The 72089-nt window shown below is 42.2% G+C and overlaps 1 long non-coding RNA gene across 1 annotated transcript; it reads right to left on the minus strand.

The window, feature by feature from the left end:
- Positions 1-25000: 25000 nt before the first annotated feature.
- Positions 25001-54293, minus strand: LOC121924189. The gene is made up of 2 exons (XR_006102541.1): positions 53541-54293; positions 25001-27877 (listed from the first exon to the last, which is right to left on the minus strand). It is a non-coding gene; the product is annotated as an uncharacterized LOC121924189 (long non-coding RNA).
- Between the last annotated feature and the right edge of the window lie 17796 nt (positions 54294-72089).

The raw sequence follows: 72089 nt of genomic DNA on the forward strand, positions 1-72089 counted from the left end.
TATCCTTCAGACTCTACGGGGCAATTCTATGCTGGTCTCCAAACACACAAAGAGCTGAGTGGGTCGGGGACAGTCCTCGTCACGGTGGGGCAGCGCCTCTGCGCAGCGGCTTACAGGTGACCTCGCTAGACCCGGCCAAGAATGGGTAAGCCGTTCTTCCCTAAAAGGATCCCTCGCTGGGGCCTACTGCCAGTAGTACCTTGTCAGCGCTCCCTCTACCTATCTGCCTAGCTCCACAGTTTCTCTTCCTCCAGTGAGGTTCACTATGCAATCCGGAGCAACCTCCGTTCGCCTTTGGGCACTTGGATTTAGGCGCTTAGATCGAGGACGTCTCCGTCTCCCCTACCTCGTCTCCCCAAGGGTTTCTGCGCTATCAATGGGTTTTGGGTTCAGACTTTGACTTCACCTTTTTTCTTTTGGCTTGAGTTGGGGGAAGGAAGACCTGTTCCTGCTTTCCCACCCAAGTTGGCAAAAAAACAAAAAGGGCGTCAGGCAGACCTACTCTGACTCCAGGCCAAGGGTGACACACGGTCATCACTAGGCCACTCGCGGACACCAGAGAAAACGTGCAGCCAAAGCCAGAAAAGGGGAAAGCCCACCCGACAGTTTTTCTGCCCTTAGGCCACACACCAGAGACACACTCACTCACTTCCTATTTAGCTTTGCATCTGCTTCTCCTGGATCTCCGTTTTCCTCACGTTCCGATATCCAAGCAAGCCAGGTGATCAAGCTGTCCTGCTCATCTCGGAAGGGTCCAATGCCCAGCGTTCTCACCAAACTGTAACAGCGAACAGTGACCAAATTTACATGGGGAATTTAATTAGCTCAAGTCACGAGAGGAGGCCTGTTACCACACCTCAGATGGGATCGCCCCTTCGATCTGTATACCAGGAACTAGAAATCCAGAATGAGGCAGAGGCTCTAATACAATCATGTCTCTTTATTGGAAACAAGATTCAAACATACAGGCACTACGCTCACACATTCAACAAGACTCAGAAATACGTGGTAAATGTGGAATAGATATTAGTAACTATTTCCACCCACGGATTTTCCGCCTCCGAACAGAAGACCAAAACGAGAGTATTACCCGCACAGTGCGTAGGACCCTGTATCAGCTGGGACAGGCCCATGGCCGCCATGGTATCCATGAATTCCCGAGCCGCACCAGATGGAACATGGCTGGCCGAGAGGGAGATGTTGAAGTCACCCAGGACAAGAAGCCTGGGCGTCTCCAACATCAGCTCAGCGACCAGCTGTGTCAGCTCGTTAAGGGAGTCCGCTAATGCACGGGGTGGCCGATACACTAACAGAATCCCTAGACTGTCCCTAGCCTTTAGGGTCAGGTAATCATTTAAAAAAAAAACAGTTATAAGAAATCAAAGTCCAGATGGAATAGCACAGTTTAGTTCATAATTCCCATATGGAGTTCTGACACAAAGATATACAGTGAGCCTTTGGTATCTGCTGAGATTTGGTTCCAGAACCTGCCATGGATACTAAAATCTGTGAATGCTCAGGCTGATTAAATACAATGGCATAGTGAAATGGTGTCACTTATATAAAATAGCAAAATCAAGATTGTTGTGGTTTTTTTTTAAATTTATATATATATTTTTAATTTATATATTTTAAAAATATTTTCAAGCTATGGATGATTGAATCTGTGGCTAAAGAATCTGTGGCTATGGAGGGCCAACTGTATGCTACTGCCTGCAAGTGAGGATTCTACCATGCACCTCAATGCCAAGCAACATTCCAACATCCCTGGTGTGTGTGTGTGTGTGTGTGTGTGTGTGTGTCTGTGTCTGTGTCTGTGTCTGTGTATGTGTATGAATGATATCTCCACAGAGCTTTGAAGTTCAATAAATAACTTCCATAAAGGAAATTCCCTATCCAGAATCTCTGTTCTGTGGCCAATTGCCTAAAAATACAAGGTACAAACTGAATAATGGTAATGGATCTCTATAGTGGAGTGATCAAATGGACAAAGTAGAAGCTGAACAATGGCCAGTCCCATCTCCACCTACACAGAGACAGGGGTCTAGCCCAAAAAGGAAATAAATATACATAGTTTCCTTTGTAAAACCTTACAATTCTTTAGTTACACACTTGTCATAATCAAATGCATGGTGTAATGGAGGAGAGAGAGGAAAAAGAAACCTGGCTGCAAGTTAGAGTGATGCAGGAAAAGAGTGGGTGTGGAAATGCAAACAAACAGGAAGTTTGCAAACATGGAAAGTAGCAATTAGTGACTATAAGCATGCAAATGTTACCGAACTCTAATGGTTGTTGTTGCGTAATTTGTTATGATTATGGCCCTGTCTGTACAGGGTAAATAAACTGGCCTCCTCATCCATCAACAGAGAGTCCAAATGACACATGGCCCAAACCCTGAATCTGATATGAACAGACCAGATGATATCCAGTCCTTTCAGCACCAAACCCTCTTGCAATGCTCTGGATTTTTTGAAAGATCCAGAGCCCTTCATTCTGATGCCTTGCAGCTGTCTGAAATGCATGCTGCAGTTCTGCCTGGTGTGGCAGTGGTGGCAGGTGGCTTGCTCTGAGATCGGAATAAGGTGTCCAGCCATGTGACTGACGTTGGCTACCTCATTTTGACCTCAGGAGTGATTGGCTCATGGCCGCTGCCTGCACACTGGATGGAACAGTGAGATGCACGTGTGAACAGCTGGCCTGCATCAAGATGGAAGGCCTGAGGTAACAGAGAGGAGGCTAGAGCAGGTACGGGGCCAGGATCCTCTGGGCTGCCCCTGGAGCATCCTGGCCAATGCAAACAGGATCTATACCTCATTTCCTCTGAATTTCACTGTGGCATGGAGAGTTTCTAGAATTAACAGAGCCATCCCAACCCCAAATCTACTCGAGGGTGCAGTTTAGAATAAAACAGAAGTGACCCATCCCTGCCCGTGGGGAGGCTGCCCCCTGAATGAAAGATACATTGATCCTGACAGCCCCGATGCACAGGTGGAACTCTCCAAGAACTTTGCTGTAGTTCCATTGACATTTAAATTGGAAGTTGGCCCAATAAAGCAGTGGTAAGGCTTGATACATTTTCTGAAATTGCATTTTCTCCTCAGCATGGTCCACAGTGCTACAACTATCTTTTGACATCTAAATGGAAGAACATGTGATGTTGCACTGCATGAACTTATGACTATACTTCCTGAGGAATGGCTCCCATTTCCCTGCCTTGTGTGTCTTGGTGCCTCAGAATCCAAGCCCTTTCCCTCCACCATGTCTCTGTGACCTTTGGGATATCGTCCTAATTTACCCACCAACATTAGTGAGTGGAAGTGGATGGGTACAAATAAGATGACATTTGAAGACTAGGGCAGCCAGATATTTGAATCTCGTTTTCAGGATCATTTCCAGGCAAGAGAGAATGGTGCAAAGATGGAACACTTCTGTCTCATTCTAAACTGCACTCTTGAACAGATGCCTCTATTAATTCTAGAAACTCTCCAAGTCAAAGTGAAATTCAGAGGAAGTGAGGTATAGCTCATCTCTGCATTTGCCAGGATACTCCAGGGGAGGCCTGGAGTATTCTGGCCCTGGAGCTGCTCCAACTTCCCCTCCATTCCTGCAGGGCCTCCATTCTGATGGGGGCAGCAGCCATGAGCCACTCCCTCCTGAGGTCAAAATGAGGCGGTCAACATCAGTAACATGGCTGGGCACCTTCTTCTTCTGTCTCTGTGCAAATATCCAGCTAAAGTAGTAGAGCAGCAGCTTGCTACAATTTCCAAAGACTCTCCAAGAGTATATGTACAGTTGGCCCTCCCCATAAGTGGGGCTTTCCTTCCGCGACTTTGAGCTTACGCAGAAGGCAAGCCCCGGCAGAAGTAATGGGGTGTGTACACGTGCTGTGTGCCCCGTACTGCACCATGAGCGTGAGCCCCATTATTTTTAATGTGGCTTGAGCATATGCTCTTTACCCCATACATGGGGGGTGGGGAGGGGTGGTCCGGAATGGAGCCCCTGTGTATGGGGAGGGTGGACTGTACTGTTCAGACCAGCCATTAAGGCCAACCTGGAGGCAGAGTCAGGGCATCATGTCATGGCACTCCTCTGGAGTTGTGTCCATATGACACAGCACCAAAAGAGGGCTGCCAAGCAGCGGCAACGCAGCTATGGCACCCTTTCCAGGGTGCAAAAAGGAGCTTTTTGTGGCTCCTTTTTGTGCCCTGGAAAGGCCAGATCCGTGCCATGACGTGCAGCGGCTGTGGCCCCAATCTGGCTGAAACAGGGCCGGCTCCATGCCACCCCTTCTGGATTGTTTGAACAGCCCCTCAGTTACCCGCCTCATTCCCTCCCAGTCATTGTGGTGCAGGTATCCCTCTCTGCTTTCCTTGTATTCAACTTCTGGCTAGAAGCCAGTAAGGTAGATTAATTTTTCCTTATCTTGTCTTCCTAAGTAGATAAGAAGTTATAAATCTCTCATTTCACCATGATCTGGGAACATCACCGTTAGCTTAATTTCCAAACAGGAAAATATGACTATGCAAACAGATGTTGTAGCACCTGAAGGATGCTGCACTTGAGGAAGTAGACCATTTCTACAAAAGCTCATGCTACAACTGCTTTCACACAATTAGCCTAAAAGGGGCTGCAAGTTCTCTTTGCATACTGATATTCCAGACTAATATAGCTATGTTTCTGAATTCTGCCCCCAAGGAAAATGTGATATGTGTGTGTGTGTGTTTGTATGACCTGTGGTTGATATTTAATGCATAGTACTTAATGATATCACCAGAAGCTGTTTCTGCTTCTCAGGTTTTGACCTAGAACTCTCAGGGACTCAGATGATCCTGAAGTGGCAACCATAATGAAGACACTAAATCAAAAGTAGATTAGCCAGCATGGCTTCTATCAGATACACAGCCCACACATGGGAGCAGTTAGCAAATCCTCACAGAGAGCTCCCTGGGAGAGAAGTGACAAGGCACCATGCCAGCAATTATAACTTTACTATAAACCAGAATCTTGTTGGTGTCATACATTTATGTAATTTCCCTTACACATGTGGTTGTACTTTTTTTGTTGTTGTGTAATGGAGGTATTCAGGTCATGGTTGCCTAAAAAGAGTTCCACAAGTACAACCATTTTACATGGTCCTAAATTATGGCCTAAATCCTATTTTATCCTCAACTAGAATAGAGCCCTTGAATCAATTGGATTGACATACAAGTTGATTCATCTTTCAACAGTTGATTGAATGGGTCTACTCTTGTTGTGAGTAACTGACATGCTTCCAGCTATACACTTGTGCATTCTTGAATGGTTCATAGCTATTTCTCACTGCCTTCAATTTACTACTTTATCCACTGGGACAATAGGCAGGCACATTGGCAAACATTATTGGTGGCATAATGTCCTTATTCAGCAAAAGAGTTGTGTAGCGTACGTTACAAGAATTATGGCTAATATCTCAAAAGGAAGAGAGGAAAAAAGAAGTATGCTCATCAGTATTAAAAACAGCAATTTGCTTGGCCACTGAGAGTTGAAATGCTATCAGAATTCAAAAAGCATAGTGAGAGAATGGGACAGACATATCCACACCAGTGCAGTCAGTATTAGGCGTGGGAAGACTATTCTCTATTGTGTATTTCTTGGGTGAAAATGAGTTTTCTAACAGTCAAGAAACTTTGTTGAGAAGAACAAATGAACAGCAAGACTTTCTTGTGGTTTTCTGCCAGTTTTTGAATATCTCAAAGACTTCTGGATAATTTTTCGGTGCAGAGAAACACATGGTTGTGTGTTTGTGTTTTGGCTAAAACTACAGTGGCTAAAACCTTGTATCCTCTCAGTGTAATGTAAATATCCACACATGACGATACAGTTGTCCCTCCATATCTACAGATTCAACATCCACGAATTCAATCATTCATGGTTTGAAAATATTAAAAAAGAATTCCAAACGACAAACCTGGATTTTGGCATTTTATAAATTGAACACCGTTTTACTACACCATTGTAGTCCAGTGTTATAATATGTGTAGTGTGCCAGGAAGGCATTGTCTTTGTTCAACCCTCTATTGATGGATTGGAGTTTTTGAAAATATTCTGATTCAGCTGTTTCTCTTTCGAATCTTCTTTTGTAGTTTTGTTGTTGTTCAAGGACTGCTGATAAGAACTGTTAATCTGATATTCCAGACCAACATGGTTATGTCTCTGAATTGTACTTCTTATGGAGGTTAATTGTTATCCTCAGACTAATTGCATATATGTTGCAATTAAACTCGATGGCAAATCCAATATGTGTGATGGAATTTAGCAATCAAATCACACTTTTGGAGGATGTGTGCAGTTGCGAAGATAGCTGAGTCAAGAGAGATACCGAGCAAAATATTTCAAACAAAATATGTGTGGTGGCAAACCTCTCTGATTTTGGAAATCTCTACTGTTTCTGCTTGAGGAGAAAGCTGGAGTTTATATAAACATGAACCTGTCATTGAATGTTTGAGCTTTTACTGACAAAGGCAGATAAACCTTTACAGGAGGTCACACACACACACACGGATACCCAACTCCCCCAAAGGAATAGAAAAGGGTAAGGCATGCTGGATGCCCCATGAATGTTTTTCACCCTTGTAATCCAGTCTGGCAAAGCTTGTTTCCATCTTTCCACTATGCCAGACCTGTAAAAGCAATTATCTTTCATCATAATGTGAATCAAGCCTGAAAACTTTTGTGTTTCTCAAAAACTTGACAAAGTTAATTGACATCTGGGCAGCAAAATTTGCACTTCCTGAGATAAGGTGTGTTTACTGAGGAAGTTTGTTGCTAAATTGGCCCAAGCTAACAATCCTAAAGTTTCTTGTTAAAGGATTTGTGTTATTTCTGTGGGTGGATCATAGGCTCATCCAATTATTATTGCTGTAAAAGCCAGAAATTGTGTCATATGCTTTACTAGTTCATACTGGTTTGCGCATTCCTTTCACTCTACAACACATATTCAAACACAGAAGAAGAAGAAAAGAGACTAAAAGAAAGAGAATGAGAAAAGGAAAAGGTGAAGGGAGCCTATCAAAAGGCTAAACAGTCACAAGTATGTAGTGTTAAAAGTAGTATTTAAAATGTTAACAAAGGGCTGGACTCAGACATTCTAGAAAGGTGCCGTACAATTAAAAATTATTACTGTTATGGATGGTTTTAAATGTCAAAATAGTTGACATTATAGTTATACTTTTAAAAGTAATTTTTTTTACTTACCTGTTCCTTAGAAAAAATTAGAATTGTGAAGTCAAAGGCTTTTATGGCCAGCATTCATAGTTTTCTGTGTGCTTTTTGGGCTGTGTGGTCATATTCTGGAAGAATATATTCCTGCCTTTTCACTGCAGCTGTGGCTGGCATCTTCACAGGGATTTAAATTCTTAGTTATTCTTTGTTTTATAAATGTGCATGATACATGATGTTGGCCTGTGGTACAAAACACACTCTCTTCTCCTCCATCTTGGTATCGCCTCAGCATCCACAACAACAAAAACCAGCCCTCCAACCATGTGCTATTCCTCCCCCACCATCACCGTTTAGTTAGGCCAACTAATTGCAGTAGTTGGTCTGAAATTTCATCCAGTTACGATTGCAGCAAAATTAGTATGCTTTACTAATTCAAAATGAAGCCATGGTAGTTAAAATAAAATCAAAGTGCTGCGTAGCATGAAATAGACCTTATGCTTACAGCAGGCCTGTTACCAACATACTTAAGTCCCGATGATTTCACTGGGTCTGCTAGAAACATGACTGAGGCTGCATCTGCACTGCAGAAATAAGGCAGTTTGATGCCACTTTGACTGACATCCTATGGAATCCTGGGATTTGTACTTTGCTGTGGCACAAGAGCTCTCAGACAGCAAAGGCTAATACATCACAAAACTACAAACCCCAGAATTCCATAGTACTGAACAGTGGCATGTAAAATGGTGTCAAACTGCATCATTTCTACAGTGCATATGCACCTAAGGCCCTGTGTAGACCAGCCTTAAAGGTCAAGATGGGGGCGGGATGCATGCCCCAGCTCCGTCCCCAGGGTGGCGTGATGCTGCTCTGCTCACCACACCTCATGGTGTGCAGCATCACAGTGCTCCTCTGGCGCTGTGTATGTACAATGTAGCGCCGAAGGAGCACTGTAAATCCACAATGCCATGGGCAGCTGGAGGCTGCCCCTTCAAGGCATCTGCACAGCCCCTAAGTCTGCTTCCAAGTGAGTATTCTAATCTGGTAATATAAAAAACTGTGGCTGCTGTGGCACAATTTAATATTGGTTTTCATAGATAAGGTAGCAGATTCTACATCAAGGGTCATTCGTTCTCCGTCATACCAATTGTCTCAAATTTTGTCACAGCAGATTCTCACACTTTAGAATAAAATGGCCTCTCCCAGGGCACAGTCAGTAATATGGAGTTCTTTAAGGAAACAATCTACAAGATTTTATTTTAATAAGAAACAGCAGAAGCCTATGTCCATAATGAAGCTTGTTTTGCCAGGATCCTATTGGATACTTTGCTGGAATCTAGAATTTCTCCAGAATTGCTCATCTCCTTCCTCCAACCTCTGCCCCTCATGCATACCCTAAGAACTTGCTCTAGAGGGTGGAGAATTCCCCTGAAACAGGTTTTTAGAGCCCTTAGTGGGTTCCAAGAAGAAGGCAGGGTTCTAGGTGAAGCAATGGAATCTAGCTTATGTGCTCCATTGAATCACAGCCTTTGTCATTATGGTGCTACAAACTGAGTTGTTTTGAAATATGCCATATATTGCTGGCCCAGATCCTAGGGTGAGGTAGGCATTCTGGTGTTGTTGCAGTCCAATTCTCAACAACTTCAGCTGCTATAACCAGTGGTCGGGAATTGTGGGAACGGTAGACCAACAACACATTCCTTACACACAATATAATCCATTTCCATTTCTATTTCTCTTTGTACTCTTAGGCCCCATGCAGACTGACGCATGCCCTGGCTCTGGCCTCAGGGCAGTGTGATGCCATGCGCTGCACCACACGGCACGTTGCATCACAGCACTCCTCTGGCGCTGCATCTGAATGACACAGCACCAAAGGAGCGCCATAAAGTTGTGGCTATCACACCCTTTGCAGGGCGTGAAAAGGAGCTGCTTTTTGCAGCTCTTTTTTGCATCCTACAAAAGGCCAGATCGGGGCTGCAGTGTGCAGTTGCTGCGGCCCCGATCTGGTGAAATTGGAGGTGACTGTAGGCCACCCCTTAATCTATCAAATCCTAGAGCTCAGAAATTCCCTTAATCTGGCAGGTCCTAGAGCTTGTAAACATGACCTTTTTGGACTACAACCAAGACCAACTCTAGGTATTTTGGCACCCCCTGTCACCCCTCATAATTATTTTCACCCCTTGATTTCCACTGTTTCATTTGTTAAAGCTAAACATGACATAAAATTTAGGTTCCAATCTCTCGTCGTAGTATTGAGAATTAGTCAAAAAGCCAATTAAAAACCATACCACAGACACAGGGTGTAACGGAGAGCACTCCCAGCTGACCAATCAGAAGGCAGCTGAGGGCAGCCAATAGCCTATGGGCTGGAACTTTTGAAGATTCCGAACTGACAGTTGGGGAGTCAGTTGGAACTGGGACAGTTTAGAACGGCAGTTAGGGTTTAGAATCTTGGGGAGAGAGGACTGAGGTCCAGGAGTTCCTGAGTGAATGTGCAAGTTAGGGCTTGGAATCCTGAGAGGGAGGGTTTCAGAGCTATAGAAGTACGGTTAGGGGTAGAGTCTGTGTAGAAAGGGCTCCCTACCGTTGCACTGCCAGACCTCTAGGAGAGGGAGGGACTGGAGTGTAATATCCTGCGGGATATGGTTAGCCTAGGTGGCTGAGTTAAGAGAACGAACTGTATAAAGAGAGGCAGGAAAGTCTCTAGGTGATAGAGGGATATCTACGGAAAAGTAAAGTGACAGTAGCTGAGTTAAATAATATAAATGTAACTAAGTAACCTGTGCCTGAACTAGCTGTGACATCATATCATTCAGTTCAAGGGAGAGTTGTTCAACCGTTTTGTTTAATAAAGTTTATATTTTGGTTAACATAAAAGCTTGTCAGTCATACATCTCAGCTCCACGCTACTATACCATGGTCGCCTTGGTCGATGATCTCCGTCTGAGCATCGACAGGGGAAGCGTGTCCCTGCTGGTGCTCTTGGACATCTCAGCGGCTTTCGATACCATTGACCATGGTATCCTTCTGGGACGCCTGGCAGAGGTGGGAATCGGGGGCACTGCGCTCCAGTGGTTCCGGTCCTAACTCTCCGGGAGGTCCCAGATGGTGCAGCTGGGAGACGTGTGCTCCGACGAGAGGCCCCTTAAAACCGGGGTCCCTCAAGGAGCCATTCTGTCTCCCATGCTATTTAACATTTACATGAAACCGCTGGGAGAGATCATCCGGAGACATGGGGCGCGGGGTTATCAGTACGCTGATGACACCCAAATCATTTTCTCTATGTCTCCGACTGATGCAGTGACTGGGGATGGCGTCTCTCCTCTCGTGGCCTGTCTAGAGTCAGTAATGGGCTGGATGAGGGAAAACCGACTCAAATTGAATCCAGAGAAAACGGAGGTACTAGTGATAGGTTCTCCTGGTCCAGGAATGGCGGTGGTTCCACCTGTCCTGAACGGGGTCACGCTCCCTGTGAAGGACTCCGTGCGCAGTCTGGGGGTGCTTCTTGACTCATCGCTCCACCTGACTGCTCAGGTGAATGCGATGGTCAAGAGCACCTGCTATCAGCTTCGGCTTATTCGCCAGCTGCGCCCATACCTGGCCCAGAGGGACCTAGAAACTGTTGTACATGCTCTGGTAACTTCGAGACTGGATTTCTGCAATGTACTCTACATGGGGCAACCCTTATACCATACGCGGAAGCTGCAAATGGTGCAGAACATGGCAGCCCGGCTGGTCACTGGTGTTCCCAGGACCAGCCATATAACACCGGTTTTGAAAGATCTCCATTGGCTGCCCATTCGCTTCCGGGCTCAATATAAGGCGTTGGTAATTACCTATAAAGCCCTAAATGGCTTGGGCCCAGGATACCTAAAGGACCGCCTCTCCCCGTACATTCCGCCTCGCACCCTCAGAACGTCTGGGCAGCAATTACTGAAGGTGCCTGGGGCTAGGTTAGCCTCCACCACTCGGAGGACATTCTCCACGGCTGCCCCAGCCCTTTGGAATACGCTGCCCATCAAGCTCCGCTCGACTACCACCCTGGCCCAATTCAGGAAGGAATTAAAAACCTTCCTCTTCCAACAGGCATTCCCCGATTAAAAATCCTGTGGGCCTCCCTCCTCTTCCATGGCCAAGAGGTTGGGCTAAGGGGCTTTTTATCCTGTTGGTTTTGTTGATAGTTTTATTGTTGGTACGGCCTGTTTATAGTAATGTTTTTATATTGCCTTGTTACCATTGTTTTTAATCCTTGTTGTAAGCCGCCCTGATCTTGGGAAGGGCGGGATATAAATAAAAAATTTATTATTATTATTATTATTATTATTATTATTATTAAAAAGTTTTTTTTTGGAAAACCCATTTTATAGTACACAGCTTTCGCGGGCCCTAGTGGAAAAAAAAATTAGCAGCAGACACTACCACTACTGCTACTGCTGCTACTTATAAATAATCTGAGGAATGCCCAGAAACCAATTAAATCCCATTTTAGTCATGTAAATGTAGGATTTGCAATGTGTTCTCTAATGTACACCCAACACATGTTTAGAATCAAGCTTGGGAAAATTGCTTTTCAGACCACTGGCAATGCTGGGTGTGGGAATCTGGGAGTTGTAGTCCAAGAAACTCAACTTTCCCAATACATATTTATAATATAGGTTGAAACTGGCCTTCCTGGCTTGTCTGCCTTTCACATTATACAATTATAGCACTTTGATACCACCTGAACCATAGTGGTCCCATTCTATGGAATCCTGGGATCTGTGGTTACATAAAATACTCAGAATTCCTTCTCAGAGTTCTCATGTCTCATCAAACTACAAATCCCAGGATTCCATAGGATGTTGCCATGACAGTTAACATGAGATTAACATACCATAACTGTGCAAAGTGGAAGAGCCCCTGATGCCCTCCAGATGTGAATAAACCTCCTACCACCGGCCATTGGGCTGGTGGGAGCTGTATTTCATACCTCAAAATTTCACAGATGAAAACTGGAATACATGTGGTCAGGACAACAAAAATTACAATGCGGAGGAACATACAGGCTAGGAGAGACTACAGCAATTTGCTTTCCCCTGATCCTTTAGGAAAAGATAAGGATGCACTCTCATCCCCCCCCCCCCATGAGTTAAGTACAAACAATTTTTTTCACTTTTAATTCAGTTTGCAGCAGCTGAGGTAAAGCTGAGTACAAAGAGGGAGAGTGAAAAGACAGAGAAACTAGATTTGGAAAAAAGTAGGAGAAAAAATGGGGTGATAAATAAATTGGAGGATATAGTATTCTGAAGCTCCAGAGGGCAAAGAGTTGCAGAAGGCTGGCTCGGCCTTGAATGGCTGCCACCTTTTCTCCATTCTCTTCTTCAGAAATTCTAGGAAACTAAGGTTTTGTTTTTTTTAAATGTCAGCATCACTACAAAATAATTTCCAGAATTCTGTCAAGCAGGCCTTTGCAATGTGTGACACACCAAGCTGCCAGCCACCAGCCGTGTCCTATTAGTTATGTTACTCATTCACGGTTTTTATGCTTTGTTAGTATTTTGGAAACTCTGTCCTTAATAACTAGGAAGTCTGACACAGATGGATTTTTCCATCTTTTCTCTCTTTCTAGAGAAGACTGAGTTGTCTGACCAAAGACATTTTAATAAGTGCCACCTCTTGTCTGAAAAAAAAAAAAGACATGTTTCTCTTGAAGGGGGTTTCTGAAAGCAGCAAACACAGGGCATGCTTCAAATAAAAAGGAACAATGGTGAATTGTTTTGTAGAAGCCACCATGCTTAAAACAGAGAGTAGGAAAATATTTTATAATGCAAATAAAATAATGTCCCTAGGTAATAATAATCATAATTTTTGCAATAAACTGTTTAGGCTCTGGCTTGAAAGTGTGAGTGGAATACAAGAAGTTACTTTGTACAAAGGGTGCGTCTATAGGGGCCAAATAAAATAGCCTCACCTAGTTTTGACAGCAAGTTGTTCAAACAATGTAGAAGATGATTCACATGGAATCTGGGCCTTTTCAGCTGGAGGCCATCTATTCCAACTCAATATTTGGGTATTCTTCGAGGACTGGGAAAATCCCAGCAGATTGGAGGAAGGCAAATGTTGACCCATCTTTAAAAGGAATGGAACTACCAACCAATCATCTTGACATCAGTACAGTGCGAGGGCCGTTCTGGACCCAACCCCCCTCCCCCGCATAAGGCAAATCCCATGTGTGATCAAGGCCCATTCATTTGAACATGCCATGGGCACACACCCCATTCAACATATTAGGGCTCTCTGTCTGCATGACCTCAAGTCCACATATGGCAAGCTTGCATACGGCATGGGCACGCTATACTAGGAAAGGTTCTAGAACAGATAATTGAATGGTCAATCTGTTCATACTTATAAAGGAATAGCTGGCATAGGCCTCTCAAAAACAAGTCATGCCAAACTAATCTTGCCTCTTTTGTCGATAGAGCTACAAGCTTGGTAGATCAGAGAAGTACTGTGGATTTAGTATATCTTGATTTCAGTAAAGTTTTGACAAGGTTTTCCATGATATTCTTGCAGGCAAGCTGGTGAATTCTAGGCTAGACAGTGCTTCTATTAGGTGGATTCATAACTGATTGACAGACTGAACCCAGAAAGTATTTATTAATGGTTGGTCTTCATGATGGAGAGAAGTGACTAGTGGGATGCCTCAGGGTTCTGTCCTAGGCCCACTACTATTCAACATGTTTGTAAATGACTTAGAGGATGGAACAGAATGTATGCTTATCAGATTTGCAGTTGATACCAAATGAAGGGGTAGCAAGTACCCCAGAGGATAGGATTAAAATTGGAAATGACCTAGAAAGACTGGAGAGCTGAGCTAAAAGTAACAGAATGAATTTCTGAATGAATTTCAGCAGGGATAAATGTGAAGTATTTTATCTAGGCAAGAAAAAACGAAATGCAAAAATGTAGGGTGAGTGACACCTGGCTTGAAAACTGTACATATGAAAAGGATCTAGGCATCCTAAAAGACCCCAAGCTAAACTGTGAGTCAACAATGTGATGTGGTGCATCAATAGGGATCAATACTTCACAGTTAGGTGAAGTATTAGTGCCTATTTGCATTGAGCAGACCTCACCTGGAATATTGTATCCAGTTCTGGGAACTACAGTTCAAGAAGGATATTGGTAAGATGGAACATGTCCAGCGAAAGGCAACCAAGAGGATCAAAAGTCTGGAAACCAAGCCTTATGAGGAGTAATTATGGTACTATAATAAAAAGGAGAAAGTGTGGGGGGGAGGAGGAGGAATGTAGCAGCACCTTTAACACTAACTAATTTTAGCACGAGCTTTCATGGGTAGAAAACTACTCATTCAGATGCTGAACTGAATTGTATTAAGGGCTCAGGTACATATTTATACAGATGTAGGAGTGAAACAAAATGTAATAAGATCTGGAAAGATGCAAATCATGTCCCTTGCCCTAAATTTCCAAGGGGCTGGCTGATGTGATACTGGTCTTTCAGATCTTTACAGTGTTCAGTTTGTGTTGATGTGTGAACACATAAATCTACTAACCAAAAGTCAGTTTCCCTGGTTCAAAACATTCTCTGAGACAATTCCTTTTGTTATATGTAGAGTAGCAAGGAGTCTTGTATTAATAAATGTAGTGTGCCATGAAACCATTGTTTTTGTTCATACCTCTGCAAATGATATGGAATTTGTGAATATAATTTTATTCAGCTGTTTCTCTTTCTAGTCTTCCTTTGTAATATCCTTGTTCAAAGACTGCAACCTTTAAATCCTGTACTGTAGGTCCAAGAAGTGTGAAATTGTTCTGGTACTGGTTTTTGGATATTGCCACTTCTAATGTCCAATTTGTGTTCGTTTATCCTCTTGTGTAGAGACTACCCTGTTTGTCCAACATAGAGAGTAGAGGGGTACTGCTGGCATAGGTGTCATATATCATGTTGGAGGAAGAATGGTTTAATGTACGGTGGTGTGGTAGTATTATTGGCCCCTGTAATATTGCTCCCAGAATAGATGTGGGGACAAAGTTGGCATCTGAGGAGTTTATCTGACAAGGGAAATTGGAAGTATAATCCATGGCAATCTGAATGCAATCATGGGGTTTCACGTTATTGCGTGATAGACTGCCACACGCAAATATGGGCAATGGCACACTATTTTTGGGCAATGGGGAGCCAGTTCGAATGCAAGGAGCATTCACGTAATTTTGCTAAATTAGAGAATTCACGTGAATGCGTTCTGGCCCCACTTTCTTTTCATTTGAAATTAAGAGAAATTCCTCCCGTGTGATAAACTCCTGAATTTGTGGCTGAGTTTGTGGCTTGTCTCTGTATTACTGGCTGTATTACCATCCATTTTATGCATCTTGCTATGAGTAACTGTTCAAGATTTAGAGGGTGTCTGTAGAGATTGTGGAGGCACAGAGATTGTGAGAGGGCTGTATTATAGAATCATAGAATCATAGAGTTGGAAGAGACCGCACAGGCCATCCAGTTCAACCCAATTATTCTCCAGAATTTGTTGTAGCTCAGTGATGATAGAGATCTAGTGTGGTGTAGTGGTTTCACTATTCAACTACAGCTCTGGGGACCAGGATTTGGATCCTGGCTCAGTCATGTTAAAACCCACTGGGGGACCTTGGGCAAGTCACACTCTCTGAACCTCAGATGATGCAATGGCAAACCCCTTCTGAAGAAACTTGCCAATAAAACCCCATGATAGCCTTGTCTTAGCACCGCCATAAGTCAGAAAAATGACTTTAAGGCACATAACAACAAAAACAACATTGGCAATGTGTTTGAATGGTCTCAACTAGGGGTGTTCTATCATTTTGTGTTGTTGGTTTGTTCTGTAGTAGATTAAATTGAGGTCCTGGGGTGTGTCCATTTGAATTCAGGTCAACATCTCAGTGGAGAATTCAATGAGTAGTGATTCTATAAATGACATACATAAATATGAACACAAACGTTTTATACTGAGATGCTGTCAAGAGATAAATATCCTGCTTATAGAACCACTCCAGGGCCATAACCATGGTAAATGGAGGTGAGTGTTTAAATGGGAGGGACACTTTTCCCTACCTTTTTATATGTGTTTTTGGCAAGTTGTGCCTATAATAATATAATTATAGCTTTTAGGGCTGAAGGGCGGGGTATAAATACCATAAATAAATAAAAATAATAAAGATAAGCCAACACAAAGAACCTGCAAGGTATGACAAATATGCATGGACACATAAGAGATGTATTCTGAATTTAAAAAAAAAGTTGAGGTCTTTTGATTTCCTTTGCTTTGTGCCCAATCTAGCACTGAAGTGCAGAAAATGCAAGAGAACTTTCTTGATGTGGAGCATAATGGGCATGCTGACTCTACAGTGGCAGAACTAGAAAGCTTGAACATCCAGTATTTTCCAGATGTAACCTCTATGAATATTGGTTTAACCTAATGGCAGGGGAACCCCAAGGAAGACACTGTACTTGCTGGTTTAGTTCAGAAGGAAAGGAGAGCTGGAGCTGGGGAGGACCTGCAGTTGCTAGAGCTAAGGAGGAGGCCCCGTTCTCATTGAATAAGGTAGTGGCATTTTTTTGTATTTAAGGGGGAACAAAAGGATATATTCTTTGCAGTGTAATTTCTATATTGCATTTATTCCTATTTTGTATTTTTCTTTTATTTACAGCTTTAAGGTTGCACCAGATGTTGCAGAAATGCTGAACAGCATAGGTAGAAGAGTCCTGCAATCAAATCGAGTACAATATTAACATGACATTGGATGTATGGGACTTTTAGGACAGTACATATATGTCAGATTTAATACATAATTTGTTGTATTATTGTGCGTGTGTGTGTGTGCGTATAACAATAATTGAACAAATTTAGATTTAAGTGAAATTGTGTTTGCAACATTTAATTTTAGTTGGCTCCATAGATTTCAGAAGGAGGTAAATAAGCATGGTGCTAGATGTCAGAGATGTCACCAAGCATTCTGACATTCCTCTTTCTCTTGGAACTAGCTGAGCACTAACCACTGAATCAGGTCTGTGATAAATTAATTCAACATTCTCCCCAAAGCTTTGGGATTGGAGAGACCTGATGAAATGATTCATTGGGCTAAATCTAGTTATGTGTCTCAACTAAAATAGACCATTGAATCAATGAAGCTTAGTAAATCAACACTTATGTAGGTTTCATCGAACCAAAGAGTCCACTCTAGCTGAGAGTAAAAACTAGACTTAGCAGTTAGCATGCTGTGATTAGATACTAGAATCACAAAATTTCACACACACCCTTTCCTGCTTAGAAATGTCCTTATATGGACTGCTTGAGGAAAAGCAGTCTTTTTGTCCTTCTGAATGAATATAGCTAGTGAATCTTCAGGAGCATTCAGATGTGGATCTGCTTTAGAGAAGGGCTGCCTTGATTTGGACATTTGGACATCCACATCAGTCTCAGTCACTTCTTGGGTTTTTTGGCATTTGTTCAAATCCAAAGCATATCTTTAGCTCCTATCTCTACATTTTATTCCAAATTAAATGTCCTATTCTGTGTCTCACCACTGTACAGTATTTCTAACAGGTTTGTGAGAAAGAATGTGTTCAGTTGTTTCAGTTATGGCTCAATTTCAGTTGCCATACCTTATATGGCTTTCATAGGGAAGCCAAACTAACTCAATTGTTGGATCTCTTTGTGGTGTGAGGTTGAAATTTGGCTTTAGAAGAGTATTGGAAGTAGCTGTGGTTTAAATGTTAGTTGGTACAGTTATTTTTATTCATACAAACTTGCATTGTTAACCAGTGTTTTTACTGTTCTTGCTGTTGGCTGCCTTGAATATCATAACTGATGGAAAATCAAGATATCAATTATTTTTTTAAAAAAAATAATGGGGGGAAATTAAAAGTTGTGCCAGAATGTGGGACATGGTGATTTTTTTTTTGTTCCCACTGCATAGGAATGGCAACAGAGGTTGGTATTCCAGCCTTGTGATGTTTGCTTTCTTATGGGTGCAAGATTGCAAGAGCTTCAGGGACAAAGAACTAAAAAAAAAAAAGTAAAACCCAAAAAACTAGGCCTTGAGCAACTTCACTAGAGAAAAACCCACAAAATGTTTGATACAAGTCCAATTGAAAAAAATCAAGCGATGCAGCTTGAAAAAATTAGTATGACACAATTGTTCATGGCTGTCTTTGGAGAAGTCTTTTAAAAAGTTGACTAATAAGACAAGGGTATAAACATCAACACAAAAAGGCCAAAGCACATGTGGTTTGCAGGTGATATTTCTTTGTCCAATATACAAGAACATACATAGATGTAGTAATCTATACTTTCTAGATGGACAGTTCAACCCTATCCATGCGGTAAACTATGAAGTGCAAGATTCCAATCATGACAGTTTCACGACTGCGTCTCCTGATAATTCATAGCTATGCCCCCAAGGCAAAATGTGAATAAGGTTTTTCCTTTTAATATGCAGAGGTAGCTGTGTTGGCTATTTAGCAAATTCAGACAAAAATCCACCAAACAGCGATACCTTTATTGGCCAACCAAAATACACAATATACTTGTTGAAAGCTTTCGAAGCTCCAATTTAAAGTCCATTTGTATATCAACAGGACTCTTCTCTTGCAATCCAATCTGTCTCCATTCCTGTGAAGCTACAGGCCTCTTGTAGGCAGAGGACAATGGATTTTTCAAGAAGCCTCCATGTTTTTGCATCAGGAGTAATTTGGTAGCTGTAGAGGTAAAACATGCTAATTCAGTCCAACTTTAAGAAGAAGAAAATATGTCCCAATACCTCCAATTTTTGTCTTACTAACATCTCAATTTTTTTCTCCTGTTTGGTTTGTACCATCTTGCCTGATGAAGAAGCCAGTGGAGCTTTGAAAGCTTGTAATAGGTATATTTTGTATTTTGGTTGGCCAGTAAAGGTTTTCTTTTTAATTAACCAAAGCTCCTACAGCCACTGTTCATGATAGCTGTGGGATTCTGGGAAATGTAGTCCAAAAATAATTTTTGTAAGCATTATCCCAAGAAAAATCCACAAATGCAAGCAGATGTGTTATTAAACCTTATCAAATGAAAGGAAAGAAGACATAATCTGCCTGACTGTTTTTCTTGTTATCTTATGTTCTCTATGCTAATCTGTCATAAGCAACAATAACATGTGAAAGGCACGTTCTCTCCTCACTCCCTTGTTGTCCTTCCGTTACCCTGGTGTTTGACCAGACAACATCTCTGTTCTGAAAATAATTCTGGAGCTGTCCCCCCTTGTGTCTCTTCTATACTACATCACTGGTCTACTCAGAAGTAAAGTTACATTCATCCTCATCTCAAATTTGTCAGTATTTTGCAGCAGAAGGCAATGGATAATGATGACTTTCTGGAAGAAAATTGAACCTGGAGAACTTTGGGGTGTGGGATAGGCTTTCCTTAAAATATGAGATGATCATTTTCTTTTCTTTTCTTCTTCCTTCTCCTCCTCCTCCTCCTCTTTTTAAAAGATAAACAAGAAACAATAAGCGTTATTAACAGTTTAGGTTACAAAGTACTGTTCCCATATGAAATTTAGGACAAAACATTCCTAGTGAATGACAGTATATCACTATATCATGTTATCCTTCATGTTTTCTGCCTCAGATTGAAAACTAATGGCAGTGAAAGCTTGCCTTAGGGCAACCTACCCGTTGCTTGAAGTAGCCACCCCTAGCCACTTTGTATTTAATGGTAATCTCCTTGAAAGTTCTTCATGTTCTCCTTTAAGATTAATTTAGTCCTTAGAAGTTTTTTTTTATCATTACAGAAAATTTCCAAAATTTCTGAGCCAAATAGTTCTGCCCAGTAGTGAATCTGTGTATCTAGCTCCCAGAAAAATAAACCAGTCTTTGCAACCTTAAATGGGAATTCCATACTGCTTAGCTGGGAGTAAGTGCCATTGAACTAATTAGGACTTATAATAAAGTAGATCAAAGTTGGAGAAAGCTAGTTTTTGGACTATAGCTCTCAGAATACTCAGCCTGCATGGCCAGCAGCTTTTCTAAGAGCTGTAGTTCATAAAGGAACTGGTCCCAGCTCTGAAATAAACATGTTAACTTCACTGTTAGGGAAACAAGGAAAAGACAGGATGGTTCCATGAGGCAAAAGGCAAACTAATCTTGCCAAGAAGTCCCTCATCCAGAGGAGTGACTTGATGAAGAGATCTACAAGTGCTAACACAATCCAAATGTACTGCTTGTGACATGTTACAATTTGGCGGTGTCACTGGCAATATTCTGTTTCAGGAATTAATTTGTTAGGGATGATTTAGCCATAGAGAATTCTATGTCCCTCAGCAGTTGGATTAAATTACTTTTCCAACCATAGGGACATGCTGCTGTGCTTCTATAAATGTACAAGTGGCTAGCTTGTTTGTTTTCTTGTTTGTCTGTCTACATTTTCATAAAATAATTATACACCATATAATATTAATATTTCTTATTACAAGAACGTATTACATACGTTCCAAAGCAAATGGAAGGAGTTTATTTGTATACATACATTCTTGGCTCTGGAAAAAATGCCAAAGACAGCAATGTTTATGTGTTCAGAGTTTGAACACACAATCACAGCTTTCAAAGGCGAACTTTGCCATATTTTAAAATGTCTCCCTTCACTCTGAAGAATCAACAGGGACAAAGTTACATATATGAATCAATGATAGGAGCTAAAAAAGCATAGAGGCAGCCCATGTATTATGTGTGGGATCCATTCCAGGACCCTTCATGTAATATTTGTGTGTGTGTGTGGAACACTATTTTTCTTACCTGAAATGAATGACAGAAGCTTCATAGCTGTCCAATCCCATCAATATTGACCTTCTGATGTATTGGTATCATTTGAAAAAGAACTTTCATGAGAAGGATCATCATCAGAATATGGTCTTAGATTGTAGCACCAGGATAAGGTCAATGGTTCAGTGTCAATGTTAGGAGCAGACATGGATGGTTGGATGTTGGATGCAGATAATGTTGATGGTTAAGGATCCTCATTTGTGGAATCCTTTTGGGAGATCGTACTGAGAAGCTGTTGTCTCTCACTTTTTAACTCTTCACATTGTTGCTAAAGAGACTGCAGTTCCAAAATGATCATACAGGTGACTTTAATACTGCGTTCCATTCAAGGATCACACTCCATAATTTTTTCCTTTAATGTCTGTGCAATTTGAAACACTTCAGCTAACTCCTCTAATGTCCACATGGCTGGTTCTGCTTTTGTTTCTTTTTCTTCATTTTCTTTTGAAGAGATCTTAACAAGTTCCTTGTTAAGGTCATTGGTTAACAGTTCTTCATAGCTGTCAGTGTGTTCCCCCACTTCCTAAACAAGCATGTAAAAAATAAAATAAAACCCTTCACCAAATTGTCTTGCAAATTGTCTCCACCAAATTGTCCTCACTTCTCCATTGATCCCTGGGGTGGCATGAAAATCCCCCACAATGCCACTCCATAAGTTCTTCCAGAAGGCAGTTACAGTTTCTGGTTTTAATTCATCCGTTGCAGCTTTGATGAATGTTATGGCATCAGCAATAGTGAAGGGTTTCTATCACTGTTTGATGTCCACGGTAGGGTCTGCAGCAATTGTAGCTACAATGCACTCAAATACCAGTTAGGTGTACATGACCCTGACAAAACAAATGACACCCTGGTCAAGGTGTTGAATCAATGAAGTTGAATTGGGAGGCAAGAAAACAATACCAACATTTTCATTTCCACAGCAAACAGATTCAGGATGACCAGGTGCATTGTCTACTATCAACAGAATTTTAAATGCCAGACCTTCCTGTTACATTTTTTTCTTCACTTCTTGAATGAAACATTGGAGAAAACATTCAGTAAACAAGATGGCAGTCATCCATACTTTCTTATTATGCTCCTAGAACACAATCAGGGAGTTGAGAGCCAATAAATCTGGGGATCCATGATTAGAAGACACTATGGCGGGTTATAGACCGCCATTTCGGACGTCCTCAGGATGTCCCATTTTTAAAAGGGGGTGACTTTTCTAGACGCCCCTTTCCCTATCATGGACTCAGTCCATGACAAATGGCAGCGGCCATTCCACACGGCCGCCGCCATGTTTACGTCTTGGATGCATAGCGTCCAGACGGGTCACGGCGGTTATGACATCGCGGGTGCGCTGTGGGCACCTCGCAACGGCATAACGGCGCCGCAGGAAGAAGCTCCATTTTGGAGCTTTTTTTTTCTCCACGAGGGAGTCGCGCGGTTTGTATGCTGCAACTCCTTCGTGGAGCAAAGAGCAGCGCCGGCAGACCGCCGCAAAGCGGTGGTTTGTAATGCCTCCCCATTTGCTTCCCCCAGTGTCCACATTAAAAAATAAAAATAAAAATGGTAAGAACAGAGAATATACTGAGCAAGTACATAGCTTTGAGTGTTCCCCATAGTGGTGGGATATGCTTTGTTTCTACAAACATTGCTTCAATACTTCTTATGCAGTTAGAAGCAGCACATAAATTAATAAAAGAACAAATGAAAAAGTGACTAGCCCAAGGTTACCCAAGAAACTTCATGACTGACTTTTGAACCTGGATTTCCCAAGTTCTAGTCCAGCTCTTTAACCAATACACTATTCTGGTTTTAATATCTCTCAATATCTCTCTTAGTATTAAAAATTTCAACTAGCATTCAAAATTGTGCTTACACTAGAGATCTTCTAGGATGACAGGCCCCTCCTGATGCAGCCCAGATGTCTCTTATGGACAATGTTTTTTGGAGGTGAGGTGTCTCATATAACACCTTTTTTTTGCTGAATCCCTACCTCTGTCATGAGAATTCTTCAAGAATACTCTTCCTGTATCTCCTGTCTTCATACAGCTGATATTATCATGGCTCCACTGAAGGAGGAACAGAAATCCCACTGTTTAATGGATTGGCCATTTGTTTAAATGCTAAAAGAAGCTAAAAATGTAATCAGTCTCAGTGTCAGATGGAAGACCAAGATCTTAGTGTCAGATAAGGACAAGCAACAGGAAAAAGGTAGTATTTTCTATGGGACATTATCTTCCTGCAGGCTACACTGAGGCTGTACAAATATTTGCAGCTACGCCACCTGGCTCTCCATCCACTTCCCCTCCCTTTCCTCCAATTTCCCTATTTCCTGACACTTCTGTTTCTACCTTGACTTTGTTGGTACCCTTCTTGCTTCTTTCTCCTTTACAGTGTTTGGATTACTGGGTACTGCCAGTGAGCACAGACTGGATAACACTGGAAGTATATTATATCTAAATTCAGTCTCAGCCTCCTCCCAATATAATGGAAATCAAGGCAGCTCACAACTTAATTTTAAACAGTGATACAGTTAAGAAGATAGGGGCCATGATTTGGCATCAGGAGAGGGATGGTAAACATCTGCCCAGCAGAACTATGCCCCATTTACCCCCTTCCTGCCCTTAAACCCTACAGTACTTTGCAATTAAGCAAATCATATTAAACCACAAGCAACTTAAATATATTTAATTTTTGTCTTGGACCTTTGGTTTTAAATATTCTAATGATAGCAAATGTGTTGGACTGGCAGACAGTGGCAAATATGGCATCCTGAAAAGTTTGCCCAAATAGACAGTGCATCATAACACCATAAAGAAAATAATGCCGTTCCATTTTTTAAAATATGATGATACAGAATTATAGGCTGAGAGTTATGTCTTCATACAAGGATTTACATCTGCAGGAATTACAGTTGGGTAGTTCTGTTACTGTTATGTTATTACATAGCAGAGCTGGCAAAAATGGGACCAATACAGAAGGGGATGTACACTGCATCACTCTCAATGCACAACACATTAGTCCTGATGTGCATCACATCAGTCCTGATGCATATCAGGTGCCAATGTGTATTGGGACCTCTTCCAGTGGCTTGTTACACATCTTTGCAATTCATTAACAGGGTTCATTACTGTCTCTGCTATGTAGCTATGTACACTGGACCCTTGGTATCCACTGGGGTTTAGGTCCAGGACCCGCTGTGGATACCAAAATCCATGGCTGTTCAAGTCCCATTATATACAATAGCATAGTAAAATGGTATCCCTTATATAAAATAGCAAAATCAAGGTTTACTCTTTGGAATGTATATTTTTCAAATATTTTCAAAGCTGTGGATAGCTGAATCTATGTATAAAGAATCTGTGGATATGGAGGGTGGACTGTATACATAAAATTACATAATGTAGGTGATGCAAAGATATGTAATGTAGATGATGATATACGATTACAGTAAGATTATTAATTTTTTTTTGTGTGGGTTTTTTGGGCTATGTGGCCATGTTCCAGAAAAGTTTCTTCCTGACGTTTCGCCAGCATCTGTGGCTGGCATCTCTGACGATGCCAGCCACAGATGCTGGTGAAACGTCAGGAAGAAACTTTTCTGGAAAATGGCCACATAGCCTGAAAAACCCATAAAAATCTATGGATGCCGGCCATGAAAGCCTTCGATTTTACATTATTTATTCTGCATCTTTCTGTTTTAGGAACCAACTTCAGTGTACAGGTAGTTGTAAAACAGCACAGAAAATATTCTACAGCTTTAATATAGGGGTAATTCTATCCCCCACTCCATGTCTGCCTAGTGTATACTTCAGCACAGAATCATGTCTAAAGTATCTGCTATGCGCATACAAGTAGCAGCATGTAGGAGATGTCTAGGTTTCAGGTCTTTTTACTACTGAATTTATACAGGTGTAAAGTCTGGATTTATATTGGTGTGAAGTAACACCTCTTTTTTAACTCTTCAAAGAGAAAACCCATGTGCTTAATTGGAACAAGTCTTTTATTATGCTCACTATAAATTACCACCATATGTAATTTTTAAAAAAATCACACATACAAATAAACACAACACTCACACACAATTTTCCTGGGACAGTGAGAATTCCTTTACTAATCATCCTTCAAGGCAAATTAAAGAGCTAATTCCCACATCAGAGATGAAAAAGCTAGGGGTTTCCATTTAGTGAAAATGCACTTTCCAGAGATAGATTTAGGTCATTATGACTGCTGGATAACTGTGCCTGCAGATTTAAATGAACCTCTTTATGTGTGCAATAAACACCATTCGTCCCTGTCATACACATACCAGTTGTTGCTGGCATCTTCACACCCACAGGTTTAAACATGGTCTGACACCAGTAAAGGCCATGTGGGGGCCATTCTGAAGATTTTGGTCACTACGAGCAAAACATGTTCTGAGTTTCCATTTTAGAGTCTTTTTCCTCCTTCCAGCACACCCTTTTCCCTATGAGAGTCTTCTCCGGTTTGCCTTAGAATTATCATTTAAGTTAAGACATTTAATTTGAAGCTATCTAATGTATACAAATCAAATATATTTGTAACAAAATGTCGTAATAATTACAAAATATGCTTTGAAGATTATACACACATACACATAAAAATGGATTATCAGGATGTAATAAGAAATCTTTGGCAGCAAAATACTTTCAATGTATTTCTTCCATTTTCTGATTTTCTGTTGTTCTGCGAGCACATAATTCTCTTTAGGCTGCTATGCAGATATTCTTTCCTCTTCTCCCCCCCCCCTTTTTTTTTTGTGCAAGGTGTTTCCAATAAAATATATAAATAAGTAAGTGGTGGTCTGGTTTCATCCTTTATAATACACTCCATCTGTGGCAAGGACAAATGTTTGGGAGCCACCAACCTTGCACACCTTGACATAATCTGTCAGAGTTACGGGAAAATAAGTCACAAGCTAATTAGAGAGGCCAGGTGACCCATATTAAAAATGTACCCAGCCAGAAGAAGAGGAAACAGTTAAACACAGTCTCCCAAGCTATAAGAGTAACATGGGGCAGAGCTGTTTCTAATTCTTCCTTGTGGAAATGACAGGACTTCTGTTTAGGTATTATCCTCAAGCTAAAGTCACGAAAGCACAATAACATCCAAAATCCACCAAACAGTGATACCTTTCTTAGGCCAACCAAAATGTACAAAATGCATGTTGCAAGCTTTCGAAGCTAAGCTACACTTTGAAAGCTTGCAATGTGTATTTTTGGCATTTTGGTTGGCCTAAGAAAGGTGTCACTATTAGATGGATTTTGGGTGTGATTGTACTTTGCTGCATGGCCAGAATGGCTACTCCTGAATATGTTTTCCAAAAGTCAGGATGTTACTTTTTAAAAGTAATTATTGCAGTTTATCATTCTGTGCCCCCAATAATTAGTTACTGCTGTAGTTAATTATTTTAATAATTCATTACCCATCTGTTTCTCAAAAGGAACCAAAACACTTAATTCAGTGGTAACTGGTATCTTGGGGTGGTGAATCTTTTTCTGGGCATTAGTCCAAACTTTAAAGGATCTGAATCTTACCCCCAAAACAACTAAACAAAAGTTTGGGGCAGAATCACAGCCTTACAGTCAAGGAAAATCACCACTTTTAGTTCTCTTTAAAAAAAAATCAGAATTCTACAAGCCTCTGGTCTGGGATGAAAAACATATTCTTCTCTATCCACCTAGAAAGAGGGTATGGTTATCCAGTGGAAACCATAGACTGGTAGACATATGCAGGCATAAATTGTGCTGTCCATACAAAGTGATTTTTGTGTGAATGGATAATGTACAACTGTTGTATAGTGAGCCCTCTGTATTGGTAGGCTAGCTATTTGCAGATTAGAGCATCTGCCATATATTGTTGGGGATCATGTGTGATAGATTATAGAGTAAAGCTGGTGTTAGGTCATGCTGATGTCATACCCAGGTGCTGAGATAAGACCGGAAAGGAGGTGGTCACCTGTTCAAAGTTGTTTCTGTGAAAATGATTCTGTTGGAACAACAAAGAAAAGGAGTAGTAGGGAAAGTGTGGAAAAGAGTGCTTATTAATTATAACAAATAAGACCTAGCCTGAAATTTAAAATTATGTGTAGTTTAATTAAACAGTTGTAACATTTGCTAGTTCTGACAATTAACATCTGGAAACTGGATCTACAGTTTCTCAATAAAGGTTTTCTGAGTTTTAACCACTGAAGTCTGATTTTCTGAACTTGGTGTCCACAATGAGAAAAGAAGACCCTTTGTTTATCTGACTCATCTATTGACCATCTGTTGACAACAGTGCCCTGCAAAGGAAACCTGATGGAGAGGGTGGCACGAAAATGCATTTGCTCCCTCTTATGATTCTGATCATTTGGAGGCACACTGAATTCTTGAACAGAACTAAGGAAAGGCCGTCATATGGTTAGTGATACTTGCCAGTAATATTAGACCATAAGAACATATCATTACATCTATTTTATATAAAAAGGTGGATTATCAGCCCATTCAAATATTTTGGCTGACATGCATGCAGCCCAGTTCCATGTCTTCTCACAGTTTGAAAGCTGTCTAGCCCAGGAAGGGATCTTGCTTTTCTTGCTTACTAGAGAAGGAAGGGGAGGATCAAATTCAGCCCATGGAGAAGCAGATTATCTCAATTTAGATGTGGGGAGGAGATGCTCTCTCTAACATTTTTGTCCACCTCTGATGGGACAACTTTGGTCTTGTTTCTGGAATACAAATGAAATCTGTGCTGTGTCCAGAGATGTTGTATAACAGAAGCATGCATAGCTTTGCTCCTTTCTTCTCATGCAGTGTAATTCTGTAAGTGATGGTCTTGTCACTCCAAGGGTCCAGGTGACCTGAAAAGTAATTACAAAGACTTTGTTCATTTCTATGTGGGCTGAGTGGGAGAATCTATTGTTTATTCAAAAGAAACAAAACAAAATAAAGATAAAACAAAAAGTAACCTCTAAACTTCAGTGGATTGTTTATGCTTCCAGCTGCATATCCCAAAAACACTCTGTTTTTACTTAATATGGAAGCGGGGGAGGGACAACTGTGAAGCAATTACATGCAAAAGTGTACCAGATGGAAACAGAGCACTGCAGCATTGTTTGCCATATTTTTCAAATTAGTTTAATTTCTTCATCAGTGAGAAACAAAGAGGCACATTGTAGGTTCAGCACCCCACAAGGTAGGCTTATCAAACCAAGGAGGAAGGAGCAGTCAAGATGAGAGAAATAATTGCAATCTCAAAACGGGAATGATGGAGATAACTATGGACTGTCCACATATGCAGAGCAAGCCTAAGCATGTTTACTCAGATGTAAGTCTCACTGAGGTTGATGGCTTTTACACCTCAGTAAGGTTGAGTTTGTAGTCACTAGCCATGAACCTCCCAGTGAGGTAAAAGCATCTTAGCTTTTGTTAGCACTTGTAAGGTGGACTACGTAGCGTTTTTGCACTGTTGTGTTGAAATAAATATCAATGGGAACCTGTCCTGCATAACAGAGTAGAAACTCCCAGCATGGACGATTCTAGCAGTTTACACAAAACATAGTTGGGTGTTACTGCCCTACTCTGCATGAACTGATGTGGAAAGGGTTCCCTATAGGAAGAGATTAGAAAGTTACTTTTTAAAAGCAATGTGTTACTTAAAACACGACACAGCCTAATTTATAAATGACAGTTTTCAATAATTGGTTGCTTATTGGGTTACTCATTTTCTCTCTAGTTCTCTTCTTGTCTTGAAAAAAAAATACCAACTATTTAGGATTGGTAAAGATATTATACTCTTGAACATTCCATTTGCAATGCCTCTAAAATGCCTTAAAATGTAATTGAAAGGATAACATAGGCGGGGTACAGACTACTCAAAAAGGTTGGCCTGCTGGTGCCTGCTTTTCCATTGAAGGGAAGACTCAGCCACCAATTGGCGAAGCTTCCCGCCAGTGGAAAAAGAACCCGCAAAAAGCAGATTCTTTCTACGCTGCAGTGGCAGCACAAGGAGTACACCAGAGCAGTGCTGTGAGGATGCTGTGTGGCACTTGCGTAACAATGGCGGTGCCTGTCTGTACAGGGCGCCGCCATTTTGATGCTCTCATCATGTGCAAGGGGCATCTAGAAGTGCCACCCCTCACATGTGACGAGGGCATCCCTTTCGGCCCGCCTGGACTGGGCCAAAAAATGCTACTTGCTACACACATGCAAAAATAACATTATTCCCACTTACTCATTACATTGGCTGGCATCCAATATTGCATTTATGGATTGGTAACCTAGAGTTACAGAAATGTAAATACTCTCTATTCAGTAAGACCATATACTCTTACTGTAAGGCTACATAAATGCCACCTCAGCCCACCTTAAGATCTAGCAGCATGATTGTGCAAAGGAAGTCCATTCAGCTGATGATTGAGTGCAAGGAAGATTATATTTCCACTCCTTCCCACTATTGGATGAGGCTGCAATAATTACGAGGAGAACTGCTGTCACAAGTCCTTGTTTCCTGCTGGTAGGAGGAGGCGGAAACATTCTCTTTCTTGTACCCTGATTGCCAGCTGAATGGACCTCCTTCACCTGATCCAGCTACTGGCTCTGAAGATGAGCAGGAGGGGAATCAAGGTAGGAGACTACTTAGAGACTTATCACATAAGAAAAAAGTGGAAAGAGATCCAAAAAGTAGTGGCTTTCTCCGTGCCTTACCGCCTGACATTGTGTACAATATGGGAGATGGTTTTAAAAGCGTGTCTTTGCCAAAAAGATTTTTCCAGCTAGAAAAAAGATGGGCCTTTAAAACCGTCTCCCATGGGAAGAAAACTGAACTTCTATGACATCATGCGGTAAGGCAGAAAGATGTTACTCTCTAGCTCCATTCCCACTTTGTTTTCTCATACTATAAGGTTCTTATTTATGCAGACTAAGAAGTTATGCAGCCTGGAAGGTTTATGGCTAGTGCCTACAAACCAACCTTACTTACTGGGGTGTAAAAGCCATTGACCTCAGTGAGACTTACATTTGAGTAAGCTTAGGCTTGCTCTACACATGTGGACAGTCTGACATGATCTCCTGTTCCTGGTTTGAGAATGCTATATATTCCATAGCATTGAGCTATGGCAGTTAAAGTGGTATCAGACTGCATTATTTCTGCAGTGCAGATGATTATTGTAATTTTTTTTTTAAAAAAATGTTTTTATCTTGTGAGCCGGCTTAGGTCCTTTACTAGGAGAAAGGAGGCATAGAAAATAAATAAATAAATAGCAGCTGAAGGAAAATAAAGTAAAAAGGAAAAGAAAAAAGAAGCAAGGTGTTGCAGAAAGTGGCTGCTTACAGCTAGCTAGCAAATGTTGTCTGTCTTCTCTTTTCACTAGTGTTAGTTATACAGACGTAAGTAGCTGATGTAGAATATCAACATTTAAGATTAAGTTTTATTTTATTTATTTCCTGCCTTTCTCCAATTGTAGGACCCAAAGAGTCTTACAACATAAAAAAATACAAGTATAAACCATAAGCTATGACCTGCTGGATAATACTGGGCAAGTCAAACTCTCTCAGCCTTGGGGACCATTCAGACTACCTTTTACCCCTGATAAGAACCTGGATTAACCATGGGAAGTTCATATTGGCCCTGATCCTTTCACAAGTGAAAACGAGGCTTTCACACCCGTTCAGGAGCAAATGCCCCTTGGCGCGGGTCTTTTGAAAGCAGAGTAAAAGCTGTATCTTTTTGGGGGGAAACGGATTCCGTCAACATGAACTTGTCCCCGATCATGATCGGGTCAAGTTCAGGGGAGGGATTTAAGTCAGAGGGAGGGCAGAGGGCAGAACAAGCCTCCCCTTCATCGGGGTGACAGAGGAGGAAGAGGAGAAGGAAGGAGCTGGAAGAAGGGTGCCAAGGCCAATTGGGGTGACGAAGCAGGAGGAGGAGGAAGAAGGAGCCGGAGGAAGGGTCAAGTTCAGGGGAGGCATAGTCAGAGGGAGGGCAGAGAACAGAACAAACCTCTCTCTTGCACCAGGCAGCTTTCTCTCTCTCTCTTTATTTTTTATTTTTTATTTGTGACACACTATGGGAATGTCTTTTGGGTGATACCTCAATATAATGTGTGTATGTGTGCTTCTGCTACATTTACCTTTCATTTCCTCTTGCTCCTGGAATGGCAACCTCACTTTGCAAGAAGCTTATTATTATTATTATTTTAATATTTGAATGCTACAATATAGATAGAATGTGTGTCTGCTTGTGCTACATTTTCCCTTTCATTTGCTTGCCCAGGGAACAGCAGCCACCAGAGGCTTTTTTTTTTAAATTGTTTGTTTAAAATGCAAATGCTACAATGCAAATGTTACAAATGTTTCCCTTTCAATTTGGCAAATTGATACAAGAGTGAATGCTTTTGCTACACACAACACACACACACCTGGAGGTTTTTAAATTTGACAGAAAGCACCCATTCTGTTGGCCAATTGCTGTAGGAAACGTCACCTTTGATGAAAGCAGAAGTGAATTTGATTGACAGCAAAAGAGCCTTCATTTTAAACTAGTATCGCTGAACTCTCTGCAAAAAGCTGCAATGGCATTCAGGGGTAAATAACCCCGATTAAGGTAAATGATAGTGGGCACTTGCTTCCAGAGGGATTCGGGAGGGGGGATCTGAATCTGCCAGTTCCATCCAGGGCAAATACGTGAGTGGGAATGGGGCCTTAGAGGAAGGCAATGGGAAACCTCCTCAGATTAAATCCTACCAAGAAAACCTGATGATGAACCTTATAACACTAGATGAATCCTGCTCAGAAACGGGATTTTAGAAGTAGAAAGAACCTGCAAATGCAGGATGATTTTCTCCCAAACAGAAATAACGCAAAAATAAAGCGAACAGAAAGTGGACAAAAATGACACCTTTTTACTTGCGGGAAGTTCGGGAATCCTGGAATTTGTAGTCTGTTGGCACATTAGAGCTCTCTGACAGGGAGGGCTAAATATTTCACAAAGCTACAGCTCCCAGAATTCCATAGTATTGAGCCATGGTATTTCAAGTGGCATCGAACTGCATTATTTCTGCATTGCAGATGTACAGTGCTACCTCGGGTTACGAAATTAATTCGTTCCGCCGCTCCGTTCGTAACCCGATACATTTCGCAACCCGAAAAGGCTTTCCGTTAGCGCTGGAAAGCCGCTAGCCGCGCTTTGCGTTTGAATTTCGCGCCGAAATAAATTTCGTAACCCAAAAAAAACATCGTATCCCGGAACAGTTTTTTCCAATCTAACTTTTTCGTATCCCGGAAATTTCGTAACGCGATCAATTCGTATCCCGGGGTACCACTGTACTGTATTTTTTAAAAAATGTTTTTATTCTTGTGAGCTGCCTTGGTTTTTTTTCTGGGAAAAAGGAGGCATAGAAATACAGTAACTAAATAAATAAATAGCAGCTGGAGGAAAAGGAAGTAAAAAGGAAAAGGAAAAAGAAGTAAGGCGTTGGAGAAAGAGGCTGCTTAGAACTAGCTAGCAAAAGTTGCCTGCCTTCTCTTTTCACTGGTTTTCAGCCCTGAAAAAAGTGCAGCTGCTAGTGTATTACACCAACACGACTCTAGAGAATGTTGGCTTTATTTTCACACACACACACCTTCCAAGAAGTTGCATAATATATTCTGATCAGTGATGCTGGGAGACAGAGCTTGGAAACATACTTTTTGGACTTCAGTGTTTGTAACTGGTGAAGGAATTCTAGGAGCTGTAGTAAAAAAGAAGCAAATTTGCCAAGCTTTGATAGGAGTTGTCTGACTAGAAGCATCACAACTTTTCACATAGATTTTAACCAGAATAAGTGTAGCTAACTTGATTTGAATCTAATCCATCTTTTAAAAATTTTCTGTATGTTTTTACCCTTCAGGTACAAGTGAGTGCATTTTTTTCCTTCACACAGTTTTTCTCTTATTTCTTTATAAACCTGCAAATAATAATAACCAAATGGAGTAATAATTCTGGATGGCTAAATATACGAGGAACCTCAGAGGAGTACTCTAATTTTGAGAAACATTATCTGTAAGTACTCATAAGTGAATGTTTCCAAGACTTCTCAGCTTTACTCTCCATCATGCTGGGCCTGGAATCATTTTTAACTGAAGAACTTTTGACATCAATTCTTTTCTACAGCATTTTTGGAGGCAGTTTACCCTTTTGTTAACCTTGTCTGTTACTATAGCTCATGTAATATTCTGAAATCCATTGTAGTCAATTTGTGAATGTATTAGATTGGATATACACATGTGCGCACGTGCACGCATACATTAGGGATGATGGTATTGACTATTTCATCCTCACAAGACAGGGTGAATAATTTCCACAGCAGAGAAAATGAATATTTTTGTGTAGTGTTTTGTCCAGTATTCACACATTGTGAAGTATTTGGAGAAATTATTCTGTGTAGAAATATATTTGGCTTTTGCAAGAGAATTGCGAAAAGGTGGGGTTTGTGCAAAAAACAAAACCCAAACCTGGTGATTCTAAATCAGCTACCTTAGTTAAGTATACAATCCCTATGTGTTCAATAGTGTAGGGAATACATAGAGATTGTAAAAGTTGCCCAGTCCAAAAGTCCTGTAATCACACTGGATAACATTTGCAGGAGGAAGTGGAAATGTCAGCGTGCTGCATCCTGATCAACAGGAGAACAGATCCCTGTCACTTGCAACAACTGATGCCCAGTATGTCAGGATTAGGGGACTTTTATGATCCCTACATATTTATTACACTATTGAATACATAGGGATCATGAGTATAAATCAGTTATAGATGTCTAACTTAGGTCACATGTTCATAATTGCATTGGTGGATTCCAGCCATTGTTTCCAGACAGCCATGTGTGGTTCTTTTTGTTCAGGATTGTTGTTTTCTATGCAAAAGCCCCACTATTTTACACAACAAAAATTTTGCACCACGAGTATGGCTTTTTTTCCCCCTCCAGGAGGCATATCCAGATGATTTTAAAATTATGAATGTTAAATTATGAATGTTAAACGTGGATTGTTTTTGAATGTGTATGTCTTTGACCTTTTAAACTGTTGCATGTTTTAATCAATGTGTTTAGTTGATCTTGTGCATTGTTTATTTGTTTTGTTGCCTACCTTGCTCCATGGAAAGAGGTAGGTGAAAAATAAATGTTGTTGTTGTTGTAATGTGTGTGTGTGTGAGTGAGTGAGAGAGAGAGAGAGAGAGAGAGATTTGGTGTTCACGAATGCTGTTTTTCCACTCTAAGAGCTACTGTTAGGATGGAATATAGATAGACATTCATATAACAGTATTTTCTGTTTCTGTGTATGGAAACAGAAGCTGGACAGTTGAAACAAATGGACAGACCCCCCCCCCCCCAATTTCCTAGTGATACAGGTCTATAACTGCTCAGGACTCAGTAAGACTATGTCAGTGCTCCCACCTAGTGTACCTAAACAGCCAGTAGCCATACAGAGGAAGTCCATTCCACTTCCTACTGGAGTGCAAGGAAAAAGATGTTTCCAGTCCCCAATCACCAGCAAGTGAGGCTGTGAGAATGAGTCAGAAATCCTGTTGCAATTGTTTTTTGTGGGTTTTTTGGACTATGCGGCCATGTTTTAGAAGAGTTTATTCCTGACATTTTGCCAGCATCTGTGGCTGGAATCTTCAGAGAAAGCTAACCTGGAAGAGAGTGGGTATATATATATACTGTGTGACCCTGGGTGAGGAGGAGTGATTCCCATGTTAATTTGTGTTCAGTTCTCTTGTTGATGGGCTCCTCAGGGTGGGAGGATATGCAAAAGAGGATTAGTGCTGCTAATTGATGATCATTGTCTGCTGGGAAAGCACCTGACCTTGGGTGGTTTCTCATTTGCATTAGCTGAGTGCTGATTTTGCTGTTTTGCAGGACTGGTAGCAAACTTTGTTTACTTTAAGGGTTTTTTCTTACCCAGGGTCACACAGTATATATATATATCCACTCTCTTCCAGGTCAGCATTCTCTGAAGATCCCAGCCACAGATGCTGGTGAAATGTCAGGAATAAACTCTTCTAGAACATGGCCACATAACCCGAAAAACCCACAAAAAACTATGGATGCTGGCCATGAAAGCCTTCAACTTCACCTGCTGCAATTCTTTATTGCAGCCTCCCTTACTATTGCTGTTGTTGTTGTTATATTTATTTTTATTCTGCTTTTCCCCCAACACTGGGACTCAGAGTGGCTTACAATTTAAAAGAACAGTATGATTAAAAACATACAAAAATGATGCATTAAAAATTAAATGATTACAATATTAAAACAGAATACTCGTTTCTTGCTAGTTGGAAATGGTTGGAAACATCATCTGTGTGCCACAACCTGCAGCTGAACAGACCTTCTGATGTGGCTACCAACTACTATGGTTGACTTGGGGGACTGGGCCAGAAGATATTACTTATTTACACAATGTAAACAATGTAGAATATCAATTCTTATTTCTAATTCAACACGCAGTGGAGTTTATAACAAGCAATTGCAAGGGTTACTTTTGGACTACATCTCCCAGACTCCCCAAATCGATGGGGATTCTGGAAGTCCAGAAACAATTATATTCCAAGGTCGGCTCACAACGTTGCCTCAAGTCCTTCAGGCTCAGCATGTGTGATCTAACTCCTAATGCTCTTGTTAAGTATTTTGCATGTTTCCCACTCTGGCCACATTAATTTTAGAGCTGTGGTGTGTAGCGTGCCTGCATGTGTGTTCAGCTTTCTTTAGGGACACTGAAGTGAGTGAGGTTTTTCTTTTCTCAGCACCACACACTGAGCTGAAGTCATTCTGTCTCTCTTGGTTTGACATCTCTCTAAGCTCTAGGAGCTTTTGTCTTCGGCTTTCATTGGCTGATGATGAGGGGTGGTGTAGATGAGCTGAGATTTACTATGGGTGGAAGGGAGGAGGGAGTTGGGTTTTGGGAGGCTATCTAGGGCAGTAGGATCGTCTGCTTTCAGGCTGAGTGAATAACCTCAGTTCGAGTTTGCCAAACTTTCATGAGCATTGGCTGACATTCATAAACTCAGTGAACCTTGGAATGGAGGCTTGGTTCAGACAGCTTTGAGTTTTGAGATAAATATTGCATACAGCTTCAGTTGTGACACAGGGGTTAAATAGTGGAACCAGTTTGCAGGACCCAGGAAGCAAATACAATAAGCCTGTTTACAACTGTGCATGCCACCAAATTGAACACAGACCATTAGTAGAACTTGGGAAAATCTATCTATCTATCTATCTATCTATCTATCTATCTATCATCATCTTCTTCTTCTTCCTTCCTTCCTTCCTTCCTTCTTTAGGATACAGCTTTCTGAAAACTTCAACTAGCACAGCAAGAGTGGGTTAGTGGATTCTGGGAGTTGTATTCCAAAAATCCCAAGCTCTGGCTGATAATTGCATATGGCAGCCCACCCAGAGGCCCAGTGAACTTCCTTGTCATGCTTTCAGACCTGTATTTGTCTGTGTGTGAATCCCTGTGCACACCTTTTTGCACGTATATATGAAACACTCAGGAGAGATCCGCAGGTGGATGACCTGTGACTTACATTTGGCTTGTCATAGCACAGGTTATCCAATGTATCTCCCCCTCATGACAAAGTACATTATTCATACTAAGGAGTGGGGGGAGGGTGACAATGGAGAGGGGATTGCAACTCTCTATCTTTGCTCTATAGCAGAGTTTGAAAATTACATAGCAGATTAGAGAAAAAGAGATTGCAACCCCAAATTCAGCACTAACATCTCTGAAAATAGCCATACAAATAGCAATAGCAAATACACTTCTATACCACTGATCAGTGCACTTAAACACTCCGGCGGGTTACAAACGGCCCTCAAGGGGCCGTTTTCCCGCCGCCGCCATTCTCTGCGCAGGGAAGCCCCAGCTGCCAGACTGCGAGGCTTCCCTGCGCAGCAAAAAAGGAGCAGCGAAATGCCGCTCCTTTTTTGAACGCGGAAGTGGCGCCGCGAGGGGTGGAGTGCGCCCTCGCAACGTCACTTCCGCCGCGACACGTCTGGACGCACAGCGTCCAGTACGTCAACATGGCGGCGCCCATGTGGATGGGCACCGCAAAAAAGTACGCGCTCCGCGCGTACTGGGAGGAAGGGCCATCAGGAAGGTAAGAACCTTCCTAACCCTAATACGGCCCTTCCTAACCCTAGTACGCGCGGAGCGCGTACTTTATGGCGGTTTGTAACCCGCCTCCCTAAGCACTTTACAATGTGTAAGCTAATTGCTCCCAACAAGCTGGGCACTCATTTTAGCAACCTCAAAAGGATGCCAGGCTGAGTTGACCCTGAGCTCTTGGCTGGTATTGAACTCAAATTTATGGTTTGTGAGTGAGTGGCTGCAGTACAGGCATTTAAACACTGCACCATCAGGGCTCCACAAAACCCTTGTCCTGGATGGATGAATCCAGTAGCATCACTAGCTAGGGTGTCATCCAGTGCAAAGAGTGTCTCCTGGAAGGGCACACATTCACCCCTCCTGCTGCTCTGTCATCAGACTTCTTCCCCAGTGAAAAAGCCCGGTGATGGAACAGCCAGGAAGGGCACATGTGTGCTCCTCCTATACCAAAAGGGGAGGAAGGCCCAACCGGGTGTCACCCTTCTCTGGGGTGTCATCCAGTGTAGTATGCCTCCCACACATACCCTCCAAGTGACGCCACTGCATGAATCTATCACTTTTGGTTCCCTCCACATATATTTTTTTCCTCTGTAGTTCTTTCTCTTCCAGATGGGAAGTATTTTATTAGCACTGGTAAATTCTCATCAAAACCAAGCTGAACCAAAATCCCCACCCGTCCCTGTTAGGGTTGGCTAGGTGATGCAGGGCAGTGGGGGGGGGGGGGTAGTGAAGGGTATTATAAGAGCTAAGAAACACTGCTTTCTTATATCACAGCTTCCAGATTTCCATAGGAAGCATGGGATCCAGTAGGCCTCCTGGCTTGGGGATTCTGGGACTTATAGTCCCCCAAAGTAACATTTTGTTTAATATGTTTAATATGAAACATTGCACTTTATAAAAAAAAGATGGGAACTGGTAGTGAAAATTCTGGCCTTTCTCCTGATAGAAAAATTATAGCATTTTGACTCATCTTTAACTGCCAGGGCTTCATTCTAAAGAATTTTGGAATTTGTAGTTTGGTAAGGCACTAGAGTGTCTGGGAGAGATTTTCAAATTCATTGCTAAACTTCAAATTTCAGGATTAAAGGGATCCAACTGTTTTAATATGTGTTATGTTCCTTCCTATCTTGGAGAACCATATAGTTTTGCAGTACATGGAAGCTGACACTTGGATAAGCCACTGCCTGTGGTTTAAAGTTACCAACTGGCTAACACACCAAAGTTAAACTAAAATAAAAGCCTTACTTAAATACAAATAATCTCATGGGCTCTAAAATCAGTTTGACAAAGGCTGCAAGCCAATGCATTGCTACTAGCTACATACTGGTTCTCAAAAGATGCCAACAAGTACAAACATTATCACACATTGGCAGTTACTTACTTTAACAAATTATTTGCAGAGTATGAATATAATGCAAATCTAGGGTACCAGATTTAGGAGGAAAGCTATTATTGCTACAAGCTGTTTGTAAATAAAACTTGATTTCCCCAATGTGGCAACATTTTATGCCTAATCAGGCCTTGGACTGGTATATGTTTCAGTATCAGGATCATTCCAATGCTTGCAAAAGAAAAGAAAGAAAAAATGCTTATTCATAAGTGCTTGAGACTTGAATTAAACATTATTGTTCTTTTCTCCCACTAATGCACTTGGATGCTTCCTAACACAGCTGTGTCTAAATCAACACCAAGGTTTGTGACTTCTTTATGATGTAACTGTGGCAGCATCTGCACTGCAGAAGTAATGTAGTTTGTCACTGGTTTAACTGCCATGGCTTGATGCAATGAAATTCTGGAAATTGTAGTTTTGTGAGATGTTTAACCTTCACTGTCAGAGAGCTCTGGTGGCACCACAAACTACACATTCCAGGATTCCATAGGAAGAAGCCATAGCAGTTAAAGCAGTGTCAAAATGCATTATTTTTTGCAGTTCAGATGCAGCCTTTGTCATGTCAACCTCTAAGTTAGAGCCTGAGAAAGTTGTTGTCATTGTTATGTGCTACAACTGGCTACGTGAGCTGAGGAATTAAGGGAATTCTTGTAACTTTTCTCAGCTGCGATGGAAGGATGCGTCTATACTGGCCACTTCATCTGGGATCAGCCTGGACTGGCATAGATAGCAACCACATGCACTGGACCAAATCTTATGTCATGCAGTGTCATTGTGTAATAGCAACCATTTCTAAATTTGTACCTACACATTAGCATAGGAAAATGTTGCCCATGGGCTGCAAAAAATGCTCATGAGTACTGCATACCACCAGCAGGCAATGTGTGCCCCACTCCTGCTTTAAAGCATGCATGTCTGTGAATACAGAAGAATATGTCATGTGCAGGACCATGTCTCCATGCCCAAATATGGATACAGATGGATTTTATTGTGTGTGGCTCTAAAATCTCTTTGCGCCTCCCTCCCGTAGCTTATCCCTTCCTTAAAATTTCTAATTATATTTCTCTGTGTAAAGCTGCTGATTTCTTTATACTGAGTGGCTTGGATTTCAGTCTTGCTTAGAGGAAACCTACTAAAACCAATGGAGCAAGTTAGCTACAACTAACTTAAATCCCATTGGTTTCAGTGGTTCTGTTCTAAGCATGAGTATTCTAGGATTCAACCCAAATGCCAATGAGGGTAGGAGTCTTGGTTGATGGACATTCTGCATAAGTACATGGGCAACCAGCTCATTCATGAACATCCTAGTATGAAATTAGTTTCAGAATTTGTTCCATAATAAATAAAAACTCCAGTTTCATCTAGATTAGCTTTCATGAACAACCACAAGATTATTTTACCTAATGGGATAGCTGTAAAACTGTATGATTATAGAGCTGGATCTCAACTTAGTCATTTTTAGAGGGGAAGCAGTAAAAAATAGAGTAGACCCACTATATTATTATCACAAATGAGAAAATCCCAAAGAGGCAACAAGCTGCTTTTCCCAGAGTTTGGAAAAAAAATGTTCTTTTGGATCACAACTCTCAAAAACCTTCAGCTTGCAGCAGTAGTCCAAAAAGTAACATTTCCAGGCTTTGTGCCATTCTCTGTTTGATGCAACAAACCCCTCAGAGCATTGCTTGTTTTTATGTCTGGCACTTCTTGCTGCATTTTCTGAAATTTATTCAACAATAACAAAAAAGTAACAATGAACAGGTATCATTCAAATAAATGTGATAATGTAAAGGTATGAAAAAGAAGGGGGGAAATTGAAAGAAAAAGGGTGGAAACCATGGTGGCAGATCAAGTGGTAGCTCTCAACAAATCCTTTCCCAGAAAGTTGCCTGAGATTCTGGTAGTTTTTCAGAGTTATCATGATCATTAATAAATCGAATGAAAGGAAACCACATGTCCTCCTAAAAAGTCATTGTCTCCTATCCTTGTACAGCTCTAGATAGGTTCACTGGTCTCTCCATTCATGCTACGTGCCAAACTTTGTTCCACCAGCTTTGAATGGATAGATCATTTTGTTTGATTGAATTATTTTAAACCAACTCACACATTCCAAAGAGCTATGAAACCATAGAATGTGACTGGCTCATTTGACATTGACATCGCAGTCACCTGAATTGAAAGTGGCCTGGTGTTGGTGTGAAGATGTGCCAAAGAGTGGGCATTTCTTCTCTCCTCGCCACCTTTCTGCTGTGGACATTCCACAGGTGTTTTGCAAGCACCCAGCTCAATCCTTTGATTTACTATAATCCCTCATTTTATTAAAAGCATGCTTTTGGTCTTGAAATAAAGCTTCCTAACTTCCTTTCTTTCCACTGTGGAGTTAAGTAATACCTCCCATTTAGGACATCTCCCCTTTTACTTTGTACTAACATGCACACATGCTCTGACGTGTGTTCTTATGCACTCACATGCACATATGATTTCAAGTTTACTTAAATGCAGATGCTGTTTGCTCATAGCCAGACATTTTCCAGCATGTACCATAGCTCAACAAACTAGTTCAAAAAGCATCTTAAGGAAAACAAACAGCCTAATGAAGCATTACTTAGATCAAAAGAAAAATTAACAAGGATAAAAATAACACACACACATCTTTGGAGCTAAGTAATTAGTTCCTTTTCTCATTTCTAGATTTGCTTTTAACAATTTAATCTAGTTTATAAATGTAAAAAAAAAGTAATAGCAAATAGATTGCACATCTGACTTAAGGGGACTGGGAAACCTGATCTGTGAGACCACCTGTGCCGCATTAAAAACAGGATATTGTGTGGCTCTCTCTACACAAACTATACTTGATGTAGCAAAAATGACCTTCACAGTTTATGGGTGGTGTACGTCTACTTGGTAAGAATGCAGTTATCTACAACCATTGACATGGGTAAGTGCTGAAGTCTCTCAGGTCTCAAAAAAAATTAATTTTCCTTTGGATTTAGAATTTCACATGTAGCACAGGCAATGAAATGTTGCCTAAAAAATGATAACAATAAAACACACACTTGAATTACAGACAGGTGTTTTTATTACATAAAACATAGCCAATATACCTCTGAAAACATGTCAAAGCTATTTGTTAGTTTTGAGTGATTTATTTGGTCAGTTTATCTATTTTGTGCAGCATACTTTTATGGTCCAATTTTTAAAGAGTTGCTGCATTTACAAGTCACAAAGCAATCTGGGTTGCCTATGGCCAGACCATGGAAAAGTTACTTTTGGAAACTACAACTTCCAGGTCTGAAATGTTTCACCACACCGTCCTGGATGCATGGAGTCTCACCTGATTTTGGAAGCTCAGCAGGGTTGGTCCTGACTAGGATGAAAGATCCACAGAGAATACCAGGAATCTTCAGAAAGGACTAGGAAAGGTTGCTGCCATAAACCTTGGACAGCTGCTATCAGTCAAAGTTGAAAATACTGGGCTACATGTACCAATGGTCTGATTCATTCTAAGGCAGCTTCATTTGTTCTGATATGTGGCTCCTTCTTGATTTCTGCATGTTGTGATATTAAAAGACACTTCTATTGTTTTAAAGCCTTTACAGGGATTACATTTGTATTTGTACATCAAGCTGGGTTTAGAGAATCTTAATATACTCATACTACTACTAAAAATATCATAACAACAATAACCACAGGGCTACTGTGGTCTCCTATTGGGTCCCTTGGAAGGATTGTGATGATTTGGCATTTGAGACAGAATGGACCTCAAAATGAACAAGTTTGGTTTAAAGTCATCCAAGGAACCTTTCCCCATAAGGTGCTGATGCTAACAAGCACTGCCACCAAATGGATTGTGACAGAATAGCATTCCATTTCTCTTCCATTTGAGAATGAGAGTGGTATGTTTAATCACTACGGTTAAGTAATCGCTACAAAAGCTCTCCATGCTCTTGGTCTTTACCCAAGCAATCTGTAATCTATTTCTGAACTGTTTTGCATTTGACTGGGAAAAAAATAAAATAAATGTGTGATTTGAGGAAGTGATGAAAAGTATTTTGGGGTACAATAAATCTTGCTTCTTTCCATTCCCCCACCCCAGAAAAGAGTAATGTATTATGTTGTTCAAGAGTCTGTGGAATCTAAATTTACACAAGCTCAGCTAGTAAAAGGAGGAGGGAGCAGAAGGTAGCAGGGCAAGAATGTGTTTAAAAAACAAACAAATCTTGGCTTGCATGCAGAATTCACCCCTTCTCCCATAGACCTTTCATGGGGTGCTCCTTTCATCTTTTGCAAATAGGGGGTGCTGCAGATAGAATGTGTTCAACTCCCACCCTACTGAGACATTCAAGTCAGTGTCTGTACCCAGCATTTATATGGCAGTGAATGTAGCAAGCTGTTCTACAGTCCCTAATGATATAATGGTGTCATGGTGTAGTGAACTGCAGGATTCATGGTTGGAATACTTGAACTTTTTGATTTCCAGGGATGATGACATTGGCTGGAATCTCAGCCAATGTCAATAGTATCTCAGCCATCATCTCTCTTGCCACAACCCTGGGTTTAGCAATGGAGATGACAAATTGATTTTCCCCAGCAACAAGATATTTTGTAGGCTTCCTCTGGTGCAGTGTATACTATTGGGAGGTGGCATTTAGATGCAGATGCATCAGATGCATTTAGTGGAGTGGAAACCAGGGAAAGACATATATATGCCATTAATAGCATATGAGAATTCAAAATTGTGTATGGAAATGAAGTAGCAAGACCAGTTTTAACGATGGCCGTTAGTGAACACAGACATTGGGAACTGGGCATTGTATATGGAAATGAAGTGGCAAGACCAGTTTGGCTTTGTAAACTAGCTTGCAGGTTGAGGGAACAGATGAGTGTAGGGTGCCCACCTCAAGATGTGGTCAGATAGTGTTGAGATGTGTGTAGTTTATGGATGAACTCCAGTTCTGCTGTTTCTCCTGGTGGAGATGACAGTGTCTAGAACTTGCTTGTTGATACAGATCAACACAACTGCCTCGGTTTTTGGATTCTCTTTGAAGGGACATGGCTGCAGGGACTGTTGTAATAAGTGCTACACCATTGTAGTTTATCACTACAGTTGGCCCTCCACATTTTGTGGCTTTGACTTTTGTGGATTTGATTATTCACAGACTTTATTAATATGTTCTCTCTAGGTCTTCCAGCCAAACTCTATGGACAATGTCTGTCAGAGGTTGCATTGCAGGACCTAGAGATTTCTAGAGAAAACACTTCTCCAGGCATTCGTAGGTCATCCAATACAATTCTAGGGTCTATATCTGGCAGTTGTTGACCATAGAGCTGCACTGGAGGACTTAGAGATTCCTAGAGAGGTGTTCTCTCGGGTTAAAGAAAGTGTTTTTTTTTTAATTTTCATTTTCCCTATTTCCCCCTTAGCCCCAGCAAATGTGGAGAGTCCACTGTATATTACAGCACCATGAAGGGAATGCTTACTCAGGTAACAGCACTTTAACTTTGAATGAGCTTTGCTTGTCATCAGTAAAATTGTAACATAAGCCAAGCATGATGCATGATAGAAGTATGTAAAGGGGGGGGGGGGAGAGAAGAAGGGCTATTTTTGAAACATCAGTACTAAAGGCACTTTAAATAAATGAGCAAACATTTATTTCAAGTAGTGCCAAAAGAGCATTGGAAAAGAAGAGAGGGTTTTAGGTTTTTGTTGTTGTTGTTGTTAATACTGCCACTTTAAAAAGAAAAAGAAAAATAAGTAATTTTGGTTTAACTCATGATTTAAAAAAATCAAGAGAAAAAGATTACCTCCCAGTATAGGCCAACAACTGGGAGTTGTTTTTTAAAAAAATCCTTTCTATTCTGCACCTGTTTAACTTTGCATGACTGAATTGCTGATATTTAACTCCATACAGCCCCTCTACCATCACACTTTTTCAGTATTTAAAATGTCCCACTTTCTCTTTCCACCTCCCATTTTATTCCTTTCTCTTCATCTTATTTCACTTGTTGCTAAGTGAACTAGTCTGCATTAAGCTGACTCAGCAGGAGGAAAGAATTTTGCATTTCCCAGTAGGCTTAGGCAAAAGCAAACTGCTGCAACCTCTCCCATTCTGTTTTTTCTCATTAATAATTTTTGCCCTCTGGACTACACTGATATTTCTGGGCCACACCTGTCCCCATTTTCATCTATGAAATATTGGAAGGCTATATTTTACCTGGCTTTTCTAAGCAGAAATCAGAAAACTTACTTTTTTGTGCATTACAACTCCCAGAATCCCTGGAATGTTTTTGCAAGCTCTGCATTTTTCTAGCTGAGTATGCAGAAACCATGGCCAGGCATTTTCTAGATGGTAAAGAAGGGTTAAATGGATAGTACTGCATATCAATGGGCATGTACTGAAGCCCCGCACCCTGGATCTTGTTATGTACGTAGCAACATCAGAGACCTTTGGGCATTGTCCACAAAGTTCTGCAAGGGACTTTGTAGCTGCATTCACCCTTGATAAGCAAGGTTCATGTGAGTGCTGTAATCATAGTCAATGGAGTACATTCCAAAACATTCTGTTGGCCTTTCTGCTCAATACACAATGTGGCACATTCCTGGGGATGTTGGGGATGGTGTTTATTTTGCACCTATGTCCCCATCACCCATCGAGTTCTCCAGTTTTCAAGCAAATGCCTGAACAGGGTTTCTGTGCTTTTGGAATCTGTGGTTAAAGTGAGAGGTCCAAGATTGTACAACCATAAATACTAATCTTGATCTTGCTTCTCCAAGAGGTGGTCCTTAATTGTCCCAAACTGAACCACCCATTTTGCTAAAGAGAAACCAGAGCTAGAAAATAATTTGTTAAAATTAATTTGTTAATTTGTTAATGTTTTGCTCAGTCAGGGCATCTGTCACTAATTTAATGTTTTAATGTTTGGAAACAAGAGAGGGGAATAACTTAACAAGGTTTTGTGTTTTGCTGTGTCCTCTGCCCCACAGAATTCATACTGAACAGTCTCCTCTATACTGGGAAGGGTTTATTTGACATGCTAATTCCTCTGGTTTCTAAGTGAAACTGTGAGTGAGGAAACACCATTCCAAATTAGGGGCTTGTCTGCACTGGCCAAAATCCCCAGACTCATCCCATATCCAGTGTGATGAAACTTCATGATGCACACAGTGAATTAACTTCTTTAAACTGTTAATCTGATTTAACAAAAATGCTGTTTATTCCAGTGTGAATAAACAAGTGAACCTGGTTGTATTGAACATGAGGACAGCTGGACTGGGCTGGATCTGGAACAACCAAGCTGTCCACATATCTCTACACACTCACTGTGTTGTCCCACTGGCCTGTCCTCCTTGGAGTCACTGCCATTGTGGCCTCACCAGCCAAGCAGCTTTCTGCAAGAGCCTGGCAGTCACCATTTCTTCTGCTGAGGTCAGAGTGGGGTGTCCCACCATGTGATCAATAAGGAGGGAGCCACTCATCCTTTCCTCGTTGATCACATGGGTGCCCCATTATGACTTCATCAGAAGCAACAATGATGGCAAGGCTCTCATAGGGATCTGCAGTGACACCAAGAGGGACAGGCTAGCAGAGCGATGTGGTGTCACCCAGAGGACCATATGGACACATTTGGCCCACACTGTGTCAAGAACTTAGGGCATAATAAAAATTCTGAAGCATAATACGCTGGATTAAGAGAGTTAGTGTAAATGTGCCCTAGGACTGAAAAAAGCAACTCAGGGCTGAAAAGCTACTGTAGTGGGTAAAAGTTGGATTTAAGTTGTTTTACTCTGGAGTATCTCTTCCCCTATTGTGCAAGACTTGCAAGCATGCTATGTTCGAGACTCTTCTCCTCTTGCTACTAACCCTCCTGCTTTTCTTTAATGTTACTTGTCATATGTAGAAATAGCTACTTCTTTTCTCCTTAGGACTCCTAATATATTGTTATATTATTAAAATATTTTGAAGTACAGTTGACCCTCCGTTTGTGCAGGGGATCTGTTCCGGACCCTCCCACAAAAATTGAGGCTCATGCGTATTTAAACCTCATAGGTTTGAATAGGATGTGCCCCAGGGCATACGCGCCATTAAAAAAAATGGAGGTCGCCCCTCCACACATAACTGAGGTCGTGGATCTCAGATCCACAAGTTAGAAGGGGAGACTGTACTAAAAACTCTTTTCTCTGTTTCCCACAGACTAAAACACTGCTCCTTAATCAATTTTTATATATGTCCTCACTGTCTATATAGTTATAAACAGGATTTTGGAAGGAAAAGATAAAAGGTCTGCCCCTGCTTTCTCTAAAACCAAACAGCCTGTGTCAGTGCAGTACAGTCATAAACAACTCAACTCAAGCAGGTAAATGGATATAGGATTGTGGCCTTCCTTTCTATAACCCCCTTTTGCTAGATGACCCAGTTAAATTCTTAGATCTCCACAGTATCTCTTCCTTTTTACATTCAATCAGATGGGTTTTTAGAAACAAGAAATCAATAAAGCTTGTTGGAGTATGGGGAGACATCCATGTGTGTAACAATAAAGATACAGCAGAGCTCTAGGACTGCTACAAAGATATACTGATCCTTTAAAATAGATTTGCTAGGAAGTGAAATTTGGGATCCTGCCTATCTGGTGAATGTCCAATATGGACTCCATTTCTGATCTTAGTAAGCCATCTTTTCTTAATTCTAAGGGGAGGCAGAAGATGCAGTTATTCAATAATGGAGGGGGGAAAAAGAGAAGATGTCCTGTATATGTTTCTATTTATGCTCAGAGGAGCCAGCATGGTGTTGAGTGTTGGACTAGGACTCAGGGTTCGAATCCATGCTCAGCCATGGAAACCCACTGGAGACATTACGACATGTGGTTTTTAAACTGTGATTACACAAAGAAAGAAGTCGCATTGGCCAAATTCATCCCATGACAGCACCTCTAACCCATAGTTGCGCCAACTCATCCCTTTTCATTGACGCATGCCCACAGATGTGAAATGTTGCTACCAAGGCAGCTATTGTTGAGCTATTAAGAGTCACGTAGTATCAGTGTCCTCTTTCCCCTGTCCCCCTCCTCTTGCTATTCTTGATTATCTTTATTACTTTTATTTCTATTTCATTTCTGTCTTTCTTTTTATTTCAATCACGGTAGCAGAGCTCCAGAACTGCATGAAAAAGTAGATTTTTTTTTTAAAAAAAAAACCCTCTAAAGGGATGCTGGGTTGGGCATAAGACAGGAGGAGAAGGTTAAGAGAGAACTGGGAAGAAAGTACAATGGAGGCAGCAGCCCCGGTTGCACAAAGGAAAGGAGGTGAAGTGTAGACTGCCTTGAAAGTGGTATGTTGCTATTTTATTTTTACTAGCACAGCCGCTGAAAAGATGGGGCTCATGCAGAAGACTCCTGGGTGATCGTAAAGAAATCACACTCTAACCCTTAAAACAAAAACAAACACCCCCCCCCCCCCCCCCCCCCGGTGAACAAATCTTGCCAAGAAAACCCTATGATAGATTTGCCTTAGGGTCACTATAAGTCAGAAATGACTTGAAAGCACACAACAACCACACATATGCTCAGAGATATTCAAGGATTGCTCATTCAGAATTCTTCATTCTTGATTCATGAAGCTGACCTTTTTAAGCACTTGTTGCATTCTGATAATACACTAGATTTGTATCCTTTAACAAATCCTTCCTTATTCATTTCTTTCCAATTAAAACAAAACAAAAAACAATCCAGAGTGGGTGAACACTAAATATGTTGGCTGAGGTGAAAAATAGAGTAGGGAGGCAAATCATAATATCATAATGCTTTGTTGCCTATTAGACTTAAAATGTACAGATGAATATGTCTTTTCTTTTTTAAGTTGTGAAAAATTGTCCAGAAGCAGATGCGTCTTTCAACACTACTGAAAGCATATGCAGATTTGGCTCCTTTCTAGTTGTGTCTTCATGCTGGGACAAGCCTTTAGAGTTCATTCACTTAACTGCATGATTGTATGATGCATCAGTGGCTGAATATTTCAGAATTAACCACAGCTTGTAAACCTACCTCTTGGCCTGTAGTTATATGAAGGAAAAAAACAGATACTGTACTCCCTCGAACTCTCTCTCAGATAAACTCACTGAATAGAGCAAACACAAGTGTTGTAATATTGTTTTATTGATTACACATGGCTCAACAGAAACCAGTTTGATGTTGGGGGGGGGGCACTCAAGGCCATTCTGGGCTGGTGGTGTGACAGGAAAGTCTGTTATGAAACCGATGATACAAAATTTATTGTGTTTTTTAAGATATCAGTCCTCCCCAAACTACTGCTCTCTAGATTAGTTGGACTACATTTCCCATCTTCCTCAGACAAGGTGTAGTTGGGCTGTACTACTTCACATTACTAGTGAGAGCAAAGGTCTTTCACATAAAACCTAAAACACAGCTCATAAAAGTTAACATTTTTGGATGTAAACCAAACTCTTTGGATTACAATTCTCTAAAAATTCTCATTTCTTAAAAGTTCTTATTACTTAAAAGTTCTTAAAAGTTATTTGTATAGTTTTGTTGAAATCTTGTGATTTGGATCCATTGGTTTGGGTCCTCTCCTCTGAACAAGCTTCCTCTGGCTTCAATCACACTACAGAAATAATCCGGTTTGACACTACTTTAACTTCCATGGGTCAATACAGTCCTCCCTCCGCTCTTGCTGTCTTCAGACTCGCTTCCCTTGCTTATGTGCAAAGGATGAATGGAGGGGGAATAAATGGGATGCACACCTGTGGTGTGCCCCCACACATGCTTGTGCCTATATTCAAGCCAATGGGGCTTGAATATAAGTGAAACTCCATTTTTGTGAGGGGGTCCGGAATGGATCCTCTGAGAAAAAAGAAGGGCAACTGTACTATAGAATTCCAGGAACTGTAGTTTGGTAACCCAATCCGGATTATTTGTGCAGAGCATCTGCAGCCTCTATCCTTCACATGATAGCCCTTTAGATATTTAAAAATGACTATCCTACTGCCTCTCAGTGTATCCACACTACAGAAATAAAGCAGTTTGACACCACTTTAAGTGCCGTGACTCTATCCTACTGAATGCTGGGATTTGTAGTTTGGTGGGGCACCAGAGCTCTCTGACAGACCAGATGGACAATCAGAGAAGTAATCTACATTGTTGCAGACTCTAATCACCCTGGCTTTTGTTTTCACTTCTTCACAAAATATCATTAAGTAGAATATTATTTCTACAGCTCTTGCATATTTTTGGTCTTGAATCACAGTTTGTGACTTCTAATCCATATATTTTTTTTCTTGAAACATCTTGCCTTTTGGCAGTTCCAGTCCATGTCTGCAGCACCTTCTAATTTTTGTATCATCTGCAAATGTACTATTCATACAGGGAACCTAAACAAGAATAAGGATTAGCACCTAATCCTGTGACGCCCTACAGATCAGTTGAGCCACTGCCCTTCGAAGTTCAAGTTTATGCTTTGCCTTTGGCTAGTATTTTCCCACCCTGTCAAAGATAGGTCATATATCATAAATCATTTTCTGTACACTGTCATTTATGCATTTATTTATTAGTTATATTTCTATCCCATCATTTCTCCAGAGAGACCAGGGCAATTCAGATGACTCTTTTCCTCACTTTATCCTCCCCATAAAAAGGGATGGAAAATTTTTCCCTAGGACTCAACACTCTGACTTCCTTGATGAAAATAGCAGGGATGTAATTCTTCACTAAATTAGTTCTTGAAGGAAGCAATGAGTAATTTCAGCCATTTTCTTCACACTGTGAGAAAATCTTTGAAGAACGACACAGTTTTTGGAGACTTTTCACAGTTTAGGATGTATTCTGTACAAACTTTTCATATAGACGGTTTTTTGTCTCTGTGCAAAAAACAACATTCTCTTATTTAAAAAATGCTGTTTTCTGTGCAAAAAATTGCATTTTCTTCACCTAAAAATTACATGTAAGTTTATTCAAAAAACAAGTCTTCATCTGAAAAGAGTTTCATTGGTCCAATAATAAATAAATAATAAATAAAACTTTTATTTTTATCCTGCTTTTCTATGACAAGATAATCAAAGCGGCTCACAACATATTAAAATATCCACATTCACAACATTATATCCCAAATTCCCCCCTTAAAACAGGATTAAACATGTTACAATTAAAATTGGAGATTAAAATATCTATTAAAAACATAATAAAAAAAATATAACGAGGACAGAGCGGTGGGCTAATACATGATGTGAGGGGCAGACATTCTGTGGCCAGGCACTTTTATTCAAGAAAGGCCTGCCGGAAGAGATCCATCTAAGCTGTCTAAGCTGGCAATTTGATGGATCTCGTCCGGCAGACCGTTCCATAGTTTAGGAGCAACTGCAGAGAAGGCCCTCTGGGAGGTAGCAGTTAGTTTGGTTTTTAAAGGCTGCAATAGATTCCTCCCAGAGGACCTGAGTGTGTGGGGTGGATTATAAGGGAGCAGGCAATCCCTCAAGTAGGTTGGACCCAAGCCATGTAGGGCTTTAAAGGTTATAACCAACACCTTGTACTGTGCCCGGAAACTAATAGGCAGCCAGTGAAGAGATTTTAGGACAGGTGTTATTCAGTCACTCCTAGTTTTACCGGCGACCAGCCTGGCTGCCATATTTTGCACTAGTTGAAGTTTCCAGACTAGGCACAAGGGTAGTCCCATGTAGAATCTTCTCATCAATGTTTTCTCAAGTCTTCTCAAGGACATAATTTTTAAAAATATTTTTAATATTCTTTCCATCCCTAGACCCTCCCCAATATATACATTTACAACACTTAAGAGTATATTTTGGAGAAATAAATTGTTCCAAAATGCTGCGCACGAAGTAGGCAAAAAATACATATGAGTGTGAAGCATATAGGAAAAAAGATCTTACAACCTGATATGAAACAAGGGTAGGGATAAAATGCAGGTGGGATTTGGAAAAATGCAACAGAATCAAGACATAAGTTTTCATGTTCCCAACTAACATAGGTCAGGTTGAGAGAAAGCAATTGGTTCAAGGCTACCTGGTAAATCTCATGATGCAGTGGAACCTTGGTGTTGGCTCTCCCAAGTCATTACATCAGGCAGGTTACCCTATAATTGTTCCACAGCAAAATATGACCCTATTCCATAGACTTTAAATCCTATGGAAATTTCTGTCCTTTTGAACAGCAGGAGATGAGAGGCACTCTCTCCCTTTCTCAATTGGTCAAGCCAAACTTGGTCTACCTATTTTTGAATTGGCTCTAGGCATGTCGTTGGTGGGAAGGGACAGTGTGGCATAATGGTTGAGAGTTGGACTATGATTCTGGAGATCTGGGTTTGATTCCCAACTTGGCCATGAAGCCCACTGGGTGACCTTGGGCAAGTCACATGCTCTCAGCCTCAGGGGAAGGCAATGACAAGCCTCCTCTGAACAAATCTTGCCAAGAAAATCTTATTATAGGTTTGTCTTAGGGTCACAAATAAGTCAGAAACAACTTGAAGGCACACAGCAGCAGCAGCAACAACAATGTAGTTGATATCTCTGAGAGTAATATATATTGGCTAAAATCCTATTGGCTAATTCTACTAGAGCAAACCCATTATAGGGATGTAGCCGGGGGGGGGTCTGTGGGGTCTAGACCCCCCATTTCCATTAGATACAATGAATGGTGCATGCCACTGCACCACCGTGCCAAGCCCCATTATAACGGTGGCACTTAGTCTGGACCCCTCCCTTCCCAAAATCCTGGCTACGTCCCTGCCCATTGAATCAATGGATTTACCTACATGTTGATTCACCATTCAGCAACTGTTCTAAATATCACTAACAGGATTTAGGCTATTTAGGCAAAGACATTTTTGGTTTGGGTGAGCAGGGAAGGTTTTTATTTATTTGTGTGTTTTATTTGTTCTTAAAGTTTGTATGGCTTTTAAATAATTTTATGGGGTTTAGTGTGAGAATTTAAAATTGTTTTTAAACTGTTATTGCAAGCATTTTTAATTTGCTGTTTTTGGAAGCTGCTTAGAGTCCCACTTTGGGAGAAAAGCACATACAAATGTAGTAAGTAAAATGAATAAATAAATATTGTCTGCTAAAGAATATGGAGTTTCCTCTTTAATACGTACAATTTATGAATGACTGTAGACCATGTTCACTACTCGCTGGACACTGAAGTAAAGGCTAAGGTTAAGGTCTTAATGTTTGATACCCGTGCTTTATGTTGCATGCATATTTGTAGGACGCATCTACACTGTACAAATAATGTTGTTTGACACCACTTTAAGTGCAATAGCTCATTCCTATGGAATCCTGAGATTTCTAGTTTTGCAAGGTCTTTAGCCTTCTCTGGGTCCCTCGCAAAACTACAAATCCCGGATTCTGTAGGATGGAGCCATGACAAAGTGGTGTCAAACTGCATTATTTCTATAGTGTAAATGCACCCACAGACACTTTTTTTGCCCTTACATTCAAATAAGATCTTTGATCATATATTATATGATACCAATCACTCCTGTTCTCTTGTGTCTGGAGATGAAAATAGTCCAAATATAACAGCAATACAATAGCATTAATTGAAAAAGCAGATGTTACATTGTTCATGAGCTGGTTTAACATTAGCATATAGATCTTACTGTTAAGACTTGTTGCTACCGGGGGGTATTAATGCACAATACAGACATGTGTTAATAGGCACACCACATGTAAACCAATCCATTCACCAATGCCCTGTGTGGTGTAGGATCTGAAGAACAGCTCTATTATGACACATGTTAATATGTCAAGCTCTGAATTAATGCTATTCCACAGAATAAAACAAACCATCGTTTATGTTATATTAGCTTACACAGATGGAATCTATTTGGCAAATTATGAAACGGTTTGTTAAGCTTTTTAGCAGCCTGTTTCTTTTCAAATGGAAAGATATTTCTACTCTTCAAAACAACATTTAGGAAATGAATTAGAACCATTTATTTCCATCTTTAAAACATCCATCTAATTTCTCACCTTTTACAGAAAAAAAGTGTATGTGTGTTCTTCAGCAGAAAAAAAAAGCCACTAGAAAAAGATGGAAGACTGAAGTCAAAACTACAAAGTTGGGTTTTCCACCTTTGAATTTCCAGTGTTTGATTTTCAGTGAACTCTCTTTTTTAAAGATCCAGATGAAAATTATATGGCCTTCCAGATGTTGTTGTGTATTTGTAAGACCCAGATGTTCTAGCCAGTATAGCCACTGAGAAGGAATGATAGGACCTGAAATCCAAAAACATCTGGAAGGTTACATGTTTCCTTCTGCAATGCATCATTAGGAAAATGTTCATTAGAAAAACACAATACTAAGCCAAATCTCCTTTGCCTTCTACTTCAATCAGAGCACCTTTAAATCACTGACTATTGAAAGCCCTGAGATTTTATGTGATCTTCTAGTTATCTGCTTTCATCCACCCAGAAATTCTCCTTCCAGTTCAGCATTTATCTATTTGAACTTTGGAATATAACTAGTTTAAAGTCCAAATAGTTGGATTAAAACTTTGTACTGAATGTGAGTTGAAGAGAACAGTCTTTTAGCATTTATATACAATTTGATTCACCAGAGGTTTCTGGGCAATGGGCGTCTGCTGGGGCATCCTTCAATGAACAACATTTTATTTATATATTCCATCTTTTCCCCAAGACTGGGAGTCAAAGTGGCTTACATATTTAAAAGTTTACAACTAAAACCAGAAAAAAGTTGACATCAAAACTGAATTAAACTATTAACCATATTAAAAGCATACGCTTTTTAAAAAAGATACTTAAAAGTCAAACACTCCTTAGAGGGAGTGAAAGGACAGGCCCAATGCCATCAGGCCTGAAGAGGAAGACCCTGCCCTCCCTCCTTCCAACTGTCATCCTCTGGCCTTAGAGGGAGTGAAAGGACAGGCCCAATGCCATTGAGCCTGAAGAGGAAGAGCCCTCCCCTCTCCTTCCAACTGTCATCTTCTGGCCTTAGAGGGAGTGAAAGGATAGGCCCAATGCCATCGGGCCTGAAGAAGAAGAGCCCTCCCCTCCCTCCTTCCAACTGTCATCTTCTGGTCTGGGAGGGAGGGAAAGGACAGGCCCAATGCCATCAGGCCCAGCCTCGATTAATAATAATAATAATAATAATAATAATAATAATAATAATAATAATATTTATTTGTATACCGCCCTGTGGCGAACCAATCCGGGCGGTTGACAACAGTGAATTATAACAGAAAATGCCCTCTGGGAGGTCGCCGCAAGCCTAGATTTTAGAGGCTGCAGTAAGTTCCTCCCAGAGGACCGGAGAGCGCGGGGAGGATTATACGGGAGGAGGCGGTCCCTGAGATAGCTTGGACCCAAGCCATTTAGGGCTTTAAAGGTAATAACCAACACCTTGTACTGGGCCCGGAAGCTAATAGGCAGCCAGTGGAGGGACCTCAGAACCGGAGTAATGTGGTCCCTCCTAGATGTACCAGAAATAAGCCTGGCTGCCATATTTTGTACCAGCTAAGCTTCCGAGCCAAGCACAAGGGTAGCCCCAAGTAGAGTGCATTACAGAAGTCCAGGCGTGAGGTTACCAGTGCGTGCACAACAGTTTCGAGGTCCCTTACTTCCAGAAAAGGGCGCAGCTGGCGTATCAGCCGAAGCTGATAGCAGGCGCTCCTGACCGTCGCATTTACCTGATTTGTCATCAGGAGCGACGAGTCGAGGAGCACCCCCCAGACTGCGAACACAGTCACTGGAGGAGAGTGTGACCCCATCCAGGACTGGAGGTTGCAACCCAATTCTTGGTTTCAGGGCCGCTACCGTGAGCACCTCCGTCTTATCTGGATTCAGTTTCAATCTGTTTTTCCTCATCCAGCCCATTACCGCTTGAAGACATTCATTGAGAGAAGAGATGCCATTGGAATTCGTGGCCGACGAACGAGACATGGAGAAATAGATTTGGGTGTCATCAGCGTACTGATAACACCCAGCACCATAACTCCGTATTATCTCACCCAGCGGCTTCATATAGATGTTGAATAACATCGGGGACAAAATAGCCCCCTGAGGAACCCCACAAGTGAGGTTCCTCTTACTGGAGCTACAGTCCCCGAGCAGCACCCTCTGGGACCGACCCGAGAGGAAGGACCGGAACCACTGCAAAGCAGTGCCCCCGATACCTAACCCCCTCAGGCGGTCCAAGAGGATGCCGTGATCTATAGTATCGAAAGCCGCTGAGAGGTCTAGGAGCACCAACAGGGTCACACTACCCCTGTCGATGCTCAGACGCAGATCGTCGGTCAAGGCAACCATGGCGGTCACAACCCCAAAGCCTGTCCTAAAGCCGGTTTGAAATGGGTCTAGATAATCGGCTTCATCCAAGACAGCTTGGAGCTGAAGAGCAACCACCCTCTCAACCACCTTGCTCAAAAATGGCAGCAGTGACACAGGCCTATAATTTCTCATATCCAGGGGGTCCAGGGAAGGTTTCTTCAGAAGCGGCCTAACAGCCGCTTCCTTTAGACAAGATGGAACATGTCCTTCCCTAAAGGACGCATTGATGATATCCGTGAGGAGTCTCATCAATGCATCCCCCCCCTGAACGGCCAGCCATGATGGGCAAGGGTCGAGAGGGCAGGTTGTCTTCCTCAACTTACCAAGCAGCTTGTCCACGTCCTCGGTACTCACAGATTGCCACTGATCCAGTATAACTACATCGGCGGAGTCACTGGACGCCTCGCCTGTCGACTCTGTTTCAATGGTGGCTTCTAAGTCTGCTCTTATCTGAGAGATTTTGTCTGCAAAGAAGTTGTTAAATGCGTCACAGCAGGCCGTCGTCGGGTTAAGTAAGGGATTTGGTGCAGGGGGCACCTGCGTCATCTCCCTCACCACCTTAAACAGCTCTGCTGGACGAGACTCTGCAGACGCAATACGTGCAGAGGAGAAGGCTCTCTTCGTTGCATGTATTGCCTCCCGATAGGAACGAAGAAAGTTCCTATGGCGAGTTCTGTCGGATAAGTGTCGAGTCTTCCGCCACCTGCGCTCTAGCCGTCGTCCAAACCGCTTCATCTTCCTCAGCTCTGGTGTGAACCAGGGCCTCCGATTTGGGGCGGGATGGCAAGGGCGCTTGGGAGCGATCGTGTCGATAGCCCTGGTAAGATCGGTGTTCCAGGTATTGACCAGAGCATTGACAGGATCCCTGGCATTCCCAACCATTAAACCCTCTAAGGCTTTCTGGAATCCAGTTGGCTCCATCAGCCTTCGGGGGCGGGACCATTCTAATGGGTCCGCCACCCCCGGAGGAGCAGAAATTGGCTCTGAGTTCTGTCTTGACCAGGAAATGATCCGTCCATGACAATGCGGAGGTGCTTACCACCTCCGCCCATGGATATGCCTGTTCGGTACAGAACACCACATCGAGTGTATGACCCGCACAATGTGTAGGCCCGTTGACCAATTGGGATAGGCCCATGTTTGTCATGGTATCCATGAACTCCTGAGCCGCGCCTGTTAAGCTGGTCTCGAGCGGGATGTTGAAGTCCCCCAAAACTAAGAGTCTGGGGGTCTCCAACACCAGCTCAGAGACCAGCTGTGTCAGCTCGGTCAGGGAGTCTGCCAGACAACGGGGTGGCCGGTAGACTAGCAGAATCCCCAATCTATCCCTGGTCTTCAGGCTAAGGTACATACACTCGAAATGGATTGTATTCCGGACAGGTATCCTGGTCAAGGTTAAGGTGTTCTTATGAACCAGAGCCACTCCGCCCCCCCGCCCACTTCCCCTCACCTGCTCACTGACAGAGTACCCGGCTGGGAGGGCCTGTGCCCATATAGCAGCACTGTCCTCCCCCAGCCAGGTCTCTGTGAAGCAAGCCAGGTCGGCATCCTCATCCAGGAGTAGATCCTGGATGATATAGGTCTTATTTTTCACCGACCTGGCATTGCAAAGAAGCAAGGTGAGGTTCTGTGGAATGGTTGGTCTGCTCTCCAAGCCATTCTGGGAAACAGGGGGAACTGAAGGCGGGATAGCTTTCAAACAGCGATCCCGTCTTCTTTTGTAACATCTGTTCCCTCTGTTACATCCATACCTCCCATTCCCCAACACAACTCCAATAGCCGCCCCCGTCCCATTCCCAGCCTCAGGTGTGATGATAGGAATTAGAGCCACTGTCAAGATGGGGTAATTGGGACATAGGATAAACCAAGTCCTTTAACCCCATCTCAGATGACAAAGGACTTTATGGCTGATGGTATACTCCTATTTATCCAACCCACAACCCCTCAGGTCTTACAATAATACAATCAGACCTCCAATTACCACTTAAAATAACACTCTGAGGGAAATACAGGGGGAAGAACAGAATGCACACCCTAATCCAGAGCCAAGAATGCTGCTATGTTGGGGAAATAGTCTTGGGCCTGCTAAGCACCGCCCACTTTCCCACTGAGGAGATGGTGCCTGGGCAGGGTTTTTATATCCCAGCCTGAGTCCTCTGCAGCCTTGGGCTCAGGTGCAGCTGGTAAGCACCAGTGGGAGGGGGGAGGGATGTCTCCAGGCAAGGCCCAACGTCCTCCACTGCCTTTCTGCTGAGGAGATGGTGCCTGGGCAGGGTTTTTATATCCCAGCCTGAGTCCTCTGCAGCCTTGGGCTAGGTGATGATGGTAAGCACCAGTTGGGTGGGAGGGGGGATTGGGGTAGTGGATAGGGATTCCTCAATAATCACGTTCTACTTGCCTTTTTTTGAGGAGATTGTGCCTGGGCCGGGTTTTTATTCCCAGCCTGTTCCTTGGCCTTGGGCTTAGTTGCAGCTGTAAGCCCCGTGGGAGGGGTGAGGGATGTTCCCTGACGGCCCCAATCTAAAACATCTACTGCTTTCTGTGAGGAGATGGTGCCTGGGCCTGGGCAGGGTTTTATTCCCAGCCTGAGTCCTCTGCAGGGCCTTGGGCTCAGGTGGTGGTAAGACCAGGGGAGGGGGAGGGGTCTCCAGGCAGGCCCCACATCCCCAAACGTCCTCCAACTGCCTTTCTGCTGAGGGATGGTGCCTGTGGCAGGGTTTTTTATCCCAGCCTGAGTCCTTCTGCAGCATTGGGTCAGGTGCAGCTGGAAGCACCAGTGGGAGGGGGGAGAGGGATTGTCTCAGGCAAGCCCCCATCCTCCAAACTCTCCACTGCCCTTTCTGCTGAGGAGATGGTGCCTGGCAGGGTTTTTATATCCCAGCCTTAGTCCTCTGCAGCCTTGGGCTCAGGTGCAGCTGGTAAGCACCAGTGGGAGGGGGAGGGATGTTCCGCAAGGCCCACGTCCTCCAAATCTCCACTGCCTTTCTGCTGAGGAGATGGTGCCTGGCAGGGTTTTTTATCCAGCCTGAGTCCTCTGCAGCCTTGGGGCTCAGGTGCGTGGTAAGACCCAGTGGGAGGGGGGAGGGTTGTTCTCCAGGCAAGGCCCCACGTCCTCCAAACGCCTCCACTGCTTCTGCTGAGGAGTGGTGCCTGGGCGGGTTTTTTATATCCCAGCCTGAGTCCTCTGCAGCCTTGGGCTCAGGTGCAGCTGGTAAGCACCGTGGGTGGGGGAGGGATGTCTCCAGCAAGGCCCCATCTCCAAACGTCCTCCACTGCCTTTCTGTTGAGGAGATGGTGCCTGGGCGGGTTTTTTATATCCCAGCCTGAGTCCTCTGCAGCCTTGGGCTCAGGTGCAGCTTTGTAAGCACAGTGGGAGGGGGGGGGGATGTCTCCAGGCAAGGCCCCACGTCCTCCAAACTCCTCCACTGCTTTCTGCTGAGGAGATGTGCCTGGGCAGGGGTTTTCTTCCCAGTCTGAGTCCTCTGCAGCCTTGGGCTCAGGTGGCCAGCTGAGTTTGTAAGCACCAGTGGGAGGGGGGGGGATGTCTCCAGGCAAGGGCCCCCACATCCTCCAAACGTCCTCCACTGCCTTTCTGCTGAGGAGTGGTGCCTTGAGGGTTTTTTTTATCAGCCTGAGTCTCTGCAGCTTGGTGCTCAGGTGCAGCTGTAAGCACCAGTGGGAGGGGGGGGGATTTCTCCAGGCAAGGCCCGCACCCAAACGTCCTCCACTGCCTTTCTGCAGCCCTCCCTCCAGTCCATCTGCCTTGGTCCAGGCCTCAAAGGGAGAGAAGAATGCTGGACCTGATCCTCTCCCCCCACCACCATCCCCTTCTCCTTTTGTGTCATGTCTTTTTAGATTGTAAGCCTGAGGAAAGGGAACTGTCTATTATCCCCTCTGTTGTAAACCACCCAGATTCCCAGTGATTGGGTGGTATATAAATAAATCCCATTATTATTATTATTATTATTACAGTGTAAAATAATAGTCTTTACAATCCTTTCCTTAAAAGCCTTCACTAAAAGCCTGTCTGAATAATAATAAAAAGTCTTCACCTGCCAATGGAAGGACAGTGAGGAGGAGGTCATTCCAGCTTCCTTAGGGAGGGAGGTCTAGGAGCAGCCACTAAGAAGGACCTCTCCCAAGTTTCCAATAATTGTATCTGCAAAGGAGAGTAGGTCCCCTCCTGTGGACCTCAGGGTCCGACCAACCCATATGAGGAGATAGCCTGGAGCTAAGCTGTATATGCCTTTATAGGTCCTAAACAGCATTTTTAATTGGAAACAGAGCAGCAGCCAGCAGAGCTTTTAGAACAAGGAAGTGGAATGATCCTTGTGAATCAGTTTAGTAGTTGCCCATTAAAGCTGTACTATGATTAAATGCCAAGATCCAGTAAGATCCAGTCCCAGAAAAAGAACAGAACCCCACCATCACCAACACCGAATCCCACCCAATGTGTCATCCCAGAAGAGCCTATAGTTCTATCAAAGTCTTTGGAGGCCAGTATCCCAAGTTCAGGCCTACAGGACTCTTAATCCATGGGCTCCCAGCTGGACTCTTGGGTTCCTCCACCACCTCCAGAACTTTGTACCTCCATGTGGAGTGTCTGGCTAGCCACAGAGGCTATCATTTATATGGAAGTGCTTGGGAGGAAAGAGTCAGCATGATGTAGTAGTTTGATCATTGGACTAATACTCTGGAGATTGTGGTTCAATCTCCTGCTCAGCCATGGAAACTCATTGGGCAAATCACACACAGTCAGCCCCCCCTAACCCATGACAACTTCACCTTACAGTTGTCATAAATCAGAAATGACCTGAAAGCACTCAACTACCACTACCACCAACTTGGGAGGAAAGGGAAGACCATACAAGCAACTGAAGTTTAAAAGCCTAGGAAGAGGTTGAGCTTTCAGCACTAAAAATAAGCTCTCCCTCTAAATCAAGATCCAACTCTCTTGTGGTACCATATTCCTTCTCATGTGGCCATTTGACTGAGGCATTTGATTTATATATCAACTGACTGACTGTTATATTGCATTCCTCTTCATCTAATAAAACTTTTTTTAGCACAAACACATTCCAGTAATAACACAGAAATAGAGATGTTATCATTAGCTAGGTTCTTCAGCTGGTATAGACAAGATAGCCAGTGTAGACAGAGATAGGACCAGAAGCAGTGCTTGAAACATTAGGTTTCAGGGCATTAATTCATCACCACTTAATAGTAATAATTGAAATTGTTAAATTGTTAAATTGTCATTCATGAGGTAATGATTCAAAGCACCATTTAAAAAACAACATGTGTTTTATACACAATGGTATATATCAATGGTGTGAGTCCAACATATCTGGAAACTGTCCGTTGGGAAAGCCTGCCCTAAAGCACAAGATCTCATCTTACAACCTGTTCAATTCATTTTGATAACTCCTATCACAACTTGTTCAATTAAGGGGCTATATAAAACACCCCAAAAAAGCAGTCTGCAGCTGCCCCTTTACTAGCTGGATCAGGGCCGCGGCAACCTTACGCCCCAGCCCCAATCCAGCCTCTGAAGAGTGCAAAAAAGGTGCTACCAAAAGCAGCTCCTTTTTTCACCTTCCAAGGGGTGCCATAGCTGTGGCGGTGAGGCTTTATGATGCCCCTTTGGTGCTACATTCTAATGGATGCAGCGCCAGAGGTGCGTCATGATGGCATGCACCATGTGGACCAGCGTGTGCCAAAATGGCACCCTTGGGGTGGGGTTAGGGCGGCACTTTCTGTATAGTTATGTGAATAAGAAAACAGCACCATCACAAAAACACAAACTCAGATAGATAGAGAGAGAAGCAGAAACATTGGCGTGGAGGACCCAAACATAAAAATGTATCCATTGTGGTACTACTTCAGGGGATGTTGTAAGTCATAGATTCCTGGCACTTTGTTCTTGTTCATCAGATGTGCGAGTACATCTGATGAACATGTTGCTGCATGTGGGTTTCCAGTATGTGGAACTAGTCACACACAGTGCTTTGTTGTGTGCAAACATTTCTGGATTAGGCCAGCATTTTTTAATGTAAGCATGGTTCAAAAGACAATAGGATTAGAACAAAAACAACTCTGAAGGAGAAAAGGCAAGCAAATAGACATAGAAATTAATTTATTGTCTTCCAAAGTCATCTGTACTTTTAGTGTAACTGAATAAAGTTATAAACAAGGTTTGATCTGCAATCTGGACTTGGTCTTTGTTTAATTCCCTTTTTCAAAAAAGGAGTTGCGGGATTGCATTGGCAGGCAATGTTTGGTTTATTAGTGTTGACCTAATATTTTTGAAAATCTTGAAAGCCTTGAAGAAGACACGGAAGAGAGCAGTTAATATCCAATACTCATCTCCTCATTTTGTTTTTTCTTTAGCCCACATGATTTTATCATGGGTGTTAAATGGAAGGAGAAGAATCCCAGCTACAAAATCTGGCTCTTTTCAGTAGTCTGAAATCCTCAAACTTGAGGAAATGGTGTCTTATTGCATTTGGGACTGCTTCATTATACAGTTAGATCCATTTAAGAAGATTGTGGTGGACTCAGCCTTGCATTTTATTTTGAACAGCACTTTGGACAAGGAATCAGTCTGATAGTAACCACAGTATCAAATTAATAGAGCAAAAGCATGTAATTGAAAAAGAGACTTTCATTATTATATTTCAAAAGAACTACACAAACCATGACAGAAGAATATGAACATAATTTCAACCAACTGCACTCTGCATACATACTGACAAGCAGCTGTTCACGGGCTCTGTGTGTGTGTGTGTGTGTGTGTGTGTGCATGTGCATGTGTGTTTTATAGAACTGAGGCTGCAGTATATTGTCTGCCTCTCATTCTGAGTCTTCTCCTCAAATCAGTGCTTGATTTCCAAGATTTCTGTAGGGAAAATTTAGGGCATTGTTAATTAAATAGTACCAATAGTTTCTATACCAAAACAGTGTGTCTATGGCTTGCTTCCATGCAAACCTGCCTAGTTTTTGAGAAAGTAATTGCAGTTACTTGACTTGAAAGGGAAACATTAGCCTGTTCTGGATGGGTGTATAGTACATCCCTAGGACGTACTAGAGTTAGGAAGGGGCGTCACTTCCTGACGCCCCTAACCCTAGTACAGACTGGGTCCGTACAAATTGGAGATGCCCGTTCTACATGGGAGCCGCCATTTTGACACCGCGGATGTGTAGCATCCGGATCTCGCATGGCGGAAGTGATGCCGCGAGTGCGCGACTAGCGCCTTGTGGCACCACTTCCATGGTGCTTCTTTTTTGCTGCGCCCGGGAACCATGCGGTCTGGCCGCTGCAGTTCCCAGACACAGCAACCGCCGGCAGCAGCAGACCGCCGCTTTTAGGTGGTCTGTAACGCGCCATTGTTTCCCTTCCAAAGAACAACAAGCAAAGGATGTTAAATGCAACATATGCTGGCATAGACCATTCACATGCTATGCCAAACTGATGTCTTTCACCACTAGATGGAGCACCTTTTCTAAAAAATATTCAATGTAAAATGCATTTTGATCTTGTGTCTTCCTGGTTGTGGCATCCAGTGATGGAAGCCCCTCTATGCATACATAGAAAACCGTCTTCTACCTCATTGCTTGACTTTCCACTATGCATATTTTGAAGGAGAAACAACAGAGTATTAAGTCTTTTAGGTACTGAAGCAGCACAGTTCTCTCTCTTTCTGAGGGCATGTGGTCCCATTCACCAGTGGAAAGTTGCCACAGCACATCACTATGTCCAGTCCTCTTTGGTAAATTTACTTGAGATAAGGAACCTGAAGACACTCACTGCTGTACTGTATTTCACATAAAAAGTAGAGTCAAAACCCCTTTGAACTAGATTGGGATCATGATCATTCTCTGTGATACTGTAGAGTAACTACTAATTATAATAGTAGTAAGAGCATGCTTTTAGAACATTAAGGAAGACTAACCATGCAATCGTGAAACCTAGATTAGATTATACACTTGCCACATAATCAGTAATTCTGCACTTGTTTTTTCATTCAAATAACAGACAAAGAGGTCCTAACTCAAATGAAGAAAGGAGACACAGTGAATGAATATTTCACTCTTCCTATTTTCTGTTCAAAATTGCTTCAGTTAAATACAAGGATTTGTCCTCCACTCAGGTTTCCAATGCAATAGTTGTTTCAAAAATGTGACTGAGCACATTTGGGGGGCAATGCTTGTGTCGGGGAGAGGAGCAAATTCATCTTTGCACATGAACCAATTTTCCATAGATCTATCTTTGGTGGAGTTCAGTAGGGAATGTTCCAACATAACATCAAAAATATTGTTTGTTTGCTCAGCTTGTGTTTCTTAACAACCCGACAGACCTCACTAATCTCTGTTTTGCAAAGTGCTCCTAAGCAAGGTATTCTGAGGTGGAAATAGGAAAACAAACAGCAGCAAGAGACGTCATTCTCTCCCGAGAGATGTTGAAATTCTAGGAACTTTCATTCACAACAACACCATCAGGAATACGAGTCATTCTATTACAAGGTTAAAAGCGTTTCATCTCAAAAACAAACAAGGTCTCACAGAAACTTGGCTAAGTGCATAACCTTTCATATTACTTGTAATGAAGGGACTTGATTGTCAACCTTGGCTTGAATTGATCCCAACTGGCAGTGAGGGGTGCTGTCCTAATGTCTAAAGTCTAAATCCAGGAAGTGCCCTTGACCTCACTGTGTAACATCCTTACAGCACTACTGTGGGACCTGGTCTGATTATTGTTATTTATTACTACTGCTGCTGCTACTGTTCATCAAGAAACAAAGAGGTTATGAAGTATTCCAAGAATGTTTGTGCATCTAATAAGAGTTTTGGGGATGGGGCTCTGTTTTTTGGAACACCAGAACCTTTGATCGTCTTAGAAAACATATCCCATGCAGGTGTGTGTGTGTGTGTGAGAGAGAGAGAGAGAGAGAGAGAGAGAGAGAGAGAGAATATGAATGGGTCCATTTAATCTGGCATTTCTCAACCAGGGTTCCCTGGAACTTTAGGATTCTGCAAGAGGTTACTGGCATTCTGTGAGCACTTGCTTTTAAAAAATATAACTTTGTTTTGGCTGTAGATATACAGTCAACCCTCCATATCCACAGATCCTGCATCTACAATCCACTGCTTGAAACTACACACACACACACACACACACACACACACACACACATTTCATGCCAAAAAGCAACCTTTCTTTTGCCATTTTAGATAAGGGAAGCCATTTTACTATCCCATTGTATATAGTGGGACTTGAGCATCCCCAGGCTTTGGTATCCACAGGGGGTCCTGGAACCCAATCACAGTGGATAAATATATATTCCTCTCTGAGGAATGGCTACAATTTTTACAGGAAAGGCAGGTACTGGAACAAATTATTGAAGTGCATGAAGTCATATATGTTGTCAAAAATGTGGATAGCTTAAGACAAGAACCCCAGGTTATGTGCTGAAGTCTGAAGCTGGATGAGGAGAGATTCAGGAAAGATAAATTAAAATATTTCTTCATACACTTAATGGTCACTGCCACTCTGCGAGTTTTCAAAGGGGATGAGAAAAAATTATGGAGGACTAGACTACCAATGGTTACCATTCAAGATGGATATATTTTCCTTCTAATGCCCAAATCAGTAAACCTATGAATACACACTGTTGGAGACAGCAGGTGTGAGTGCAGTTGCATTCAGGTGCTTCTTGTGAACTCCACATATTCAGGTGGGCAAGCATTGTTTTCTTTATCCATCATTGGCCCAAAACAGATGGACCAGATGACGCACGGCCCAAACATGGCGGGAAATTGTGCCAGTGCTGCATCTTCAGAAAAGAACTAGGCCAAAAAAGAGTGGAAAAATCTGCTCCTTTTTAGCAGCTCAGCTCAGGACTCCGGTGGCAGCCCAATTCAGGTCCTGGTGTGCAGTTGCTGCAGCCTCAGCACAAATGGTGCCGGCATAGCCCTGGTCCATTGGGGGGGGGGGGTCTGTTTCAGGCCATTGTTCTTATGTTCTTAAATCCTATGTACTAGTATTTCACAAATGGAAACCATGTGTGGCCAAGCAATGTCAAAGTGTGGTCAAGATGGCAAAAGGTATTCATTAAGGAGGAAGAATGTACAAGCTAAGAGGAGCTGCAGCAGTTTACCTTTGCCTGATTTTTTTGGGTAGGGCAAGAATCTGCCCCTGCTCTCATCTATCCTCTCTTTCATTGGACTCATGGGCAAGCCCACCCTCAAGAGAAGTGTCAGCATGTCTGGTGGCCTGTCCATGGAGCACCTGAAAGAATGAAAGCAGTAGCTGCTCCTCCATAGACAGGCTATCCCCTCCCACATGCTGCTCACCATGGGGAAAGAGGATGGTGTGATGCCTTGCATGCAAACAATGGGCTAGCTCAATTTGGGCCCAACCAGCTGTTTGCATGCCACAAAACCACACTAAACCTGTGGTTTTGAGCCAGTGGCTTTCCCAATTTTGGGGCAAAGTCGGGTTAATGGGGAAAGCCTGCAGTATCTGACCAGAAGTCATTGCATGTTGTGTAAACAGACAGCATCGGTGTCAGGGTGGGAATGAGATTTTTTGTTTATGCAGACAAGGCCTCAGATCCCCTGTCTCTATCACTTTTGGCTGATCCTGTATATTTTTTAGACAAAAGAAACTGATATCTTCATTATAAATTCTTTTTATGGCTTCTCATTCTCAGCAACCACAAGATAAAAAAGAACCAGGGTATGAACTGGGGCCCTTATGTTGTGAGTCTTCCCACTCCCACCAGTGGCCACCATTTACATGTGTATGGAAAAGGTGGAAAATCTACATCACATTGAAGCCAGGGTGCATGGATCTGCATTTAAGGTCAGCTTTTCTTTTCAGACAGAAGGTCTTCTGAGAAATGCTCTACAGCAATGCTTTTATCCTGAGGACCATCTGCGTCCATGGCAGAACATTTGAGCTGCTCACAAAAGTTCACCCCGCAGAGCAGTGGTTAGGCAAAGGTGATCATCTGTGAAGGTTTGAATTTCGGACTAAGAACGGAATAGCCCCCTTGTTCTAGGATTTTTCATTGTAGTTGGCTGTAACTTCATCCCTTAATGGGAACAGCGCAAAATATTATTTCTCCATGTTCTAGGAGTAAAACTGGCTACATTGGAAGTTTTGCAAAACAAAGTATCATTTTTGTGGTTTTGTCCATGTATTTGATACATATTTCATACTGTGTACTTAGGAAAATGTATTTTATAGCTTTTGAGTCATTTTGAGTCATTTCCGATATTAGTTTTGTTATTTATTCTATGAAGTGCTAAATAATTTTTAAAAAACCAAGCATTTCTGACATAAATTCAAGGTTTCTGTACATGGTGGTGTTTAGAAGAATTGTCTTTGATAGTATTGCCACAAGTGAGCATTGTGCTTGCATTTTTCAGAAAATCAATTCATAGAAACATAGAATCGTAGAGTTGGAAGAAACCACAAGGGCCATGCAATCCAACCCTCTGCCATGCAGGAAATCTAAATCAAAGCATCCCCGACAGATGGCTATCCAGCCTCTGTTTGAAGACCTCTAAGGAAGGAGACTCCACTACACTCCGAGGGAGTTTGTTCCACTGTTGAACAGCCCTTACTGTCAGGAAGTTCCTCCTAATGTTGAGGAGGAATCTCTTTTCCTGGAGCTTGCATCCATTGTTCCACATTCTAGTCTCTGGAGCAGCAGAAAACAAGCTTGCTCCCTCCTCAATATGACATCCCTTCAAATATTTAAACAGGGCTATCATATCACCTCTTAACCTTCTCTTCTCCAGGCTAAACATACCCAGCTCCCTAAGTCGTTCCTCATAGGACATGGTTTCCAGACCCTTCACCATTTTAGTTACCCTCTTTTGAATACGCTCCAGTTTCTCAACATCCTTTTTGAATTGTGGTGCCCAGAACTGGACACAGTATTCCAGGTGGGGCCTGACCAAAGCAGAATACAGTGGCACTATTACTTCCCTTGATCAAGACACTGTACTTCTATTGATGCAGCCTATAATCGCATTGGCCTTGTTAGCTGCCGCATCGCACTGTTGACTCATGTTCAACTTGTGGTCTAGTTGGACTCCTAGATCCCTTTCACACATAGTTTCATTCAGCCAGGTGTCTCCCATCCTATATCTGTGCATTTCATTTTTCCACCCTAAGTGCAGTACCTTAACATTTCTCTGTGTTGAATTTCATTTTGTTAGCTTTGGCCCAATGTTCTAGTCTATTCAGGTCATTTTGAATCTTGATCCTGTCCTCTGGGGTATTAGCTACTCCTCCTAATTTTGTGTCATCTGCAGATTTGATAAGTATGCCCCCAATTTTGTCCTCCAAGTCATTGATAAAGATGTTGAATAGCACTGGGCCCAGGACAGACCCCTGTGGGACCCCACTGGTCACTTCTCTCCAGAATGAAAAGGAGCAATTGTTGAGCACCCTTTGGGTTTGGTTAGTCAACCAATTACAAATCCATGTAACAGTTGCCTTTTCTAGCCCACATTCTACAAGCTTGTTTGCAAGAATATCATGGGGAACTTTGTGAAAGGCCTTACTGAAATCAAGATATACTATATCCACAGCATTCCCTTCATCTAACAAGCTGGTAATTTTATTTTAAAAAAAAAGAGAGAGAGATCAGGTTTGTCTGGCATGACTTCTTTCTCTGAAACCCGTGTTGGCTTTCTGTGATTATGGCATTGCTTTCTAGATGTTCACAGTAATTTGAATGTAATACAAGTTGCACTTGGCCATCATGAGTAGGACTACATAATCTATCATATCTGATGAGCATGAGCTGGGTGTTGGGAGCCGTTCATCTCCAAAACAAAACAACTGGAACAGTCAAGAGTAATATAGCTTTGGACTTAAGAGCCCTCCCGTCCTTCCTTCCAAGTGTCATCTTCTGGCCTTAGAGGGAGTGAAAGAACAGGCCCAACGTCATCGGGTCTGAAAAGGATGAGCCCTCCCCTCCCTCCTTCCAACTGTCATCTTCTGGCCTGGGAGGGAGTGAAAGGACAGGCCAAACGCCATCAGGCCTGAAGAGGAAGAGCCCTCCCTTCCCTCCTTCCAACTATCATCTTCTGGCCTTAGAGGGAGTGAAAGGACAGGCCCAACGCCATCGGGCCTGCAGAGGAAGAGCCCTCCTCCTTCCTTCCAACTGTCATCTTCTGGCCTTAGAGGGAGTGAAAGGATAGGCCCAATGCCATCGGGCCTGAAGAGGAAGAGCCCTCCCCTCCCTCCTTCCGACTGTCATCTTCTGGCCTGGGAGGAAGTGAAAGGACAGGCCCAACACCATCAGGCCCAGCCTCGATTAAGAATAAGAGCCCTCCCTCCAGTCCATCTGCCTTGGTCCAGGCCTCAAAGGGAGAGAAGAATGCTGGACCTGATCCCCTCCCCCCACTACCATTCCCTTCTCCTTTTGTGTCATGTCTTTTTAGATTGTAAGCCTGAGGGCAGGGAACTGTCTATTATCCCCTCTGTTTGTAAGCTGCCCAGATTCCCAGTGATTGGGCGGCATATAAATAAATCCTATTATTATTATTATTATTATTATTATTATTATTACTACTACTACTACTACTATTATTATTATTAAGTTAAAAGAGCCATTTCTCCCTCTGCTCTTCTAAATCACTGAATGATGGAACTTTATCAGAAAATGTGGGAAATCTGTATTAATTATTATGTTATAGTATATATTAATTCATGTCAGAGCAGAACTGTAGGTATTCAGGCAGTGGGAACCAGCAAATGCCTACAGGAAATGGGGGTAATATCAACCCACAGGTTTATAAATAAAACAAATTATTATTATTATTATTATTATTATTATTATTATTTATTATTTGTCTCTTGGATTTATATCCCATCTTTCTCCAAGATGGGATTTGGAAGGTATTTCAGAATGAAAACCAAAGAGGGCTCCTGTATCTTCAATAGACCAAATAAGAAGTGTTTGTATTGTCTCTCATTGAGCAACAGCCATTGGCCATATTACATAAGCTAAGTATTTCTAATACCTGATGGGTCATCAAAGAATGAAGTTGAAGGCTTTCATGGCCGCATCCATAGCTTTTTGTGGGTTTTTCGGGCTATGGGCCTTGTTCTAGAAGATTTATTCCTGATGTTTCACCAGCATCTGTGGCTGGCACCTTCAGAAAAAGATGAAGATGGCAGCCACAGACGCTGGTGAAACATCAGGAATAAACTCTTCTAGAACATGGCCACATAGCCTGGAAAACGATAAAAAAACTGTGGTCTCACAGAGTTAATACGAGTCATGACCACAGTCAGTGCATTGTGGGTGAGTATACACTTTGGTGTCTGGAAATCCAAGGGCCTGGCCCAGGTTGCATTCCTATTTTATGAGGAAGAAGTTGTTGTTGTTCTTGTTGTGTGTCTTTCAAATCATTTCCCTTATGGCAACCCTGAGGCAAATCTATCACAGGGTCTTCTTGGCAAGATTGTTCACAGGAGGTTTGCCTTTGCCTTCCTGAGGCTGAGAGCATGTGACTGCCCAAGGTACTCAGTTGGTTTCATGGCTGAGCTGGGAATCAAACCCTCACCTAACTGGGGATAAATTGTGGACATACCTGAGTGATTTCATAAAACTTATTTTGTTGTTGTGGCCTTCAAGTCATTTCCGTCTTATAGCGACACGAGACAAATGTATCACAGGGTTTTTGGGTCTGAGAGCATGTTACTCACCCAACTCCCTGATTGCCGGGTCCCAAGGGGCACCCACAACAATATTTAATAGGAGAATTTATAATCTCTTAAAGTTTCTGAGAGATTAAAAACAAGGATCAAGTCATATATACCAGTTCTGAGAAACAGACTTCAGAATGCAAGGTTCAAATGTTTAATTTGTATGTCAAGGAAATCACCATTCATACAAAAGGACACTACACACATTCAAGAACTAACGATATAAAAAGTGGGAACAGATAGTGATTTGGGGACTGTAGAAGGTAATATTGTACTGATTCTATAATCAAAGGTTCCAGTCTGAGGAATTGTGGATGGAAGTGACTCAGCAAGTTGCCTGTGAAGTGGGTCTCCAGTGGTGGGCTGGGGATAAAGAATAGACTATGGGCTTGTTTCCACGGGGTTTAACGCGGGTTACAAATCGAATTCAGTAGAGGCGTGCCCATTTGAACCAATTAAACCTAGAACGGTTTAGATCACCCCGCATGCGTGCCCATTTGAAATCGATTCTTTTTTCGTCCTTTTTTAAAACCGCGTTAAATGCCTTTAACCGCTTTAAAAAAATAGAGGTCGAACCTTCTATTTTCCTTTAATCCGGGTAGTTATCGATGTATTTCAAATGGGAACGTTAGGAGGTGAATCGGGTTACCTGTATGGGAGGAGTCAAGTGCGAGGGGCGGCCCCTTGCCTAGTCTGTGTGGGGAGGCCCATTTCTAACGGGGAGAGGCAGGGAAGGGATGGCTCCTCGCGAGGAGACATCTGATCTCGCCCAGGCAGGGAAGGGCTCTGATCAATGGGGGGGGGGGATAGAGCCTTTCTCCCCAAATGGAATCTGCCTTCTCCTCCAACCCTGGAAAGAGAATCTTTGGAAGAGTGCTCCCTCCCTGCTTTTCCAGCAGCCTCCTTCATTGATCTCTGTGCTCTCTGAGGGATTCTCCATAGTTCCTCTGGAAGAGCTTCGCTTTGCCAGAAGCCTCTCCCATTGATCTCTGGGCTCTCTGAAGGGATTCTCCCTGGCTGTTTTGGGAGACAGGATGCTGCCCTCCAAAACCTATCCCATAGTTCCTCTGGAAAGAGCTTTGCTTTGCCAGAAGCCTTCCCATTGTCTCTGGGCTCTCTGAGGGATTCTCCCTGGCTGTTTTTGGGAGACAGGATGCTGCCCTCCAAACCTATCCCATAGTTCCTCTGGAAAGAGCTTCGCTTTGCCAGAAGCCTCTCCCATTGATCTCTGGGCTCTTGAAGGGATCTCCCTGGCTGTTTTGGGAGACAGGATGCTGCCCTCCAAAACCTATCCCATAGTTCCTCTGGAAAGAGCTTGCATTGTCAGAAGCCTCTCCCATTGATCTCTGGGCTCTCTGAAGGGATTCTCCCTGGCTGTCAATGAAATGGAAACGATGCCAAAGACCAGGGTTTTTTGAATCGGATCTTATAAAAACGTTGTATTTTAAATCGTTTCAAATCTTAAGTGAGAACAGCCCCTATGTCTGTCTGATCTCCCG

The sequence above is a fragment of the Sceloporus undulatus genome, chromosome 2, assembly GCF_019175285.1.
Source record: "Sceloporus undulatus isolate JIND9_A2432 ecotype Alabama chromosome 2, SceUnd_v1.1, whole genome shotgun sequence".
NCBI classification, from domain to species: Eukaryota; Metazoa; Chordata; class Lepidosauria; order Squamata; family Phrynosomatidae; genus Sceloporus; species Sceloporus undulatus.